At 45.1% G+C, this 72089-nt stretch overlaps 1 protein-coding gene across 1 annotated transcript; it reads right to left on the reverse strand.

Annotated features, from left to right (window-relative positions):
- Positions 1-21232: 21232 nt before the first annotated feature.
- LOC136571732 (CMP-N-acetylneuraminate-beta-galactosamide-alpha-2,3-sialyltransferase 4-like) lies at positions 21233-48850 on the reverse strand. The gene is made up of 10 exons (XM_066572366.1): positions 48751-48850; positions 43252-43327; positions 42000-42074; positions 41365-41462; positions 39502-39565; positions 38219-38314; positions 26265-26454; positions 22894-23031; positions 22676-22819; positions 21233-21319 (listed from the first exon to the last, which is right to left on the reverse strand). The coding sequence occupies exons 1-10, from the start codon at positions 48848-48850 to the stop codon at positions 21233-21235; spliced, it is 1068 nt and encodes a 355-aa protein (XP_066428463.1).
- Positions 48851-72089: the final 23239 nt, after the last annotated feature.

The following is a 72089-nucleotide window of genomic DNA, read 5'->3' on the forward strand; positions in this document are numbered from 1 at the left end:
TAACATGGCGAAATAAAATGGCTTGATAACTCTCGAATATCATAATGTGTCATAGGGAGGAGTAATCAAGCTGAACTTCTAAGTTATGCCAATTTTGAGGTGGGCTGGTTGGGCGCAGAATAATCTGCTAGGCTAATGTGGGCGTGGAACCTGGTCCCGGACCGGGATGGCAATCAAGCAATAAAAAGGGCAGGGCACCTGTCATTTTGCAGGAAGTGGGCGGTTGATGAGATATGTAGATGCATCACTACTTGGTGATAATTGTCCCGATGTACCTGAAGGGTCAGTGGCATGACTCGGGTATAATGGATTCATCCTGCTGTAGCCTATAACACCTTCCTCCCCTCGGCAACATTAACCACACAAAACTTGTAGCTTTGGATAAATTGGCAACAGCAGCCATTTTACTAAAATTAACATTCTATAAAAAACTAAACATTAATTTAAAAAATCCCCTGAAAGGGGGTGGTCCATGGAGCCCCAAGCAATTCTGTTGCCTCACCAACTAGGGAAATCTTTTGCAATGCCTCCCGCGGCACACCACCGACTCGGGAGCCTCGATTTCCCAACCAACACCTACTGCCGCAAGCCCCCTGACTCAGGAAAAACTCGCCCACTTGCCTCCTGATTAAAGAGACCCACTAGCCATTCCAAGGCTAGCCACTCCCAACAACTCTGAGGGGAGATTTTTGCTGATTCCAAGGACCCCTTCCTTAACCGCTGCCATAACAAATCACGATCACAGCACCCCATGGACCCAATTTTAGCCATACGTTCCATAAGGGCGAGTGGGTGGGACTTCCACACTGTCCCCACTGTCCATCCTGCTTCTTCTTCCTTCTCTGAAGTGGCTCCCCTTTCTTCTTCCTGCACTTTCTCTGCCCCTTTCCTTACAACCCCTCCTACTTGTTAACTTCTTCCCTCCCCGTTAAGCCTGTCATGTGCTGCCTTCACCTACAGCCTTGCAGGCTTCTGTTCCGGTGCATCAGGAAGGAATGTGCAGAGTGTGTGGGTCATAGACCTGTCAGACAACGACATAGAGATGGACAGGTCTGCGGATATTGTACATAATAATGTGCATGATTTCCAACCTTTACCTACACAAGGTGGGACGGATCCCCCTTCAGACACTCACCTTGTAAGTCAGGACAGTGAGACCTGCTGGGATCCTCCCAGAAACACCTGGAGCCGCAATGTGCCATCTTTCACCTCTGGCACTAACTATTCAGGCCAGCTATTTAAGAGGAGAAATGTGGTGAGGTTCAAGTACAGAGGCGCCAAAGACGACCTTCCATAGAGGAGGTTTGTAATCTGTGGACTCCTGTGCCACCAGATGGGGTTTGGGCCAACAGACATCTTGGTAGTAATTAATTTATCAGACCGGCAGAACTATGATATCAGCTTTAGGCCGGTTTCGCAAGGACCAAAAATTGGGCAATTTTCTCGTGATGTATATGAAGCTCATGCTTTCCAATGGGTTCCTTCACATTAGCAATGTTTTGTAGGCTGCTACATTAAGACAAAATGTGAGTCGATGTTCAGCTGCAATTCAATGGCGGAGCGCTGCCTGTGATTGGCTGATGACGGAAGACGACTGCTGGGGCCAGAAAGAAGAGGCAGGCGGCTCTTATGGGTGAGTAAAAAAAAATGTTCAACTTTTTTTTCAGCTAGGAATGATTTTCAGGGAAGGGCTTATATTTCAAGCCCTTCCCCGAAAATCATCGCTGCAGGGGTTGCCTGCAACCCACTGCTTTCAATAGGGCCGCAGCAGTGCCGGCCTCATTAAAAGCAATCAGATAGCATCAACAACTTCTGCCACAGCTGTGACAGCTATGGCAGAGGATTCCTTTAACAGTGCGAGAATGAAGGAATCCCCTGCCAGAGCTGTCACAGCTGTGTCAGAAGTCTGCAATGTATTCTCTATGTTTTCAATGGGGCTGACACTGCTGCTGCCGGCCCCATTGAAAACAATGAGCGATATCGCAGAGCTTTCTTAGCACTGCAAGGCTTTTTTCCTCACTCTCACATCATAAGAAAAAGCGTAGGCGCCCTGAGCCTACGTCTTGCAAGAGAGTGAGCCTGCTTCTGGAGCTTCTTCGTTGGAGTCTGCAGAAGCGAGAGACTTTTAGTGAGTAGAAGAAACTGGGCCTTGTCCTACGAGGATTCCCCAGGATGAAAGAGGCTGAGTGATAGCCTGATGTGTGCCCTGGGCCCCATTCACCCAGGCTTCCATGCTATTAATATGGAGGACTAAGAGAGCGAGAGGAACCGCCATGCAGTGCTGGGTGCTACTGCTGAGTGTGAGTGTTGACCAGTAGAGAGCTGGATAGAGAAAGTGTGTCTGGGAACAGAACCCCACAGATAATTGGGACTGTAGACTCGTCTGTCATCCTGTGAATCTTTCCTGTTATACCACTATTGTGTTTGCACTGGTACCCTGCTGGCATACGTAAAGTTTTGGACTGTAATTGTTTCCTACAAGTAAACGAGCACTACCGACCATTCCCGGTTGTGCTCATAACAATAAATAGTCCACACACAGGAATAACGTCAACTACTGGGATTCACCTCAGAGGACGGAACGGTGACATCGCAAGTGACAAAGTACTTGTGGTAAACCGCATACTGGGTTACCCTGTGAAACTCCCCCAGCAGTAACTTGGTCAGGTCACGGTTCTCTACCATCTCCTCCCCTAGGGGTAGCACGGGACAAGGCCTTATGTACCCCGCTATCTCCTCAGCTGTGGGCCCACTCCTCAGACGCTGCCCTGGCACAACAGGAGCTTTCTGATGAGGAGCTTGTGGCAGGACAGATGAAGAGGAAACTTTAATGTCAGAGACAATACTGACAAGACAAGAGGTCCAGCAGGAATCGGGTAATGCAGCGCCGAACCCTCAGCCTTCAGAGAGTGCACAGGGGGGACATGGAGGTTGTCCCGCAGGTCCAGCAGCAGCCAGAGGTGACTTCCTCTATATCACCATCTGTATCTAAGGGAAAGTCAATATAAGCAGAGAAAGAGGAGGAAAAAAGACAAGTCCTACTGTAAGCCTGAGGGACAGTATAACAGCGACCACTAAGCCAAGAAAAAGTCAGTAATGACACAGGAGTTACAGTGTAACGTAATAGATATGATGTTCTGGATGCAGATGTCATCATTTTACAGAAGACACGCCTGAAGACATTAAGACTTATACGTGGGGCTGAGAGAAAGTGGTGGTCTGGCCCTTCTTTCTAGTCACTGGCTATGAAGTCTTATGCTGGAGTTGCCATACTGTTCAACACCAATAATGTGATGGTACATAGATTAACGAAGGTAACTATGGAAAGATGCTTGGTTCTCAAAGTCACTATTCATGGTAGAAGGCTGCAGTTCATTAACATCTATGGTCCACAGACAGTGACTGATAGGATCTAACTGTTTGAGGAGGTGAAACAATATCTCTTTACCTGTGTAACTGTGGTGATGGCTGGGGATGTTGCCAGGACATCCGGTAACAGATCCTCAGGCTAAACAGTGACCAGAGACTCCAAGGTCATAAACACAAGGTGGTCGGAGGCCATAGATCACATATTCCTGTGCTGACAGAAACAGTAGGATAGATTTTACTTCTGTGGATCCTACTGAAACAGTTAGCGGAATGGTTGAGAAAATTGTCCCTTACCCGGATCACAAGGCCTTATGTTTCTACTTAAGAGCCACTGAGCGTCCTGATGTTGGTCGGGAGTTATGGAAAGTAATTTCAGGCTCTTGGAGGATGTTCATGTTCAGGGAGCTGTTCAATCTCTTATTTAGAGTCCACAGAGTAGACTTTTATAAAAACATGACTGGTGGGAGGACACCAAGAAGGAGATCAGATCCCTCTTACAGAAATTGTCATTAAAAAGAAAAAAGTATAGCCAGTATCTCAGGCTGCATAAATATTTAGAATCATTCTATTTAACAGGTGGGGATGACCAACAAAGGTGCGACCGATTGAAATCAGAGATAAAGCAATATTGGTACAACCAGTATACATCCCTGGTTCTTGAACATGATTATGGGTCCATAGGGGCACATGATCCCTTTGAGAACTGCCAGGAGCGAGTGGCAAACAAGTTGGTTTCAGGTTTTATGGACTCCCAGGGCATTTTGCAGAAATCTCTGGAGGATATGCTGAGTGTGGTGATATCTTACTTCAGAAGAAAACTTTGGATAAAGAAAAGATGACTAATACTTAGACTTTTATCCTTTGACAGCAAAATTAACAGTGGAGGAAGTTAAGGAGCCTATTGATAAGTTACATCTGAAGAAGGCACCAGGTCCTGAGGGCATAACTGTAGAATTTTATCCTTGTGGAAGTATACAAAACTTGTCTAGAAAATCACCTGATGCCTCCATCCACGAGAGTGTCCTAGTTGATTCTGCTACCTAAATGTAAGGAGCCTAGAACTGGAGGCTCATTGCACTCTTTGATGTTGATAGGAAGATTCTGGCAAAGATTCTGTTTTGTAGGTTAGTCTGTTTGTTCTCGGCTTTGTTGGCAGGCCGCCAGTTCAGGACAGTAAAGTGGTGAAACCTCTCTGGAGCAGTTATCTCCAATAGGGAAGTGTTTGAGAGATGTAAAGCTCTTGGGTGTGGGAAATATACTGTGAATCTCAAGCATCATCATTGTGAATTTTGACATCATGAGTATCTATGGGCCACTTTGTCAAAGTACGATATTCTGGGACAATTTGTTGATTGGGTGAAAACTTTACACTGTGAGGCACAGAGCTTTTCTCTGATCAACTGTTGGTGACACTTTTAGAGTTGAGGCAGGGTTGCTCCTTGAGTCCAATGCTGTATGTTTTTGCCATCTACCCGATACGGAGGTTACTACATAAGTGTGATTTTTAGGGGGTACAGGTCCCCCACTGTCTTTCTCTGAGAGTTGTTGCCTATGCAGATGATGCGACAGTGGTGATATCCAGCCTCAAGAGGTGAAGATATTGTCAACAGCCATCAAAAGTTACTCAGGGGTCTCAGGTTAACTTTGAAAAGAGTCAAGCGCTCTGGATATTAAATACTTGTGCAGACTTTGATCTGCCAGAATTTGCGAAAGCCTCGTTCTACATTAAAATCCTGGGGGTTAAATTTGGGAGGGAAGATAACACCAAACTACAAGATTGTCCATCCATAAAAAGCAATAAAATCATATGTCAACAGTGAAACTCAAAACGAAGATGAATTAAATTAGAAGTAAGAAAAAATGCAAAAAAAAGTGAGGTTATGGAGAAATATACATATAGGTTAATGCATGATATATTGTGTTGTGTTTGAAAATGACTTTTTTTTTCTCCCAATCACCAACAGCAATGGACAATGGATTAAGGTCCAGCATACACAAGCGTGCCGGTACACTGTATTCTGCAGCAGCGTCTTGCGCACGTAATACGCCGGACCAATCTGCTATAGGCGGCCATGTTGCCACTCACACGACTTGCATGAAATACATTCGCAAGAATGTCCTATCTTGGCACGTATTACGTGAGCATACACCTCTATTCCCTCCAAGAATATAACTGTAATACTGCTCCCTACGTACAAGAATATAACAACTATAATACTGCCCCCTTACGTACAACAATATAACTACAATAATACTTCCTCCTACGTACAAGAATATACCTACTATAATACTGCCCCTATGTACGAGAATATACCTACTATAATACTGCCCCCTCTATGTACGAGAATATAAATACTATAATACAGCTCCTATGTACAATAATATAACTACAATACTGCCTCCTATGTACGAGAATATACCTACTATAATACTGCCCCCTCTATGTTCGAGAATATAACTACTATAATACTGCCTCCTATGTACAAGAATATACCTACTATAATACTGCCTCCCATGTACAAGAATATACCTACTATAATACTGCCTCCTATGTACAAGAATATACCTACTATAAAAACTGCCTCCTATGTACAAGAATATAACTACTATAATACTGCCTCCTATGTACAAGAATATAACTACTATAATACTGCCTCCTATGTACAAGAATATAACTACTATAATACTGCTCCTATGTACAAGAATATACCTACTATAATACTGCTCCTATGTACAAGAATATACCTACTATAATACTGCCTCCCATGTACAAGAATATACCTACTATAATACTGCCTCCTATGTACAAGAATATACCTACTATAAAAACTGCCTCCTATGTACAAGAATATAACTACTATAATACTGCCTCCTATGTACAAGAATATAACTACTATAATACTGCTCCTATGTACAAGAATATACCTACTATAATACTGCTCCTATGTACAAGAATATACCTACTATAATACTGCCCTCTATGTACAAGAATATAACTACTATAATACTGCCCTCTATGTACAAGAATATACCTACTATAATACTGCCCCCCATGTACAAGAATATACCTACTATAATACTGCCCCCCATGTACAAGAATATACCTACTATAATACTGCCCCCCATGTACAAGAATATACCTACTATAATACTGCCTCCCATGTACAAGAATATACCTACTATAATACTGCCCCCCCATGTACAAGAATATAACTACTATAATACTGCCTCCTATGTACAAGAATATAACTACTATAATACTGCCTCCTATGTACAAGAATAGAACTACTATAATACTGCCTCCTATGTACAAGAATAGAACTACTATAATACTGCCTCCTATGTACAAGAATATAACTACTATAATACTGCCCCTATGTACAAGAATATACCTACTATAATACTGCCCCCCATGTACAAGAATATACCTACTATAATACTGCCTCCCATGTACAAGAATATACCTACTATAATACTGCCCCCCCATGTACAAGAATATAACTACTATAATACTGCCTCCTATGTACAAGAATAGAACTACTATAATACTGCCTCCTATGTACAAGAATATAACTACTATAATACTGCCTCCTATGTACAAGAATATACCTACTATAATACTGCCTCCCATGTACAAGAATATACCTACTATAATACTGCCCCCCCATGTACAAGAATATAACTACTATAATACTGCCTCCTATGTACAAGAATAGAACTACTATAATACTGCCTCCTATGTACAAGAATAGAACTACTATAATACTGCCTCCTATGTACAAGAATAGAACTACTATAATACTGCCTCCTATGTACAAGAATATAACTACTATAATACTGCCCCTATGTACAAGAATATACCTACTATAATACTGCCCTTATGTACAAGAATATACCTACTATAATACTGCTCCTATGTACAAGAATATACCTACTATAATACTGCCTCCTATGTACAAGAATATACCTACTATAATACTGCCTCCTATGTACAAGAATATAACTACTATAATACTGCCTCCTATGTACAAGAATATAACTACTATAATACTGCCCCTATGTACAAGAATATACCTACTATAATACTGCTCCTATGTACAAGAATATAAGTAGTAGTGTGCACACTGTAGAAACAAGACCCCTCCACCCCCTTTGAAAAAAGGCAGAATTTTGTTTTTTTTTCCATTCCACTCCAGTTAGAATTTTTTAAATGTTTTTCAGTACATTATAAAGTACTTTAAAAATAGTAGTACCATTGAAAAATATTACACAAAAAACAAGCTCTCAAACAGCTACCTTGATGGATAAATAAGGAGTTATGACTTTTTTGTAAAAGTGGGGGGTGGGGGAAACGAAAAGGAAAAAAGGGTTGCGTCCTTGAGGGGTTAAAGCGCAACTGTCATTTCATTTTTTTAGGTTCAGAACAGGTGCTAAGCATTTTACAATATATTATCAGCCTATTTGGTACACTTTTTAGAGAACCTCTATACAGCTATGAGAAGCTACTGCTAGGGAAATCCATTTTCACCTACTGCACAGCTAAATACAGAGATCCCTTCTGCACTGTGCCTGCACCGTCAGGTCTGGAGCAGGCACAGTTGTTCCTAGATAAAAGTTCATTAATTGCAGATTTTACTTATATCAGTTTTTATACGCTTTCCCAGCAGAGTATAAGGTTCACTCTTCAGCTTCGGACCTTCCATCCTTCTACGAATGTATTGGTATTTCCACTCCTTAAATGTCATTGGATTTTTAATCCACACATCTCAGGAATAATGGCAGAAGTAGGTGAGTGTAAAAAAAAAAAAAAAAAAAAAAAAGAAGTGTCCATGGATAATTAGAGGGCGCTGTTCTTTACTGAGCAACATTTAGATAAAAGGGTCACCCACAGCACAGATCATTGTGGAAGCTTCACTTGCATTTTGTCCTAAGTGGCAGAGGCTCATTTGATGGATTTCCAGTGTCACATGACCTCATTATTTTACCCCAGAGACGGTGCAATCTATTCCAGGAAATATATAAAGGTCTAAAAATATATATATATGTCTAGAAATCTCTGAAGAAAGCAGCGGGTTACAGCGTATGATAATCACCATGAAACTTGCCGGGGTAGAATCATACTTTTCTTTGTCTTTGATCATAATGCCGTCCAGAGTCGGGAGTTGCATTGTTTTGGGAAATACAACAAAAGAAGATAAGCTTTAAATGGTAAAGGACATCTGATGTTCTGATCTGGAGCCTTTGCTTTATGCATGTTCTTGTATACGTGCGGTAAATGAACAATACAGCCAAATCAGATATATATGTTTATAGATCTGTTTGTCAGCAGCTAATGGCCGCCGTGAATTTTAACACGCTGTCAATCATTGAAATATGTGTTTAATAATAGAGCCGTGACATGAACGCTACGGGAAAGAACGCTCACATTGGGCTATTAAATGGCTTCAACATATTCCACAACTAACAAACTACCATAAGTCAAAGTCTTGCGCTCCTCAGCTGTGACAAACGTGATTAAATACACCAAGCGCTCGGCAACTGAAATCACCCAATTAAAACCTCAAATAAAACAGCCGTAATTAGACTGCACGGTCCTGGCTCAGCTATAATCCATCATCGGAGGATATTTCCAGATGTACAATCAATACATTGTATCCGGACTGATAGACTGAATCAGATTTAGACAACAGAGAGGCAAATACATGACCGCACTGGTTGGTGGCCTTTAGAGACAGTTGGTGCTGATAGTATTGTACAGGGCATGTTAGGGGATATCAATTTTTTTTTTCTGGCGGTTTCAATCTTTTTTTATAGCATTACAGAACAAAGGAAAGTTATCAACCTTCTGTGAGATATTGGAGTCTAAAGCTAGGGTTCAGTTGAGAATGGAAGAGCGGTAGGGTAAGGCCGCCTGCAGACGGCCGGGTCGGATCCGGCTGCGAGAATTCTTGCAGCGGGACCCGACCCGAGCATCTGCAGAGAGCAGCGTGTCACTCACCTGCTCCCGCGGCCCCGGCTCCTTCACAGAGCGGGGCCGGGGAGTGACGTGTCAGTGCAGAAATAGAGCATGCCGCGATTTGTTTGACACGCGGCTAAATCGCGGCCGTCTGCCTACGATTGCGTTTGTTAACGCAATCCTATGGCAGCTTCCAGGGGCGGAAATTCCACAGGAAATCCCGCCACGAAATTTCCGCCTGTCTGCAGGCGGCTTAAAGATAAAAACAAAACCAAAAAAAAAAAAAAACTTTCTTTGGGTAGGCAAATGATAGCTGCTCTTTCTCTTCCAGGAACCACATCAACAATCTCATGATAGATGCTCCTTAATCTTACGTAGAAGGTTAGTTTCTCTTTGGGATAGGGATTGACAATATACAGCTCCAAACAAAAGTATTCAACCCGCATTGCAAATTAGGTGTTTTTGCCCAGTTCACAAACTTTTAGCTGTTTGCCAAAAATCAATCAAACAAAAACAATTTCAATGGCTCAACACAACTAATATAGCAAGTGGTTCCTCTAAATTCAACACAAAATGCCACTTTCAAGGTCTACTGCGTTTCAATTAACCCTTTGCAATCCAATTTTGGATTCAGGGTTTCCTAGGGGGCTTTCTCTTTCTGCCATTATACAATGGCGCCATCTGCTGGCTAGAGCCAGTACTGCTGTATGGGGCATGCTGGAAAGCCCCCCGACAACAGAGCGGCCAGTAATATACAGTAAGAATACCCTGCCGGACATCTTCCGACATCAGAGCTGTACAGGCTTCAATCAGAATGTCTTCAGATGTCAGACAGTGGATTGGAAAGGGTTAATCCCTTTGGCCGTCTGTCCACGGCTGGGATGGAATCTCGCTAGCGATATTCCGCCGCGGGGGAGCACAGGAAGGTCTCCGCGATGAGCCTATCTAATAGGTAGGCTCACTGCAAAGAAATTGCAACAAATCGCAGCACGCCACGATTTTAAATACGTGAAAGAAGAATCGCTATGATTCTCTGCTTGCGGTCATCGGGCTGCGCTTTCCATAGTTCTCCTATGGAAAGCGTGTCATGTGAGCTCCGTGTGCGATTTATTGCCGCCGATCTCACAATGACAACTTGGCTGTGGACAATCAGCCTAAATGACAAGCATCCTTAGTACTTACCATAGCAGAGCACCTTTTACTAGTATGACCTTTCAACATCTAACATCATTCCTGAGGAATCGTAGCCCATTTTTTTGTAGGCAATGGCTAATATTTTTGGGTTTGCATGCCACAACCACCTTCTTCATAACCCACCAAACATTTTTTATGGGTTCAAATCAGGTGTGGCAGCCACCCTAGACCGTTCCATGACTTCTTCTGAAGCCAAGCCTTAGTGGACTTTGAGGTACACTTGGGATCATTGTCCTGTTGGAAGGTCCAATGACTGCCAAGCTTCAGCTTCCTCACAGGAGGCATGACATTTTCTCCTAGAATTTCTTGATACTTAATTGAATTCATCTTACTCTCCACAGACTCCCAGTACAAGTTGCTTGCTGGCCAGTCTCCCTAGTCGAACTTCTAGCTATTGAAGTGATACACTGCATTCATTGTCTGTGTGCTGAGTTGAATAAAAGAGTTTGAAGAATGAACATGTGGTCTGTGTACTCATATGCTTCCTCATCACCTAGGGCTGGGAGCTAGGACTTGGTCAAGTCCCAGTCCAACCCTGAGGCCCTTTTGCCAGGAGAAGCAAAGAAGCCACAGAACATCACTGAGTCACCGCCATGCTTCACTGTGGGCAGAGTGTTCTTTACAGCCTATGCTTCATTCTTCCTCCTCCAGACACTACTGATCTGCAGGAATGAAATTTTTTTTTTTTTTCACACAGCAGCGATAGCAGTTGAGTGATTAGAGGTGGAGCATGCTAGAGATCTTTTATGGATGCCTTCCTCCATTCACAGTAAACAGACAGTCATTCAGAGATGAATGACTACCTGGTTACACTGAGCGAGAAGTCATCCATTAGTTGCTTCGTTTTAGTGAGCTTTAGTGAAGCGACTAGTGACTAATGAGCAATTTCTCACTCAGTAAACTGTTGGGTCCAGCTCTTACATGGGATGACTATTGGTCAAAATTGCTCGTTTGAACAATTTGTCAGCCAGTAGTAAGCCCATGTAGATGTATCGTTTCAGCCCTCTGTAATAGTAGCTTTCTCTGCTCTGCTGTCGGTCTCCTACTGATCTCCTCTACTATCCCTCAGCATGGTGATAAGGGTTCATTTAATTTAATTTTGTTTCTGAAGTAACATAACATAAGGAGCGGAACTTAGAAGTTCCTTATTTCAGTCAGGGCCTTGCACCAGATAACGAACTAAGTAGTAATAAGTTTCCTTTCTGACACTTTGTGGCGGGCCTACTGACCGTTTGTGGCGGGCTTACTAACAGTTTGTGGTCGGATGCACCCGAACCACAGCAGATGTGTTTCCTTTCTAAGATACCTTGGTTTCCCAAGAATGAAATGTGTTAATATTCTGTTTCAGTCACCTGATTAAGTAATTCTTCAAAGTTGCACCCTGCACGGGCAACGGCCTATATAAGCTGTGTGTTTCTCCAAATAAACCAGAACTCATTCTGATTCACATGCTGTGTGTATCGTGGATTCTTATGGTTCTCCTCGAGTACTCGTTATAAACTTTCCTTTGAATTTGGACTCAGGCAACATCCGCACTGGTCTCCGTTGAGACCCCCCACAGTTTACTTGGCTGCCCAATGTGGGGCAGAAGGTAACTCCTCACCTGCAGCCAATACCTGATGACCCTACCTGCCGACCAACCGGACCAGAGGCCACGGGACCCCAGATCTACAAAACACCAGTGTAAGGTAAGCCCTTGACTTGCCACTCCAGCTCTGGGCTCCCCTGACTTCATTCAGTCCCGTGTTGACAGGAGGTGAGTCGCTGCATGTTATATAGGACGCTTCTGCCTGTAATTTTACGGTGTTCTTAGTAACCGTGCTAGACAAAAGAACTCACTACTGGGATATTTTCATGCCATGTTGCCTGTAGTAATTGTTGAAATCTGTACGTTGATAGTCTGTGTCATTTTAGCCATAATTTGCTTTTACTGAATCTGTTATAATATTACCAGAAGTTCCCTTAGACGAGAGGTCTGGTCTCCCCTGAATCCCTAAGTAGTCTAAGTGATTGCTGTAGTAGTTCCGTAAAACTATTCCAGGACCAGGGACTAAGTGTCCTTAGTGTAACTGTGTGAAATAAGGTCCTGTATACTTAGTGATGAATAGTGGGAAATAAATTACCTTCGTGGTTGAGAAATATATAAAAAAAATAATAATAAAAATAAGGTCTATGGGACAAATCAAAATGGGGTCTGAACAGTCTAAAGCTTATCTGACCCCTATAGAGATAATCAAAGAGAGGGAAGGGGGAGACGATTGCAGACAAGTGTATAAAATATATAGACAGATAGGACTTAAAAAGGGACGGGAAAAACACATGAAAGATATCAGAGAAAGGGAATCCTTTTATAGTTTGTGTTCCTCTGTGACATAAAGCAAGTTCATGCAGAATCTGTGGACAATTATGTGACAAATAACCAATATTGTTTGTCTTGTATGTCTGATATGTAATCTAATCTTTGTTGTACGTCTTAGTCTTCTACAACAAAGTGTAAGAAAGTTATACCCCACTCACATCTATGGGGGCCTTTTAAGAATACAAGGGTTAAAAATGCGGAAAATGTTGCGCTGTTAGAAGCGCTTAGCAGGTTTTCTTTTCTATGTGTTTAACTATTCATATCCTCAGAGAAATATACCTCTTGTAATTACTAGTGATTAATGCTGTTTAAAGTCTGAATGTTCTGGCTGCTTTTTTAAAATATTTTAGCTATTGTTCAGTTTCATAGAGAGATAAAATTCAGGGTCATAGAAAGAAGGACAGACGCTGATGAAATAAGAAACTTGTAATGAATTACGTGAATTATACGGTCTTAAAAATGGAAAACATATAAGGATTTTAAGATATATATATATTTGCTTTCTGGGTAAATGTCAGTTCTGTGATTGGTTGGACGTCTGTATCACTGCTAAATGCTGCTAGTACTGTACTGTCTCTGAGAGAATGTTCTGTAGGAGAAACATGCAAACGACCAACATCGAAGGGGTGGAGCTAGATGATGTAAAAGTACGTAATGTTTCCTCCTTCTCTTCTCTGAAAGGGGGGGGTGAGAAGCTTGGGCAGTTAGGAAAAGTTTTTTTCTTTTCTCAAATTTGATGAGACATTGCAGGCAGGATCAGATTAATAATAAATTTGCTTAAAGAATATAATATTCCAATGTGGCTAGATGTTTGTGGATTATTCTGCCTTGTTGTAATTTATATAACTGTTATTTGTACTGATATCTTACAAGCCTTATCTGCATCCATCAAATTCTCACCAGATGGATCGGTACGGGTTGAGACCTCAGGTGACAGTTCAGAAGAGGTTTGTAAACTAACTGCTCTCTTGGTAGATCCGGCTCATGTATTTGTCTTGATAGCTACTGCAGAAACTCAGCTTTCCGCAGGTCCTGACAAATAGTAAGCCACTTCCAAGACAGACATAGGGAAATTGAATATACCCCCTATGATGGTAAATCTGAAGCCAGGATACGCACCCCTGGGTCAAACAGTATTCCTTTAGTTTCCTACAAGGAAAATGCTGATTGGGGAACAAGTGGGAGACTTGGTTCCAATGGGGGATTTGCGTGAGATACATTCTCCAGCAAACACGCCTTTCTTTTTCCAGTAAAGAAAAGACGCTAAAGGGTCGCGATGCTTCACGCGCTTCCTTGTGCTGGAAAGTCCTGAAAGCATATTGGGAACTGACATGATGGGACCCTTGGGATGTTATATCAAACTTCACCCGTCCGGTGAGGCTCGTATACACCCCGGGTCTGATAGTCACCCGACCTTCTGTCGGATGGCAGCAGAGAGACCTAATGACACCTCTCCCTGTCTTCACTCTTACGTACGCAGAGGAACAAGCTCTTAGTGTCGTTCCTTCGAGCCTTTGGGCTACTAGTCAGACGGACCCCGACAGACTGTCAGTATTTGTTTGCATTTACTTTCAGAGGAAAGCAGTACTGTTGGACAGTGCTGCCAAAAGGGGCTCAGAATAGCCCAAAACCAGTTCACCAGATGCATGAAGCTGGTATTAAACGCCTGGCCAATTCCCGAGGGCACCGCCCTCTTGTAATATATTGATGATTTACTTTTATGTACTCCTGACCCAAATAGTTACCTCAATGCATCACTAAGCCTTTGTGTTTCCTCCATCAGAGTAGAATGGCTGCAAAGCCAGTAAAGACAAACCTCAGTTCTGCAAATCTCACGTAGTGTTCCTGGGCCACTGCCTAGGTCCAGGTACTAAACACCTGACTTCGGAGCGCACGAAGATGGTAAGTGACATGCAACTTCCCACCTCCCATGCCCAGTTGCGTACCTTTTTGGGACTGGTTTCATACGGTCGGCCGTGGATACGCTCTGCCTCCACGACCATGCAGCCTCTGTACGACTGTTTGGGTTCACGGCCATTTTGCCCTGACCCCGCAGGCCGAGTCAGCCTTCCATCAGCTGAAAGTATAGATAACCAGTGTACCCGCACTGGGGCTGCCAGACTATGACAAACCTTCCCAAATGTACGTCACTGAGATGGCGGGACACGCCACCGCTGTACTGACACAAATGCATGGTGGCAAAAAGCGACCTGTAGCATACTACAGTGCCCATCTTGATGCGGTGGCTAGAGGGTCTCCATCATGCGTCCGAGTGGTACTAGCAGTTCAGGCGCTACTGGACAAAAGTTCTGACGTTGTCTTAGATCACACCATGATGATCTACACCCCACATGACATACATGGAATTCTGACACAGGTAAGCCGTAGACATCTGTCCCTTGCTAGGCAGACCAAAATGGAACTTGCAGTACACTCTTCATCCAATGTCTCATTTCAACGTTGCACCACTTTGAATCCGGCCACCTTATTTACCATTAGGTGACACTGATTCAAATGGGGGAGTAAGGTCAGGGGACCAGCTTTTTGCAAATTCCCTGACTGATGATGAGGAGGCCTTTGACGCAGAACACCAGCATGATTGTGCAGCGCTCATGGAGCAGGAGACAGCTGGGTTCGCACATGTCACTGACAAACCTCTCCTAAACCCCCACCTTGAAATGTTTGTGGATGGATCTAGATACCTGAATGACGAAGGAAGGTTTGTAACAGGTTTTGAAGTAGTCACACTGAATGAAATGCTTGTACAAAAACCACTGCCGCCATACATGTCAGCGCAGGAGGCTGAGCTCCGTGCTCTAACTGAGACCTGTACGAAGGTACCACTGCTAACATCTACACTGATTCTAGGTACGCCTTTGGTACTGCACACAATTATGGACCCATCTGGCGGTCCAGGAGCTTTCTCACGGCACAAGGCAAGCCCATTAAGAATGGTGTATCAGTAAGTAGATTAATGCAGGCCATCATGTTGCCAGAACAGGTGGCCATAATAAAGGTTAAAGCACACACGCAGGGACAGTCACCGGAGAGCAAGGGGAATGATAGAGTAAATAAGAAAAAGGTTCATACTGTGGTGGCCAAGGCGGGAGTTGATTGGGACCCTAATAAGTGTGAGTGTGAGATACACATAATTGTGACTGTGTGCTGGGACAAATTGTACTATGTACAAATTTATTTACATGAGTTGGACTAATAGAATATCTATTTGGGTTCTGTTTTGTGGAAAAATTATGTGAATGTATATTGCATGACAATCTTAATTACGGAAACGTGTTATTACAAATCTAGGAATTGGATGTGGTAAATACATAATTACTAATGAAGAGGATCATGACAAATCTAGGAATATTGTGTTATAAAATTTGCTTAACTTGGTTCGCAGTGTTTGATAACATGTGAAAAATAAGTAACTGTACTGATGATGATATTGATCAATCTAAGATTATTGTATTGTAAACTTGATTGATTTGCAATATTTGATGTTATATTGTTTGTTTACATAGTAAAATTCTTGAGTTTTATGTCTACTGGATGTAGAAGGTATTTGTGGTGAAATGTAGAAAGATTAGGAATATTAGAAATATTCATTTGCTACAACAGAAAATTACTCCGGTCCCTCTGGGCAGAGATTGTTTTATTGATGTTTGACCTACAGATTTTTGTGTCATCTATTTTTATGAAGGGATGAAGAAAAGCACACAAGACCCCGGATTGTGATTTTGTTTTGTTCGATTTGCCATAGACTTATTTATTCTGCATCAAGCTTATTTGGGACTGAGGAAATTTATGAACTGAGTCATTTCCACCAGGACATTTGGACTTTTGCAATTGTGGTTTGAAATTTCATCTTCTCTAAGTCCATGCTGCATCTGTCCATACACTGAGACTATCCAACTGAGCCTGAAGAACTGACAAGTGTGCTGACTGCTGCTACACTATCATCGGAGTGAACCTCAGATGTTCTGCAGAATGCTGACCGCCAGCTGATGACGTCAAAGGAGGGCTAAGCCTCACAGCTCCGCCCTGAAGACCTTGGGCAACAAAGTGGTGTAGAGAGGGCATCTGCAACATTGGAATAAAGGGGCTCTATAGTCAGATGCGGATACTTCTGGATATGGAGAATGGAGAAGATTGTTTGATACCAATTAAAGCAGGGACAGATTCCTACTTAGGGTCTGTTCTTTGGCTAACCAGGGAAAGCAGTGAGGGCACAATAATCCCTCTGCTTCCCTGCATCGGTGATCCTATAGGTTTAGGAACTAAAGAAGATCAAGAGAAGAAGAAACAATTTTACAGGAAGAGACATTTGTATTCAACATCTAACGGTTCTTTTGAATTTGTTTTTGTTTTTCAAGCCCAGATTTGACAAGGTTGGTTTTATGTTGATAGCAAATGAAAATATAGGGAACAGTGTAATAAATGTGACATTAGATTATCTGGTTGTATATGTAATATATTATGGAAATGAAAAATATGGAAAACATTCGGAAGTTGCTAATAGAACTTGGATATAGAATCATATGACAAAAGATATATTGAAAATAGTTGCCAGCATAAAACAAGATGAAAATCAGGGATGGTTTAGCTTTCTTAACCCTGCCAATTGGTTCTCGGGGTTAGGAGGTTGGTTCATGGGAATTCTACAAAGTATATTACAAGTGGTAATGATGGTCTTATGTATATATATTGCAATAAAGGTAATAATTTCATGCGTAGCTAAATGTACTGAAAGCCGATTTTCTGCACCCATTTAAATGTCTTGATACCCTAGATCAGACCTGGGCAAAGCACGGCCCGCGGGCCACATCCGGCCCGCTGAATAGCTCGGACCAGCCCGCAAATAGTGTCCTGGTGACTCACCAATGAGTCCGGTGCTCATGTCCACGGGGAAAATCGGGCCCGCTACGGATTCTACATGTAGAATCTGCAGCGGGTCCCTCCTGCCCCGCGGACATGAGCGCTGAAAATACAAATAAATGACAATAAACTCACCTCTCACTCGCTCCGTTTCTTCTCTTCGCGGCGGCGTCATCTTCTCTCGTCGCGGCCGGATCTTCATTCTTCGGCTCGGCGGATGTGCACGATGACGTCAGTGACGTGCCCCGCGCATGCGCCGGGCCGAAGCAAAATGATCCGGCCGCGGCTGAGAGAGGATGGCGCGGCGCCGGAGCGGGTAAGTAAAATGTGATTTTTGTGTCCCGCGGATCCGGACGGCTTCCATAGAAGCCCGCGGGAGCCGTCCCCGCGGGAGACCCGCATGAAAATGGAGCATGGTCCAGATTTTTTCATGCTCCATTTTTTTTTAAATCACTTTTATTGACGATCCGCGGGTATTTATCTACCCGCGGGTGGTCAATGCATCCCTATGGGGTGCGGATCCGCGCGCGGGAGAAGAGTTAAAATCCGCTGCGGATTTTAATTCTTCTTTTCCCCGTGGACATGAGCCCTAAGTGATGCCACTGTAACTTCTGAGTGGAGATGGGAGTGCTCCTTACCGCTCCCCTCTCCATTGGCAGACACGGGGGCCGCGCCGTAAAACGGGGTGAAACACCGGGTGTTCACCGCGCCGTATTACAGCGCCATTCATTTTCAATGGCGGCCGTATTCTGGCCGCAAATCGGGCGGCTGGAATACGGCCCCATTAAGGCAATGTGCATGGAGCCTTCGTATGTTGGTCTGGCCCTCTAAAACCATTCCAATTTCTCATGTGGCCCCATGGGAAAATTAATTGCCCACCCCTGCCCTAGATGGACATAGAGTGCACCATTCCTACCTGGGGACCCGGCTGGAGCCATCACCAATGGGTGACAGAACCAGGAGATAATGGTGGCTCTGATGTCCAAATGGGGGATTGATAAGGGTTAATTTAATTTAATTTTGTTTCTGAAGTAACATAACATGAGGAGCGGAACTTAGAAGTTCCTTATTTCAGTCAGGGCCTTGCACCAGATAACGAACTAAGTAGTAATAAGTTTCCTTTCTGACACTTTGTGGCGGGCCTACTGACCGTTTGTGGCGGGCTTACTAACAGTTTGTGGTCGGATGCACCCGAACCACAGCAGATGTGTTTCCTTTCTAAGATACCTTGGTTTCCCAAGAATGAAATGTGTTAATATTCTGTTTCAGTCACCTGATTAAGTAATTCTTCAAAGTTGCACCCTGCGCGGGCAACGGCCTATATAAGCTGTGTGTTTCTCCAAATAAACCAGAACTCATTCTGATTTACATGCTGTGTGTATCGTGGATTCTTATGGTTCTCCTCGAGTACTCGTTATAAACTTTCCTTTGAATTTGGACTCAGGCAACATCCGCACTGGTCTCCGTTGAGACCCCCCACAATGGTCATAAAGCCCTCTGTAAAAGCAGAAAGGCAGTGAATGCAGTTTCACAACAGGGAAGCAGGCTAGCAGAGTAGCTGAAGAGCAACCCATCAGTTTACTCTGGCTGAATTTGCTAAGACTTCAGTTCCTCCTCCCCCCCCCCCCCCCCCCCACTCTGCAGCTCCATGGAAAACAATATAAGTATAGAAATCAAATTTTTAATGAAAACAAATTACAAAAACTCTTCATTTGCAAAAACACATTGAGTAAAAGAAAAGTGCAAAGGTGTATATAGCCTTTAAACCCAGTCCAACTGACTCTGTTGCTGGCAACAGATGAAATAAGCAAACCTACAATTCAGTCTTTAATTCCAACAGTTATATCCCTGAGGATCCTCAAAGTACTTTAGATGAGTCAATATATAGCAAGGCTTTATGCCATTAATCGAGATGCAGCCAGTTGCCTGTTCCTGTGACCGCTACAACAAACTCAATGGCGACTGCTATGATGTAACAACTGGAGTTCTGTGAAATAGGCCTCGTGATGTATCTGCAACAGCTCCATTTTTTGTATGCACGCACTTACTTAACCAGAGACCAGCCTTTAATTCCTGATAGGGGATACTAGTATAATCCGCAAATGATATCTTTGCCCAATGTAGTAATTTTCACACTGAAGCTTTTAGGAGGGTTACAGAGTATTTTCCTCTTTCTCTCTCTGATGTCTCTTCTTTCCCAACTAATTCAGTCAGCAACAACCTGACACATGGAGGATCTTTCTCTTCTCTGAGTGCAAAACCCTCCTCAGACCCGTGCATGAAGCTCCGCCAATTCCATAGAATTAACACGGTCCATTAGAAGTAAGAAGAGCCAGCTCTGTTGTGAACTTTTGCTTCCAACTTGTGAAGAGAGTTTGTATTGCAGTCCCATAAACAATATTAAAGGCTGGAGCCAGCTGGCTACACGGTAAATAACAATTTTATATAACAACAACAACATAGCTTTGAATCCACGCACCAGGAATCTTCATCAAGAAGAATTAATAAATATTCTTTATAGTCTGTGCTGCAAACAGAGTAAAAATAGAAATAATGTATAAAAATTAATAAAAAAATAAACAGAAAGGAAGAAGACCCAAGGGCTCACAATCGAATGGGCACTGAATACATATATTCAAGTAATCAGGTGAATACGGAGGGTGAGGTAACGGTATCAAGTTGTTTTTTTGTCAAAAATTGCTTAACATTCAGCACCAGTGGGCAAACAAGTGACTGGTTCTTCCATCATTACAAAACAGCTGCCCACACAGTGCTGAGTGTTATGCCATTTTTTGTCAAAAATTGCTCGACACCCTTGCCGCCTCACCCTCCGTATTTACCCAATCTCGCTCTGTGCACTTTTTTTCTTTTCTTCTCAGAAGTGCTTTGAACAGTGGAAAAGAAAACAAAATTTCATAACTGCACACAGTTCGTATGAATCAACCAACCATTACAAAATAGGCAAAAAAAACAACAAAAACTGAGCAACTTGTTAATAAGCAAAAAAAAAAAAACAAACAAAAAAAAATAAACACTTGTGCCAACCGCAACCGTCCAGCATAGTCAGCCGGCATACCACCTCACAAGGGTTCCGCAGAGATTTGCGTAGCCTGTACTAGTAATGCCCGGCCCACTAGAAGATGATCCCGATTTCTTTTGGGGACCCCCTCATATATGTATGATGTCCACGAACTGCCCTCTTCTGTCGAGCTCCTAAAAATTCCCCTTGGAGGACATCTGAGCTTGAGATAGCAGGGCGACTGTCAATATGGTAGGTTTTAATATGTAGAAGCAGCTCATTTCCCAGTCTTCTGAATGGACAATCCACAAAACATTAAAAGGGAAAGGTTCACATGTACAGATGCACCGGAGGATAAAATATCCATCAGTCAGCTGCCTGAAATCATCACTGATATTTTCTGGAGTTAAGTTGTGAAGCTTCTTGTAATGCTGAATGATTTCCTGTATCAATGACCTCAAAAATAAGTTAGATTGTGAATGACGTTGTGTTGGATAAGGTTTTTGATTGCAATGGCTTCAAGGGGAATCTTATGTCCTGATGTCTGGTAAAATATATAAAAGGACAAATTACATGACAGCACATTCACCATTCAATAACCTCTAAAATACTGCCCCGTTATATACACAAGAATATAACTACTATAATACTGCCTCATATGTACAAGAATATAACTACTATAATACTGCCACGTTATATACAAGAATATATCTACTATAATACTGCCCCTATGTACAAGAATATAACTACTATAATACTGCCCCTATGTACAAGAATATAACTACTATAATACTGCCCCCTATGTACAAGAATATAACTACTATAATACTGCTCCCTATGTACAAGAATATAACTACTGTAATACTGCCCCGTTATATACAAGAATATAACTACTATAATACTGCCCCCTATGTACAAGAGTATAACTTCTATAATACTGCCCCTGATGTACAAGAATATAACTACTATAATACTGTCCTCCTATGTACAAGAATATAATTACTATAATACTGCTCCCTATGTACAAGAATATAACTACTATAATACTGCTCCCTATGTACAAGAATATAACTACTATAATACTGCTCCCTATGTACAAGAATATAACTACTATAATACTGCTCCCTATGTACAAGAATATAACTACTGTAATACTGCCCCGATGTATAGGAATATAACTACTATAATGCTGCTCCTATGTACAAGAATATAACTACTATAATACTGCCTCCTATGTACAAGAATATACCTACTATAGTACTGCCCCCTGTGTACAAGAATATACCTACTATAGTACTGCCCCCTGTGTACAAGAATATAACTACTATAGTACTGCCCCCTGTGTACAAGAATATAACTACTATAATACTACCTCCCATGTACAAGAATATAACTACTATAATACTGTCCCCTATGTACAAGAATATAACTACTATAATACTGTCCCCCTATGTACAAGTATATAACTACTATAATACTGCTCCTATATACAAGAATATAACTACTATAATACTACGTCCCATGTACAAGAATATAACTACTATAATACTGCCTCCTATGTACAAGAATATAGCTACTATAATAGTGCCCTCTATGTACAAGAATATAACTACTATAATACTGTCTCTTATGTACAAGAATATAACTACTATAATACTGCCTCCTATGTACAAGAATATAACTACTATAATACTGTCCCCTATGTACAAGAATATAACTACTATAATACAGCTCCTATGGAGAATACTACAGAGTATAATGGATTGGAGAACTATATTTCACACTGTTTGATGTGCTGTAGAGGGATATGATGGGGGATCTTCATTGTTACCTGAAAGGATGCTCTTATTGAGTTATCTGTGAGATTAGTATTCATAATAAAATGGTATTGCACACTCACTTCCATAAACTTTAAGGTCCCTTTGTCATAGTAGTGGATTGGCTGTCTTTTTTTGCTTGGTGATGGATATCCAAATCCTGCTATGTGTACCTGGTCACAAAAGTGAATGGCAAAGGAGATGGCTATCATGCCAGTGGTGGGTTTCTGGAATCATAGAAGACTGGTGAGCACTCCTCACTGCAGGAAGCTTTCTATACATCCATCTGTCAGCCACTTACTGTCCATGTCTTCTTGGGTTTTCTGTAGTCTAGGAGTGCTGTGGCTGCAAACATCATGAAATATGGGTTCAAGATTCGGATGTTCTCATGCCTCACGTTCCAGATCAATGGTGGCTTTTTCCAAAAACCTTTTATAATCTGCAAGAACAAAAGATCTGAACCTGCAACACCAAAAGATCTGAACCTGCAACACATAGAAATATCAACAACTTCATAAAACACAGCATGGGAATACCACCCAGGGCCTCCAGCATTTCAATAACCCTTTCCCATACACCTACAACTTGCTCTAAACTTCCTCACTAGTGGGTTGTCCCCTTCATTGCATTAGCTGTGGTATTATTTGGGCACGGTGCAGCACAGCTAGCTGTATACTTGGACTATTATTATATAGTTGCAATGAAAAGCGTTCTGATGTGTTTCAAGCTGTCATGTTGCTCTCGTCTGAGATTTGTGCATTGCAAGATGCACAGAACTGGCACAAAAACAGAACGCATTATTTACAATGGGCCTATTTGCACAGGAAATTTTTCTCTTGCAGCTATGCAACAAGACAGAAAATCCACAGCATGTCCGATTTTCATGCGAGTCTCACACGAGAATAATAAATGCAAATGTGCAGTGTCCCACAGAATACGGACATGGTGTCTAAGTTTTGTGTGATGCAATTCTCACCTTAGAATCTTGGGTTTGATTCGCTATTGGCAGTGTTAATACAGCCTTCGGCCTTATTCACATGACCATATTTATGCAGGTATTTAGCTGCATGAGAAAAAAAATTGACCGAAAATCGCAACCATCGGAAGCTTTGGATTCCAATGTATTCATTCAGATAAACGCTTTTTACACCCTGGGAGAAAAAAAAACGAAAAAAAAAACAAAAACATACGCGGCCATTTTTGGACGCCGATTTTACACCCAAGTTAAAAGATAGGTCTTACCCTTTTCTTTTGCTCTTACCCTTTTCTTTTGCTAGGATACGCAGGAAGCTCCCATAGACTTCAATGGAAGCAGAAAAAAGGGAGAGAAGGGAGTCACCCGGCGTACAATGCTGGGAAAAGAACACAGCTGGCCCGATATAAGCATTATTGCTAATTCCGAACATTTTACAGCGATCGATGGCACTTCTACGTATATTTTTACGTATATTTTTGCCAATACGCAGCAGCGGCCCGTGTGAATGGCTGAAAATATGTAGCAAAAGTTCAGGACTCGATCGCAGCAAATTATTCATTCATGCGATAGTACCGTGCATAGGGAAGAATGTAAAAACGCATACGGTCATGTGAGGCAGGCTGTAGCCATAGCAAACAGTACTCACACACTCAGTTTAAATTACCCACGTGACCAATTAAAAGGCTCAGAAAGACTTGTGACTAAGCAAAATGGTTGCCAAAAACAATAATAAATAAAAATCACATTAATAATCCAAGATCAGGTCAGACGACCTACTTAAAACAGAAATCCAAAAGCTCTCTATTGAGTATTTTACAGTGATCATCACCTCCCCTTACAGGACCCCGGCCGATCTACTATTGATGACCTATCCTGATGATAGGTCATAAAGGTGTTTTCCAGGAAAAACTATTGTAGTATTATACATACTTAGTGTTGCAGTTGATATGATGTTATAACAGTTGCCAGTAACACAAGTGGGAAATTTATTGCAAACTGTTACATGCAACATATACACCTTGAATGGCTGCACTGATGAAAACCAAAGCAGGAAAAGCAGGTGGTAAAAGTGTGGGGACAACATCTGTCCAAGGGTGGGAGCATCTGTGCTTATTTTTATGGTTTTGAGTATATTGGAGCCAACTCTTCTTGTGATGTCACTCACTGAGTGGCTGTGATTGGCTCATCGAGCGCCGGCTGTGATTGGCTGCTGGCGCTCGAATAAAGCCAATCACAGCGCTCACTTTGCTGAAGGCGGGGTATTCAAAGCCCCTTCAACAGCAGAAGCTGAGATGGCAGACGGGGAGGACTCTGCAGTTTGCTGCAGCGCCGCCAAAAAACCATCAGGATGCCGCAGACCAGCTGAGAACTAATTGGGGGGGGAGGGGCTTGTTAGCTAGGTCTTATTTTAGGAGGAGGACTTATATTTCAAGCCTCCCCCTAAAACCTGGTAGGTCTTACTATCTGGGTAGGACCTACTTTCAGGGAAACACGGTAGCTAGTTGCCTATTGGCTGTATGTCACACCTCCACTGATTGGTGGGTGGGTCCAGAGTGGGAAACATTAGTATAGATCTCTATGTAGAGGGGGAGGAGAAAAGAAAAGTGTGGGAAGAGAGAGGAAGTGAAGGAGGAGGAGGTATGGAGTCGTGAGGAAAGACTGCAGCGAGTCGGAGGAGGTGTGTCAGAAGTGGAGCCGAGCATGAAGTGATTCAGCAAGCCTTCCTTGGGTAGTGAGGTGCTTTCTGCTCCCTTGTTCTGCCAGAAGTGAAGAGAAAAGAGTTGGAGGTCATCATTCCACTAAAACAGGGAATCAAACTACCCAGTGAATTCACAGCCAGGATTAGTTCAGAGACCATTACAACTCTCATCCATCACCTGCATCTTACACTTCTAGTAAGTCCATCAGATAGTTAAAGCTGTGGGGAATCATTACTGAGTAACCTCTAGAGAAATAGAGAGAGCATTGAAGAAAAGTGTTTAGTTGCAATTCTACTGTTTTCACCATGTTGATTAACAGCATCATTTTCGGCTCTGCTAAACCCTTGTAACGCTGCAAATCTAAGTGTATTACAACTGTTCATTTTAAAACTTAGTAAACTGGGAGCACACAGTTTTACTTAAGACAAGCTACTGGACTTGTGTCAAGCGATTTCACAATCGTTCAATTTAAGAGTTCAGATTGGAGTACTGGCATCACCGGTGACAAAATAGACTGTTCGGTTTAAACGTATTCTGATACGTTATTTGTGCCACTGTGCGACAACTGAGCAGAGCATCGTTTCCGTCATTGTCTGGAACGATTTCAGAACCACCCGTGACAACCATCTTGCAATCCCCATTGTCTCCCCCACTTTGGCACGCTCAGCTCAGCAGTTGCAAATGCAAGCATGAGGGTTGGGCAATAAGGTTGGTCTGCATGCACAATGTATCTGTGTAAATAAACTGCATACTTTAGTGCAACATTTCATGCTCCCTTCCTCTACAGCTTAGCCATAACAGGAGGTAGTCAATTCTCCTGATGTGCCCAATCAGAAGGTCAATAAAGATGGTGCCATGTATGAGTATATACTTTGGTGCTACTCCCTTAATTCATGTAGTATCCAGCCAGCACCCATATAGCAGGTCAGCAATAGGGCCTTATCTAGTCACAGTTGTGTAATAAACCTTACAGGGTTCTCTGATATGATAACGTACCCTCTTCTCATCCTTCAGGATGGTTATCAGCCATTTCAGGTCCAGACTCTTGAAGGGTACAAGCACCATTAGGGTCTCTGGATTATTATCCAAAATTAGGTTGAAGTGTGCAGATTCTGGGTAAAACAAGCGTAATGTGGTCTTACTGCCAACATCTTTCTCATATTTATGGACCGGAGCATTGTTCAACCTGTGGACAAATCATATAGTTCAGATGAGGAGGCAAAAAGAGATGATATACTCCTTGACAACAAAAAAAAACGCACTAAGAAGGAATTGCTGAAATCGGTTGAAACTTTATATGTGTAAATGTAAGGCTGCCTGCACACGGCCAGATCTGAATTGTGGAATCAGGAGCGGGCGTCCGCCTCCGGATTCCGCAGCAATACCTTCAATAGCATGCTATGGAAAAGCGTGTTTTTCCTGCCCACGAGTGGAAATCAATTGCTCTGTGTCTAGGCAGATTCCATGCGGACGGCTTTCATTACTGTATACTGTGGCTCATTTGCCTACAGATGTTGCAACTAGGCTTCTAGATCCTGCACACTTGTAGGCTGCCAAAGCTGGCATTCCAGCAGGTCTCATAAATGCCTGATCAGCGATAAATCTGCCAACCGGGCAGGCCAAGGAAGTGTGGCAACCTGGTTAAGGCATTCCTTAGACACCCTTCTGCTGTGCAGCCGAGCATTATTTTGCTGGAAAATGCCTGATGGAAGTCCTGCCATGGGAGGCAACACTTGTGGCTGCAGGCTTTCTGGCACATATTACTGAGCCGTTAGGGTCCCTCGTAGCACTACTAGGGGTTACTATCGTATGTGATGGCTCCCCAGGTCACCAGCAGTTGGGGCCATGTGTTGCTCCACAGCAAAGTTGGATTGACTAGATCTCCATGAGGCCTCTACTCGGACATGACAGTCATCAGCTCCCAAACAGAACCTGGATTTGTTGATAAAGAGAATACTGTTCCAATTTGTAGCAATCCAGCTTTCTCCTTCACGACATCACTGTAAACAAAGGCGACAGTGTTGCAGTGCTAATGGTAGGACATATAATGGAAGCGGGGACACCAAATTTCCTTCTGCTGAGCACCTGGAAATGATCCGGGCAGACAGAGAAAGGTATCACTGTTGGATCCGCTCAGCAGATAAAACAGTTCACTCTACTCGTGGTCTGTCTTGGCAGTCCGGAGTCTGTTTGTCAAGTGTGCATCCCTCACATAACCATTACTTCCAACAACTTATAACAGCTTTGGTCAGAGCCACCTATAGGGCAGGCAATTTGTCAAAATGACTATCCTGCTTCTTTTATTCCAATGATGGCTCTCAGAGTCTGCTAACTGAGCAAAATGCCTTCAAGTACATTGTAGAGGCATGTCTAGTAGACCGGGGTCTCCCAACAAGAACCACACTACTGAAAAGTAGGCTCAGAGCATTTTTATAGGGCTACATGGGAAGCACTTTTACTGCCTTTAGGGGCAAGACTAAGTCTAATCAGACCATATCACTTATATACAGATTCAACTAATTTTATTTTGATTGTGATATCACAGTGCAGAAAGTTTTTTATCTTAATCCATAAAGGAAAAAAAACTATTGGCCACTCACCTTCATTCACAGTAAACAGGCAGCTGTTCGTAGATGTACGACTGCCTGTTTACACAGGCCAATGCAGCAGATCAAGAATGGTTTTTAGGTCGGTTTTTTTAGGTCGTCATGAAAGATCCAATCAGTGATTTATGGCTGCTCATTCGATCATTGCATATGTTTACACACCTAAGGGCTCCTTAACAATTGCAATTGTGATATAGCTGTGTTTTTTTAACGCGAATGTCAATAGGACTTTCTAATGTTAAAAACGCATCACACAAAAAAAATTGCAAGCCTTTTAACGCATTGTTAAAAATGCAGCGATATCGCAATTGCAAGTGCGTAGGAGCCCTAAGAATTATCATGCAAACCACTCAAACTAATGAGCAGTTTGCAGGATAATTGTGCCACATAAATAAGGCAAGCTAAAGAGAAACCCTTCTGCATCTGCCTGAGAGATAACTGCATGCAGAGTTTTGCAAGAATTCAACATTTTTGTCAGCGAGTGTAATTAATATAAATGGGATGAGTCACATGATCTCCTTTTGACATAGAATGTAAGATAAAACAAAGGTTTGAATCCTCTTGGAAATTGTAAATTTTGAATTTGTAATTCTGCAGTGGCAAATAGAGATGAGCGAGCATACTCGGTAAGGCGGCGCGGGGCAGTGAGGGGGAGCGGGGAGGAGAGTAACTGAGATACCTCTCTCTCTCCCTCCCAATCCCCTCTACAACCCCCCGCTCAACCCCACGGCCCCCCTGAATCTTCAGGGATGAGCCAGCAGGTACTCGAAAAAGGCGATGCTCTCTCGAGTATATTGCCTTACCGAGTATGGTCGCTCATCTCTAGTGGCCAATCTTTCCATAGCCTTCAGTCGAACAGCAACACCATTATTTTTGAATTGTAACATTAGAATCAACTTTCTGAGGAGAGAGAGGGCTCATCATTGTACTCAGAAGCAATAGATCTACAACATAACATATACAGTGGGTATAAAAGGTCGACACATCTCTGTTAAAATGACAGGTTTTCGGCAGGTTAAAAAAAACTGAGCAAGATGAGTCATGTCAGATATATTTCCATCATTATGTGCCCAGATATCTGTACAATTCCATTGAAAAACAAACAAACTGAAATCTTGTCGGGTGGAAAATTTATAAAAGAAAACTAAAAATATTGTAGTTGCATAAATATCCACGTCCTAAAACTAATACTTTGTTGATGCACCCTTTGACTTTATTACGGCATTCAGTCTTTTTGGGTAGGTGTCGATCAGCATGGTACATCTTGACTGGGTAATCTTTGCCCACTCTTCCTTGCAGAAGCGCTCCAAATCTGTCAGATTGCGAGGGCATCTTGTGTGTAGCGCCCTCTTCAGGTCAACCCACAGATTTTCAATGGGATTCAGGTCTGGGCTCTGGCTGGGTCATTCCAAAACTGTGATCTTCTGGTTAGGTCATTCCGTGGTTGATTTGGAGGTATGCATTGGGTCATTGTCATGATGAAAGGTAAGATTCCTCTTCGTCTTCAGCTTTTTAGCAGAGGCCTTCAGGTTTTGTGCCAAAATGGACTAATATTTAGAACGGTTCATAATTCCCTCCACCTTTACTAAAGCTCCAGTTCCAGCGGCAGAACAGCCCCAAAGCATAATGCTGCCTCCACCATCTTTGCTGGGGGTATGGTGTTCTCTTGATGATGCGCAGTGTTGGCTTTGTGCCAAACATAACTTTTGGAATTATGGCCAAAAGGTTCAACCCTGGTCTCATCAGACCATAACATGTTCTCCACATACTTCTGGGAGACTTGATGTAGGTTTTGGCAAAACATATCTGGGCTTGGATGTTTGTCCTGTTAGAAAAAGGCTTCCATCTTACCCCCTACTCCACAGTCCGTATAATCAATTCTGACAGTAGCATTAAAATCTCCCGGTTCGAGGCTCCCGTAAGGCCCCCGCTACAGGAGCAATTAAAGCATCGCAAGTTGTTGTCCCTTCTGGAGACTGAAAAACAAGTCAACGTCAAAACAAAAAGTCTTACTAAATATGTAAAAAAAATGTAAAAATCAAAGTAACACATTATGTACCCAGCACTTTGAACATTGTCCGAAAAATTAAAAAATGAAGAACGCCAGAAATGCGCTTTTTTGTTCACCCTGTAAAAATGCAATAAAAAGCGAACAAAAAGTCATATGTATTCCAAAATGGTACCAATGCAAACTACAGGATGCCCTGCAAAAAATGAGCCCTCTTACAATTATGTTGACAGAAAAATAAAGTTATTGCACGCAGAAGCTGGCAGCAAAAAATAATTGTAAAACATGAAAGGTCTTTGAAAAAAAGAAAAAAAAAAAAACTATATAAGGGCGCCCACCCACTGGCGATTTTTTTTCCTTTGCGTTTTGCGTTTTTTCTCAAGAGCAATTAGTATTGAATGTGCTCCTGTCCACTGGCGTTTTTTTTTCCGGTCCGTTGCAATTTTTAACATAGGAACTGTCAGTTGCATATGTGTCCATATTTTTCTCTTAATGCACCCATGAATGTCAATGGAATTAACGGAAAAGCCGCGAAAATGCCGTGGAAAACGCTGCGTTTTTCACGCGCGAAAATCGCAAACGCCAGTGGGTGGGCGCCCTAAGTTTGGTATCATAGGAATTGTACTGACCCATAGAATAAAGTTATCATGTCATTTTTGTTGCAGTTTGTGGGCCGTAGAAACAAGATGCACCAAAACATGGTGGAAGGTGTTTTTTTTTTTTTTTTCATTTTACTCCACTTAGAATTTTTTTTAAAGTTTTTCAGTACATTCATTATGTGGTACATTAAATAGCACCATTGAAAAATACAACTCCTCCTGCAAAAAACAAGCCCTCATACAGCGACGTCGATTGATAAATAAAGGAGTTACGATTTCTGGTCTTTTCATTAATTTTTGAGGGACGTCAGTTCTTGGTAAGGTCACTGTTGTGCCAAATTTAATCCACTTCTTGATGCCGTCTTCACTGTGTTCCATGGGAATGTTTTTTTGTTTTGGCCCTCTTCTCCTGACTGATACCCTTCAGCATTCAGATCCCTTTGATGTGCTGTAAGCTCTTTACAGGCTAACTAAGAACATGTCAGGAAAATCCTCCTAGAAGAGCTGAACTTTATATGGGGGAGATCAGAATCCCTGTATATAATGGCAGCGGAGTGCTGACTACTAGTTATCATGAGTTTAAATGTGATTGGCCAATTCTGAACCAACCACACCCCCAAATATAAGAGGGTGCTAACAGTTATGCAGCTGCATTATTTCAGTTTTGTTATTTTTATATGTTTTTCCAACCTAGATGATTTCAGTTTGTTTTTAAAGGATTTGTACCGATAACGGGTCACATTGAAGGCGGAAAGAATTCTGAAATGATTCATCTTTTTAAACATGAAAAAAACCTGATGATATTTCAACAGGGGTGGGTAGACTTTTTATATCTACTGTAGATGAGCATCAGAGTGACATCCCTTGAATAATCATCACCCTCATACACAACAACATACTTCCGGAATCCTTGTAGTTTTGTTAGTCATCTCTACCTTAAATATATTTGACAACTTAATTACAGTTCCTGAGGAAGCTCTTGTCTAATGTTTGAGGTTACTTCATTCAGTGACAAGTTCTTTCACAGTCTTGGCAAATACCCCCAGCTATTGTCTCTCTAAACAGATTACATTAGGTGAAGTTTATGTAACAAAGGCTTTCAGAGTCAGTGATACTTTATATATCAAAAGCAGACTGTTATTTATTAACAGTCTAACATCCTGAAACCTGTCAGTAAACCTGATTAACGAAAATAGTAATTCGTTACTTCTAGATTAAAGAAGGGGGGGAAGGGGGGTTAGTGATGACTAGAGATGAGCGAGCACCAAAATGCTCGGGACGAAATTATCGCGATGCTCGAGGGTTCGTTTCGAGTAACGAACCCCATTGAAGTCAATGGGCGACCCAAGCATTTTTGTATATGACCTATGCTCCGCTAAGGATTTCATTTGTGAAAATCTGGGCAATTCAAGAAAGTGATAGGAACGACACAGCAACAGATAGGGCAGGCGAGGGGCTACATGTTGTGCTGCATCTCAAGTTCCCAGGTCCCACTATTAAGCCACAATAGCGGCAAGAGTGCCCCCCCCCCCCCAACAACTTTTACTTCTGAAAAGCCCTCATTAGCAATGCATACCTTAGCTAAGCACCACACTACCTCCAACAAAGCACAATCACTGCCTGCATGACACTCCGCTGCCACTTCTCCTGGGTTACATGCTGCCCACCCCCCCCCCCCCCACCCCCGCACGGCACAGTGTCCGCAGCACACACCAAAGTGTCCCTGCGCAGCCTTCAGCTGCACTCATGCCACACCACTCTCATGTCTATTTATAAGTGCGTCTGCCATGAGGAGGAACCGCAGGCACACACTGCAAAGGGTTGGCACGGTTAGGCAGCGACCCTCTTTAAAAGGGGCGGGGTGATAGCCCACAATGCTGTACAGAAGCAATGAGAAATATAATCCTGTGCCACCGCCATCAGGAGCTGCACACGTGGGCATAGCAATGGGGAACCTATGTGCCACACACTATTCATTCTGTCAAGGTGTCTGCATGCCCCAGTCAGACCGCGGTTTTTTATAAATAGTCACAGGCAGGTACAACTCCGCAATGGGAATTCCGTGTGCACCCACAGCATGGGTAGCTCCCTGGAACCCACCGGCTGTACATAAATGTATCCCATTGCAGTGCCCATCACAGCTGAGGTAACGTCCGATTAAATGCAGGTGGGCTTCGGCCCACACTGCATGTCCCAGTCAGACTGGGGTTCTTTAGAAGTGGACACATGCAGTTACAACTCCCTGTGGACCCACAGCATGGGTGGGTGCCAGGAAGCCACTGGCAGTAAATAAATATATCCCATTGCATTGCCCATCCCAGCTGAGGTAATGTCATGTTAAATGCAGGTGGGCTTCGGCCCACACTGCATGCCCCAGTCAGACTGGGGTTCTTTAGAAGTAGACACATGCAGTTACAACTCCCTGTGGACCGACAGCATGGGTGGCTCCCTGGAACCCACCGGCGGTACATAAATATATCCCATTGCAGTGCCCAGCACAGCTGATGTAACGTCAGCTTTAATGCAGGTGGGCAAAAAATTAATTGGATTACACTGTAGGCGAGGGCCCCAAAAAATTGGTGTACCAACAGTACTAATGTACGTCAGAAAAATTGCCCATGCCCAACCAAGAGGGCAGGTGAAACCCATTAATCGCTTTGGTTAATGTGGCTTAATTTGTAACTGCAGCCCAGTTAAAATAAAAATTGGTTCAGGTGAAAGTTTCAACGCTTTAATGAGCATTGAAACGTATAAAAATTGTTTACAAAAATTATATGACTGAGCCTTGTGGGCCTAAGAAAAATTGCCCGTTCGGCGTGATTATGTGAGGTTTCAGGAGGAGGAGCAGGAGGAGGATGAATATTATACACAGATTGATGAAGCTAAAAGGTCCACGTTTTTGATGGTGATAGAGAACAATGCTTCCATCCGCGGGTGCAGCCTACGTATTGTTTAGGTATCGCTGCTGTCCGCTGGTGGAGAAGAGAAGTCTGGTGAAATCCAGGCTTTGTTCATCTTGATGAGTGTAAGCCTGTCGGCACTGTCGGTTGACAGGCGGGTACGCTTATCTGTGATGATTCCCCCAGCCGCACTAAACACCCTCTCTGACAAGACGCTAGCCGCAGGACAAGCAAGCACCTCCAGGGCATACAGCGCGGGTTCAGGCCACGTGTCCAGCTTCGACACCCAGTAGTCGTAGGGGGCAGAGGCGTCAGGGAGGACGGTCGTGCGATCGGCTACGTACTCCCTCACCATCCTTTTACAGTGCTCCCGCCGACTCAGCCTTGACTGGGGAGCGGTGACACAGTCTTGCTGGGGAGCCAGAAAGCTGTCAAAGGCCTTAGAGAGTGTTCCCCTGCCTGTGCTGTACATGCTGCCTGATCTCTGCGCCTCCCCTGCTACCTGGCCCTCGGAACTGCGCCTTCGGCCACTAGCGCTGTCGGATGGGAATTTTACCATCAGTTTGTCCGCCAGGGTCCTGTGCTATAGCATCACTCTCGAACCCCTTTCCTCTTCGGGTATGAGAGTAGAAAGGTTCTCCTTATACCCACACTCCTCGTGGGTCAAGCATTGTGTACACCCAGTAATCCGTAGTGGCCAGAATGCGTGTAATGCGAGGGTCACGAGAAAGGCATCCTAACATGAAGTCCGCCATGTGTGCCAGGGTACCTGTACGCAACATATGGCTGTCCTCACTAGGAAGATCACTTTCAGGATCCTCCTCCTCCTCCTCAGGCCATACACGCTGAAAGGATGACAGGCAAGCAGCATGGGTACCCTCAGCAGTGGGCCAAGCTGTCTCTTCCCCCTCCTCCTCATCCTCCTCATGCTCCTCCTCAACGCGCTGAGATATAGACAGGAGGGTGCTCTGACTATCCAGCGACATACTGTCTTCCCCCGCCTCGGTTTCCGAGCCAAAGCGTCTGCCTTTATGCTTTGCAGGGAACTTCTCAAGAGGCATAGCAGAGGAATGGTGACGCTAATGATTGCAGCATCGCCGCTCACCATCTGGGTAGACTCCTCAAAGTTTCCAAGGACCATGCAGATGTCTGCCAACCAGGGCCACTCTTCTGTAAAGAATTGAGGAGGCTGACTTCCACTGCGCCGCCCATGTTGGAGTTGGTATTCCACTATAGCTCTACGCTGCTCATAGAGCCTGGCCAACATGTGGAGCGTAGAGTTCCACAGTGTGGGCACGTCGCACAGCAGTCGGTGCACTGGCAGATGAAACCGATGTTGCAGGGTGCGCAGGGTGGCAGCGTCCGTGTGGGACTTGCGGAAATGTGCGCAGAGCCGGCGCACCTTTCCGAGCAGGTCTGACAAGCGTGGGTAGCTTTTCAGAAAGCGCTGAACCACCAAATTAAAGACGTGGGCCAGGCATGGCACGTGCGTGAGGCTGCCGAGCTGCAGAGCCGCCACCAGGTTATGGCCGTTGTCACACACGACCATGCCCGGTTGGAGGCTCATTAGCGCAAGCCAGCGGTCGGTCTGCTCTGTCAGACCCTGCAGCAGTTCGTGGGCCGTGTGCCTCTTCTCTCCTAAGCTGAGTAGTTTCAGCATGGCCTGCTGACGCTTGCCCACCGCTGTGCTGCCACACCACACGACACCGACTGCTGGCGACGTGCTGCTGCTGACACATCTTGATTGCGAGACAGAGGTTGCGTAGGAGGAGGAGGAGGGTGGTTTAGTGGAGGAAGCATACACCGCCGCAGATACCAGCACCAAGCTGGGGCCCGCAATTCTGGGGGTGGGTAGGACGTGAGCGGTCCCAGGCTCTGACTCTGTCCCAGCCTCCACTAAATTCACCCAATGTGCCATCAGGGAGATATAGTGGCCCTGCCCGCCTGTGCTTGTCCACGTGTCCGTTGTTAAGTGGACCTTGGCAGTAACCGCGTTGGTGAGGGCACGTACAATGTTGCAGGAGACGTGGTCGTGCAGGGCTGGGACGGCACATCGGGAAAAGTAGTGGCGACTGGGAACTGAGTAGCGCGGGGCCGCCGCCGCCATCATACCTTTGAAAGCCTCCGTTTCCACAACCCCATACGGCAGCATCTCCAGGCTGATAAATTTGGCTATGTGCACGTTTAACGCTTGAGCATGCGGGTGCGTGGCGGCGTACTTGCGCTAGCGACGGCTGGACGGTGTGCTGAGAGACATTGGTGGATGGGGCCGAGGACAGCGGAGGTGAGGGTGTGGGTGCAGGCCAGGAGACGGTAGTGCCTGTGTCCTGAGAGGGGGGTTCGATCTCAGTGGCAGGTTGGGGCACAGGGGGAGAGGCAGCGGTGCAAACCGGAGGCGGCGAACGGCCTTCGTCCCACCTTGTGGGGTGCTTGGCCATCATATGTCTGCGCATGCTGGTGGTGGTGGCTCCCCGGCTGATCTTGGCGCGACAAAGGTTGCACACCACTGTTCGTCGGTAGTCTGCACTCTCAGTGAAAAACTGCCAGACCTTTGAGCACCTCGGCCTCTGCAGGGTGGCATGGCGCGAGGGGGCGCTTTGGGAAACAGTTGGTGGATTATTCGGTCTGGCCCTGCCTCTACCCCTGGCCACCGCACTGCCTCTTCCAACCTGCCCTGCTGCTGCACTTGCCTCCCCCTCTGAAGACCTGTCCTCAGTAGGCGTAGCAAACCAGGTGGGGTCAGTCACCTCATCGTCCTGCTGCTCTTCCTCCGAATCCTCTGTGCGCTCCTCCCTCGGACTTACTCCTCCTCACCCACTGAAAGCTCTTGAGACAGTTGCCGGAAGTCCCCAGCCTCATCCCCCGGACCCCGGGAACTTTCCAAAGGTTGGGCATCGGTCACGACAAACTCCTCCGGTGGGAGAGGAACCATTGCTGGCCATTCTGGGCAGGGGCCCGGGAACAGTTCCTGGGAGTCTGCCTGCTCCTCAGAATGTGTCATTGTAATGGAGTGAGGAGGCTGGGAGGAAGGAGGAGCAGCAGCCAGAGGATTCAGAGTTGCAGCAGTGGACGGCGCAGAACTGTGGGTGGACGATAGATTGCTGGATGCACTTTCTGCCATCCACGACAGGACCTGCTCACACTGCTCATTTTCTAATAAAGGTCTACCGCGTGGACCCATTAATTGTGAGATGAATATGGGGACGCCAGAAACGTGCCTCTCTCCTAATCCCGCAGCAGTCGGCTGCGATACACCTGGATCAGGAGCTCGGCCTGTGCCCACACCCTGACTTGGGCCTCCACGTCCTCGCCCGTGTCCACGTCCTCTAGGCCTACCCCTACCCCTCAGCATGCTGTATTACCAGTAGTGCAGAAACAGAACGCTGTAATTAAATGTGCCGCTTATTGGCCTGTGGTTGCAGGCTGACTTCCCTTACGGAACGCACAGCAGAGCCAGGAAACAATTTTGTGCACGCCTGTAGTGAGACGTAGGTGCGTATGACTGAGCTAGTGGAATTCACAGCGCAGAAGCAGTCAAGTGGCCAAAGGCCAGTAGTAGGCCTTAAGTATTTTGCTTCTATTTTTTTTAAATGCTGAGCTGATACAGCAGACAGATACTGTAGGCAGCGTATAATATTATGTATACTGTTTCCCTCTGGCGGGATGACGGCGATCATGTAACAGAGACAGCAGATCCAGGAAACAATTTTGCGCAAGCCTGCTCTAACGCTTAGCTGCGTATTAATTAGGACTACTACCCCCAGCAGATAAATACTGTAGGCAGCGTATAATATTATGTATACGGTTTCCCTCTGGCGGGATAACAGCGATCATGTAACAGAGACAGCAGATCCAGGAAACAATTTTGCGCAAGCCTGCTGTAACGCTTAGCTGCGTATTAATTAGGACTACAACCCCCAGCAGATAGATACTGTAGGCAGCGTATAATATTATGTATACGGTTTCCCTCTGGCGGGATAACAGCGATCATGTAACAGAGACAGCAGATCCAGGAAACAATTTTGCGCAAGTCTGCTGTAACGCTTAGCTGCGTATTAATTAGGACTACAACCCCCAGCAGATAGATACTGTAGGCAGCGTATAATATTAAGTATACTGTTTCCCTCTGGTGGGATGACGACGATCAATTTTTTGGAAAAAGCCCACTGCGTATATAGCCTGAATATCTCTTTCCCTGCCTCACCAGTACTGGCCCTATACTCTGTACAATGACTGCAGACTGAGGACGCAATGCTCTGCACGGCCGATATACAAAAAAAAAAAATTGTGCAACACTGCAAAAAGCAGCCTCCACACTACTGCACACGGTTGGGGTTCTTGAAGCCTAAAATCACTCCTAACACTCTCCCTATAGCAGCTCCAGCATCAGCAGCACTTTCCCTGAGCTATGTCAGAATGCATCTGTGGCGAGCCGCGGGAGGGGCCGATTTATATACTCGGGTGACACCTGATCTCGCCAGCCACTCACTGCAGGGGGGTGGTATAGGGCTTGAACGTCGCAGGGGGAAGTTGTAATGCCTTCCCTGTCTTTCTATTGGCCAGAAAAGCGCGCTAATGTCTCAGAGATGAAAGTGAAAGTAACTCGAACATCGCGTGGTACTCGTCTCTAGTAACGAGCATCTCGAACACACTAATACTCGAACGAGTATCAAGCTCGGACGAGTACGTTCGCTCATCTCTAGTGATGACCATACAGAACTAAAATTGAGCTTGAGCCCCCTCTCCCCATTACCAGACCCTAATTTCACTTCCTCCTTGGTTAATAATTGCATGAAAACAGCAAGTCAGAGGAGTCTTCATATAAGTATTAGCTCACCGCATGACCACGTCATATTTATCGATGATCTCACCCAAGGAACTATTTTTCATGCGGTATCCATTCCCGACTACCACACAGCGACGACACGGCAGTCTGAATACATACAGAAATGTAAGAGAAAATAGACATGAATGTGGATTATCACATCGAATTGGAATTGCCTACTATAAGTCTGGCATCAGTGTGTGCGCCCTCTGATGGCCACTGTAAGGCCGTGTTCACAGGGGGCGGATTTGCCATGGATTTTGTGTGTATTCTCTACCCAGAAAATCCACAGCATTTACATTAGCAGCAATGTGGATGGGATTTTCAAAATCTTGTCTGCACGCAATGGGAAAAAAATTATAATAAGTATATATTTGAACTAAATCAGAATGGAATGGGCCATCAGTGTGGAATTTAAATAGCATCTCAATTTTTGCAGCAGATTTGGTGCAGACAATGTTTGGATTTCTGCCATAGACTTCAATTGCAAGGCCAAAATCTGCAACAGTAGTTGCAGATTTGGAGAGCAGTTTTCAACAGCAGATTAAAAAGAATGCGCAGATAATCTGCGCAAAATCCACAGTAAATCCACATCAGTAGTTGTGGATTTTTTGAAGCAGATTTTAACCATGAAAACGCTGCAGGTTTTTCACAAGGAAAATCCGCTGAAAATTCTTGACTAGAGATGAGCGAACCTACTCGTCCATGCCCCTTTTCCTCCCTAACACCGCGATTTTCGAGTACTTCCGTACTCGGGCGAAAAGATTCGGCGGGCGCCGTGGGTGAGTGGGGGGTTGCGAGAGAGAGAGGGCTCCCCCCTGCTCCCCGCTGCTACCCCCCGCTCCGCCACACCTCCCCCCACCCCCCGAATCTTTTCACCCGAGTACGGAAGTACTCGAAAATCGCGGTGCTCGATCGAGTAATTACTCGAAACGAGTATATTCGCTCATCTCTATTCACGACAAATCTGCCCCATGTAGACATATTCTAAAGACCCTCTAGAGGCCGAATCAATGCATCTAAATATATTGTGACTATGTATACATAAATAGCACATTTCTGGGTTCTGCAGAATAACCGATAATAACCCGACTGTATTTCCTGTAAGCAGTTCAGAGTCAATTCTCAGAGTGATCAGTAGAGGGCAGACCAGACTAGACAATATGCAGCACCAGGCTGTACTGTAGTACAGTATGTTCACTCAATACAAGGTTTAACTGTAGATGCGCTTATTTCTTATTACTTGCGCCAATGTATTTTGCAGCACTGTATAGGGAGAAAGCATTGTTCTTTACCTGTCAATCTCCAGGGGCAGGTCATAATGATTAGTGAGCGCCAGTGCCTGCATGATCAGCTCCTCTGAATAAAGGAATAAGAAATTCAATATACCCAAATCGTTACCAGATCAGCTTAGTATTTAGTGATATAAAGACCTACAACCTTATATGGTTAGTGCTTTAGCAGTTTTTAGATTTTTTTTTTCCATCCTCGTCTTTCAAAAGCCATAACTTTAATCTTCCCATCAACATAGCCGTAGAAGGGTTTGTTTTTTTGCAGGATAGAATTTTATTTTTTAATGGTACTAATTAATGCACCACAGAATGTATTGGAAAACTTTTACAAATTCTGAAGTGGGGTGGAATGGGAAAAAAAATGCAATTATGCCTTTTTTTTGAGGGGAGGGGAGAGAAGCGGACAGTAAAAATGACATGTTAACTTGATTATGCTGATACTAGGTTTATAGATGTTTTAGTGCTTTACTACTTTCAAAAAATAAAAAACACATTGTTATATTCAGTGTACTTTATGTTTCCATCGGTGGGGCAGTGTGAAGGCTACCGTAGTTTTTTTGCAGGATGAGCTGTCAAACAGCTGTGATCATAAGGGGTTACAGAGGTTTTCCAAGTTAACTTTAGTTTTATCAGCAGACAATCCTGAAAAAAAAATAAAAGAACATGTAGTTTGCTCATTTAGGAGGGGAGCGCCCACCAACTTTTGCAAGGTGCTAGACCGGTGTGCTGTTGGACCTGATCAGAGGCTGGATAAATTGTAAAGAGGGGGCTTGTGGAGGAGGCTGCCAGCAAAGGGAGTGAGTAGGAAGGTAGATTACATGAGCAGTACCTGCAGATTTCAGCTGTATATTACAAAATAGTTGTTTTTCTTTTATCCACCTCTCAAAATGCAATAAAAAAGTCATCAAAAAGTTGAATTTACTCAAAATGGTATGAATGAAAACTGCTAGTTCTCAGACAGCTTCGTCAATAGAAAAATACAAATGTCATGGTCTTTGAAGTCTTTGAGTGCAGCACAGAAACTAATTGTTTTCTATGCAGAAATATATAAACGGACAAATGTAGAAAACCATGAACAATGCTGTAACCGTGACAGCCCGTAGAGTAAGCTTATCATGTCATTTTTAGCACACAATGATTGCTGTAAGAACAAAGACCAAAATACAATGCTAGGCTTGCCATCTACCCCCTCAAAGCAAAGTTAGAAACTAAATAATACACTACATTTACCCTATGTTGCCATTAAAAAATTACAACTTTTTCAGTTAAAAAAAAATAAAAAAACTAGACCTCAACTTATATAGTGATGGAAAAATGAAGAAGTCATGGCTCTCGAAATGCAGAGAAGAAAGATGAAAATCATCATTAATCATGGTGGTTAAGTAATAATCTAGGTCATGTCATTAACAGGGTTATGCACTTGAGAACTATTGATGGCCAATACTCAGGACAGGCATTCAATAGTAGATCGGCTGGGTCCGTCTACTGGACCCCGACTGATCGTTCATCAGATCAGTATGCTTGTACACCAAGTTGATTTCTGCTGGAAGCAGACAGCTCGCTTCCCACTGCAGTGGCCAGGCTTGGTACGGTACTAAAGGGCAAGTTCCCATTCATTTCAATGGGAACTAGGCCTGCAATACCAAGCCAGGCCACTGCAGTGAGAACGGAGCTGTCTACTTTCTACAGAAATCAGCTTAGTACACAAGCACAGTGGCAAAGGGAACAGCTAATCTGACAGACTCCCGCGAATCTACTATTGACGACCCATCCTGAGGATAGGCCATCAACAGTCTACAACTGAATAACCTCTTTAGGGTTAAAGAGATGTGATAGGAGAATTTATTTATAAACCCAGCAACTTACCATTTTTATTGGTACCAAACGGCAAACTATACAAGGAAAAATTCTGTGCCCAGAAATAATCGCTGAGCTGCAGGAAGATGCTGTGATTTCTGGAGTATCTGAAATCAACCAGAAGAATTCAGATTGGGAAGATTCTGGTAACATCAGTAGTCACCCCTGGGCAAAATAGGTGTAAGGCCCACCTACCTTATTACGGATAGCATACCCAAATAAGTCACATTATGTATCCTAATACATTATTATACAGAACCTAATACCATAGCTGGTGCCAAGAGTGAAGTTCACACCAACCAACAGCGAGGGCTGTGGAGTCATGAAGTCATAGCCAGTTTTGGGTGGAGTTGGAAATAATCAATTTATGAATACATGAATTTATGAAATAGTCAGAGTGTGGAAAAATAGAGAAGTTGAAAAATTTGCTCATCAACTTCACAGTCCTGCCACCAAGGAGGAAATTTAGAGTGGGTTCAAGAATGATGGAGGCCCCAAGATATTTGCCCCTGTAGCCCATGCTGTAACCCAGCTCAGCAGCCAACAATATATGGGCAAAGTATTTCTTGCCAAGACAGAAATGTCTTCCCATGGAAGACTGTAAAGCCAATGCTACGATGGATGTCGGTACTGTAACTACTCACTTGGGGATTATGGCGGACGCTTTGGCAGCAGCATCTCCTGGTGTGCACTCACCTCGGATGTGCTCATATGATGGGCTGCAGGGAGAGAAGACAATGGAAATCCAAAGAGTAAAGAAGACCTTTATGCAGCATTATTCTATTAGATCTGTATTTGTGTATTCTGCTTTAATTACTGTGAGAATGGGGTAAATTAAATAAAATAGAAAATACAGCAAAATTATTTTAGCCTGGTTACATAACTGCAAAATAATCTGCAATCTCACCACAACCCGTGAATATTGGATCACCAGGTAATTATATTACTTTTATATTTAATGATATCAGAAACAGGGGGCTGCAACATGCCATCACCATCATGATAAAGGGGCCGCTTGTCAATAGTAACAGATGGAATATCTGTGACTAGAGCATAAAGTCCCTTTTACACACAACGATTATCTTTTGAGCAATAATAGTTGTGTGTAAATGTGTGCCCATCTTGCACTTTTTGTGCATCGCTGACTTTAGGTAAGCATGAAATCCATCGTCCCTGATAAGAGGGACCACACACCGAATTCTCCACAAGCAATGCTGATAACATTCTTTAACAGCTGCTGTCCTGCTGGAGAACAATAGCGATGTATTTAGAGAACAGACCACCCGCTGTTCTCTAAATACAGGCTAATGAAGTAATAAAGGGCTGATTAGCCAATTTGTAGCTATGAAAAATGATCACTCAAAACTGTCAGTTTCTGACGAATTTTGAGTGATCATCTGTGTGTGTAAATGCAGCTTTAGGGTCCATTAAGATGAGCTGATTTATTTTTAATAGAGATGAGCGAGCCTATTTAGTAAGGCAGTTACTCAAGTGAGCATCGCTCTTCTCGAGTAACTGCTTAGTGATCCGAGCAGACTCAGGTGGGCTGCGGAGGGCGGGGGGAAGCAGAGCGGAACAGGAGGAAGAGTGAGAGAGATCTCTCCCTCTCTCTTCCCCCCACTCCGCTCCCCCTGCTCTTCTCGAGTAACTGCTTAGTGATTCGAGCAGGCTCGGGTGGGCTGCCGGGGGCAGGGGGAGCGGAGCGGAGAGGGAGGAAGAGTGAGAGAGATCTCTCTCTCTTCCCCCCGCTCACCCCCGCAGCCCACCCGAGCCTGCTCGGATCACTAAGCAGTTACTCGAGAAGAGCAATGCTTGCTCAAGTAACTGCCTTACCGAGTAGGCTCGCTCATCTCTAATATTTAATAATCAGGTTTGAAAGAAAAAAAAACACTTTACCTTAAGGTGTAATAATTTGTGGTTGCATATGATGCAATTAGGATAAATATGACCACAGCAGCAAAAAACTCCAAACCTGCAAAGAAAAGCACAGCATGTTAGTCACAGTGTAGTGGCCCAGAGTAATGGGTCACCTGATCATGCTTCTTATATGTGTCTGCAAGAGAGTCTTTTCAGGCATTTGGTCAGAGTGAGTCTGAGAGAGCAGTTGGAGAATGGAAGAGGCCAAGCGATGTCCTGGGAGTTTACCTGGGACTACTACCCCCAGCAGTCCTTCCCACTAAGCCAAGGAGAGGAGATCACCGAGCAGTGCTGAGCGGCGGCTGGAAAGAATGAGCGTTGCCAGGTTGAGAGTTGAGAGTGGAGAAGAGTTTGTTATTTCTCCAGGAGTGGAGCTGCACAGATAACTTGGACTGTGGGCCCAATAGTCATCCTAGGTTCTGCCTCCCTGTCTCACTACCCACTTTGCTTGCACCAGTGATGTTGTATGGCCTATTTATTGTTGGACTGTTTGAAGTTGACTTTTCCAAGTAAAGTAACATTGCCAACCATTCCTGGCTTTGTTTTCAACTATACTCTGTGTGTGTGGACTCTCATTTCATCATCCAGCTTCACCGCAGAGGAAGGAGCGGTGGCGTCATGTGAGATCAAACTAAGTTCTCCATCAACCCTTGATTTGTTCTACTCCTGACGTCTCCCCCTAGCGGTGGCCGGGACGGGATGGTAGAGCCACTGTGACGAGTGACATCTTTATCCCCGCCATCTCCTCGAGGAGTTGCCCGCTCCTCAGCCGCTGCAACTGCATGAAGATGTGTGGTTTACACACATAGTATCATACATAATATGCGATGCTGTCTGCTGAACTGCTGTATCAAACCTGACAGGCTTAGGGTGGTCTCACATCTACGCTGGGGATTCTGCCTTCCTGCTGTGTTTGGGAAGCAGGAAAGGTGAATCTCTGTAGCTGAATCGTTCAGTCTCTGCACAGACCCCCCTGATTATAACAGGGTCCGCCCGCATTCCGCTCAGCTGCTCAACCTTTGGATGGAAGAAAAAGTGCTGCATGCAGGGATTTTTCTTCTGGTATGTTCAGTCGGATCTGCGTCAGAACCTCTGGCCGAGGTTCCGATGGAGATGTGAAGCAACACTTACACACGGGAGCTCAGCAGACTGTACCACACTGGATAGAATTAGATACAGCAGCTCTATCTTCCTGGGTGAAGTGATTTTGAAAATGTGGAACATCACAGTATAGGGCAGTGATTCCCAACTGGGGTGCCGCGGCTCTCTGGCTGGAAATCACATCAGTATTATTGTATCTTGTCGCCACCAGGAAGTCCTAGTGGAGACAAGATTGACAGGAGGGTGACGCCACCTGATGCTGATTGGCCACAAGCTTTTTGCTCATCATCAGGCTCACAGGTCCTGGCAGTCAGTCAGAAACTTGTGTGCCTGGGTGTCGGGGAAAGCAGCGGCGGCGTTAAGAGAGGTGCAGCTGCTACAGGAGCCAGGTGAGCAGTACAACACACTGGCCTCGCTTCCAGCAACAGTCCTGTCCCACCTCCACTCCCCGCTGTCACACGGCATTTTACTGCGGCTACAGCCACTACCAGTCGTCTCCCAACTCCGCGTCCCCCTTTCACTCTCCCCTGTACTGGGGCCGCTGCCGCTGGCTGTCCTGTCCCACCTGCGGTCCCCACTGTAACTCAGGCCGTCTCCCCTGTACTGTCCCCGCTCCCGTCGGCTGTGTTCTTCCCTTTAGCAGCCCCACTGTCCGTGTCCACGTGTGCTGCCGCTGGGCCAGCTGTCACTGTCCCTGTGTCCTCTGCAGTGGGGCCGCAATAGGGTTCGCTATTACTACAGGGGCCGCAATAGGGTTCGCTATTACTACAGGGGTATCCTATTACTGCCGGGGCCGCGATAGGGGGTCACCTATTACTGCCGGGGCCGCGATAGGGGGTCACCTATTACTGCCGGGGCCGCGATAGGGGGTCACCTATTACTGCCGGGGCCGCGATAGGGGGTCACCTATTACTGCCGGGGCCGCAATAGGGGGTCACCTATTACTGCCGGGGCCGCAATAGGGGGTCACCTATTACTGCCGGGGCCGCAATAGGGGGTCACCTATTACTGCCGGGGCCGCAATAGGGGGTCACCTATTACTGCCGGGGCCGCAATAGGGGGTCACCTATTACTGCCGGGGCCGCAATAGGGGGTCACCTATTACTGCCGGGGCCGCAATAGGGGGTCACCTATTACTGCCGGGGCCGCAATAGGGGGTCACCTATTACTGCCGGGGCCGCAATAGGGGGTCACCTATTACTGCCGGGGCCGCAATAGGGGGTCACCTATTACTGCCGGGGCCGCAATAGGGGGTCACCTATTACTGCCGGGGCCGCAATAGGGGGTCACCTATTACTGCCGGGGCCGCAATAGGGGGTCACCTATTACTGCCGGGGCCGCAATAGGGGGTCACCTATTACTGCCGGGGCCGCAATAGGGGGTCACCTATTACTGCCGGGGCCGCAATAGTTATTACAGAGGCCACTGTGGGGGTCACCATTACTACCGGGGCCACCAATATAGAGGGTCGCCATTACTACCGGGGCCACCAATATAGAGGGTGGTGGTGCTTTTGCTAGTGGGGCCACCAATATGAGGGGTCACTATTACTACTGGGGCCACCAACATGTGGGGGGGGGGTGACACTATTGCTGCAAGGGGCGGATTAGTTGTGGAATCCATAGTAGCTGCAGCAGCAAAGTGGATGCAATTTTGAAAATCATCCACACAGTGAGGAAACAATCTGCACAAAACCCGTGTGGATATTGACATGTGCTGCAGGATATAATTCCCCAGCGTGTTAATTTTAAATATAATGTATATCAATGGCCCACCAGCGCTCATCCATTTGTGTTTTTTCCAACAGCCCTGTCCTTTTTTGAATGATGGAGGTAAAAAACATATATGTCGTAATAAGCAACACCCTAGCCATACCCCTGACCACACCCCTTTTGGTAGGGGTGCCGCGCCGTAAAAAAAAAAAAAAAATTCCCAGGGATGCCCCAAGGCTGAAAAGGTTGCGAAACACTGGTCTAAGAATATGGTGCTGTGCTGAAGAAGGAGGAAGGACAGAGAAGGGACTGCATTTCTGGGCATGGGGTTAACGAGAAAGTGCTCGTCCCTAAACAAACTTGAGTGTGTCACACTAGAGGCGTAACTAGGAGCCCTTGGACTCTAATGCAAAATCTGTAACAGGGCCCCCTATCTACCATGTGCATATAGCAGGGGGGCCTTTGGGCCCCCTAAGGTTCCTGGGCCCGGTAGCGATTGCTACCTCTACACCCCTATATTTACACCCCTGGGTCAGACCCCTCCCTGCATCCTCGGTCCAGCTCTGGAGCCGACACTTTACCCTGCGACCTCGGCTCAGTCCTAGAGCAAAGGTAATGCAGGAGGTGTTAGTAGTGATTGGAGACCATTGGAAGCACTTTGTTCTTGTTGAATGAAGGGAGACTTTAACGCCCGCTGCACACAACCAGGTCGGATTCCGGATGCAGGACCCACACCAGAATCCGACCCTGTGCCCAGCTGGTGACCCTGTGTACCTGTCATTTGTTTTCTCTTTCTGTGCTGTGTATGGTCCGGACAGCTCACTGTCAGACATGCCCAGTACAGATTTTCCTGTGCCATCACTAGGCAATGATGCGGAAACCGCGACCTGTCGGCAATGTTAATTGTAAACGGGCCGTGGGTCAGACTGCTTCCGTTGACTGCAAGGGAAGTCATCCGTGCGGACAACACACTAAAATAGAGGATGCTGTGATATTTCCTTGGCGAATGGTAAATTGAAATTGATTTCCGCTTGTTTGCGGAAAAAAGCGCTTTTCCATAGCATGCTATGGGCAGTATTTGCTGTGGAATCCTGAGGCGGATGCCCACTCCGGGTTCCGAAATGCAAATCCAGCCGCGTGCAGGAGGCCTTAGAAATAGAAATCATCAGAACACAATTCAGCTGTTGTGTGAAGCTACAACCTTTAGGTTTTATAGACTGTTACATTGCAAGAAAGGACAAAAAAAAAAAAAACGCAGGCTGCTAAACATTGCCGCGATTTGCTATGTTTTGTAGTACATGTTTTCCTATGGAGCCTTCCTTTCTGTTGCATCGCATGAAAACACGTTTTTCGTGTGGTGCAAGTTTTCTCTTAGTGCTTCTTCGTCAAGGGTTCAAACTCCCCCCCCTCCAGAGAGCCACGGCACTCGAGAACCAATCAGAGCCATTCAATGGCTTTTTTAATGTAATATAGCTAGGGCTTATTTTTGGGTAGGGTTTATATTTTAAACCCCCTCCTGAAAATCATTGTAGGGCTTATTGTCAGGATAGGTCTTATTTTTGGGGAACACTGTATATTGTTCTGTCACTGAGCCCACAACCCTGTGGCTAAGTGATATGATAAAAGTAGTGGCAGAGCAGTCAAGGAGACCCTCGGAGGCACCAGGACAATATAAAAAATGCTGGTGCAACCCTGCAGACAATGCTTAGGCAGGGCATGCTTGGTAAGAAGTATCTTACTTTAGACCCATAGTGGTACACAAGGTACAGGCAAGAGCTGTTAGCTACAATATCTTGGGCACAACCTGATGTCCTGGAAGATTTGTGCACAGTCCTGCAGGTTCCCAACAAGACACTGTACATAGACCTGCAACTGTTCAAGAGACTCTACCATGTGTGAGAGCAACCACTTAACATATTGTAGTGCTTTAAGTGACTGCAACTATAAGGGTGCCTTTACACGGGCAGTTTTTTTTTAAAAACAAATGTGTGTCTGCTTTGGAAAGTGCTTCGTCGTGCCTTTTTTCACCCAAATCGAACAAATGATGGCTTCATATGGAAGCATAGGGGCAAAGAAAGCCGAAAGATAGAGCATGCCGCAATTTTTTGCTATTGCAGCATCGCAACGGAGAACACATCGCAGATGTAAATGAAACCATTGAAGGACATTGGTTTAATAAAACTGCTTTTTTACTCGCTCTCGCATAAAGCAAAAAACGCAGCATTTTAGCGTCCGTGCGAAGGCACCCTAAGGCTGGGTTCACACTTGGTGTATTCCTGTCGGAAATCTCGCGGTTTGGCCGCAGCAAAAACCGCGAGAGTTCCGCCGGGAGAACCGTCGCGGTTTAAGCCGCGGCGGCTTTGAAGCGGCCCGGCCGCTTGCTTTTCCGTTGCTTTTTCGTGACATAAACAAACAAAAAAACAAAAGTAAATAGACATGCTGCTTCTTTTGAAACCACGGCTGCGGCGGCCGCAGCTTCGACCGGACTTACCGCAGCGGATTAGCCGTCCCGTGTGGCTGGCTAATCCCGAGATTAGCGGCCGCGGGCGAATCTGCTGCGGCAGAACCGTGGCAAATCCGCCCTGTGTGAACCTAGGCTTAGGCTGAATGCACAGGGGTGGAAATAGACTTTGTCGTCAGTATGATGTCTTCTCTTTAGACTCACCATAGTTTCCCATTAAGGATTTCATGGTGCCGGTCACCGGTTGAACTTTCTCATTGATGAAGAGATAACGTACAATCATCCGCAGACCTAGATGAGACATTTTATGGAAATCAAAACTTCAGCTGCTAACAGATCAGAATTAAATGGAAATACAGAAGAAAATCACAACACAATGGTCATGTTACTTACCAAAGTATAGATGGGGCGGCAATAACACCACCTCCCTCAAATGCAGAAATGCTAAATGTAGGCGCAGATCACAGGTGCAAAACACTGATCAGCAACCGCTAACATGATACCCCGTAATGAGGGAAGTGGCTACTCAGTACTACATAGATAAAGCAGAGAAATATTAACCAATACCTTGTGTTTATCAATATTTTTGTATCATGCAGTGTAGCTTTAAATGCTGCCAGAGCCCGGGGTATTGGCAGCCGCGTCCCCTTTTTGCAAGGTAGGTTTGTGAGTGGTTATTTATCAGTACTTGGCCCTTTGGCTGTCTGCATGTTCACATTTATCAGGCTCTTGTAGCTATGATTGATATTTGGCGGTATGGATCTGCACGGTGCACTACACGTGTCTCCTGGCACCCATTATATACTTTATGTGTAGTACTGAGCAGCTGCTCCCCTCATCATGGGGTATCAGGTGAGCGGGTGTTCATCAGGAGTTAGCACCTGTGATCACTCCTACATTTAGCATTTGGACTGCCTGCATGTGAGGGATGTGCTGTTATCACTACTTTGGTAAGGAACATGGCCATTTTTGACAGCGGTTTTGCTAAATCTTCCCTTTTTTCTGTGACTTTTTAAATACAGAAGAAACATATAGAAAATGTATTGTAATCAGCCTTCAATATGAGGCCGCCTTCACACGAGCTGTATCTGCAGCAGATATGCAGGAAATCCGCACCTAAAGGGTTAACCTAAGGGCGGCATCACACAAGCGTATGCGCAAAAACGCTTGCCTCAGCATAATGTATTAGCAGTGAATGAGGTAGATTTGTGAGCGCGTCGGCACGTACTACTGTCCTTTTGTGCACACAGGGCCAGTTCACACACGTGTGCGATACACCCTTTCCAGGGTTTAAGAGGCTATTTTGCCTAATAAGGTCCAAGTGTGTCTTTTTTTTTTTTTGTGGAATTGTGCATTTGTATATCTCTCAAACTTGTAATGAGAATGAACCCATTGCAATCAATAGGTTCTATTCTCTGCATATCGTGCATGCACACTTTGCACACACAGATACGTCCGTGTGAACGGGCCCTGAAGAGTTGAATTCTGCAACATAAATAGACATGCTGCAGACTTGGAATCTGCAGCTTCTTTCCACACCATTGGAAGGTGAGCTCTGACATCCCCTCCACGTGGCTCGTACTGTTTCCACAACGCAATCTGTAGCATTTACAGGCTGTGTGAAGGCGGCCTTAGGACCTGTTCACACTGCCACTTTTTTACGAGACACGTACTTGTAAAAACACATGCATTTGAGGGCGCATTCAGACGACCATATATCGGCTGGGTATTCACGCCGGCCGATATATGGCGTCTCTCTCTGCAAGGGGAGGAGGCTGGAAGAGCCGGGAGGAGTGCTCTGAGCTCCCGCCCCCTCTCTGCCTCCTCTCCAACCCCTCTCCACCCCTCTGCACTATTTGCAATGAAAAGAGGTGGGACAGGGTGGGGCTAAGATTCAAGAATTAGCTCCGCCCCATCCTGTCTCTCCTTATTGAAAATAGGGGTGGAGAGGGGGCAGAGAGGGGGCGGGAGCTCAGAGCACTGCTCCCGACTCTTCCAGCCTTCTCCCCCTGCAGAGAGGGACACCATATATCGCCCCCCCCCCGCTGCAGATGAGGATGACGTATATCGGCTCGGCGTGAAAACCGAGCCAATATACGTTCAGGTGAATCCAGCCTAAATGTAGTCAAACATGCATAGATTGACTACACCTAACCTGTTATAGCCTATGGATTCACAGAATGCTACATTTTCATTATATATATATATTTTCTTTTTTAACACACAAGTGTGAATTTCACAAATAAACACATTCCCAGTGTGAGCTGGCCCTCAGAGCTATTAAAAGGATCATCCATCCAGTCTGACTTAAATAATGTTCAATCACACTACTTTTGAGGCCTCCTTCACACAGGCAACACTGCATCGCCACAAGAAAATCGCAGCGATATTGCATCGCTGGTCCATGCAATATTGCTGCATCTTCTCATGGCAATACCAAAATTTTGTAGCCCCAGATATGAGGATTTTTGAGGCAGGGGGGTGGGGCTTGAAATATAAGCCGTACCATGAAAACAAGCCCTAACTGCAGAAATAAAATGTTAAAAAAAAGTCTACTTCACCTAGAAGCGCTGTCCGAAGCGCCGCACCAGCTTCTTCTTGGGCCCCGGTATTGGTCTTCTTCATCTCTTCTTGAAAAATCCCTACCTCTTGAAAGCGCTGGCTGTGATTGGCTGATGCATAGCCAATCAGAGCCAGCGCTCCATGAATGGCTGTGAATAGCTAATCAAGCGCTGGCTGTGATTGGCTAAGCATCAGCCAATCAGAGACAGCGCTTCCAGGAGGCAGGATTTTTCAATTCCTGGCCAGAAGAGATGAAAAAGAATAGTGCCAGGGACTCGGGGAGAAGATGCGGCCGGGCTGACAGCACTTCTAGGTGATGTATACTGGGTTTTTTTTGTTTTGTTTTTTTTTCTACAGGTAGGGCTTAGATTAGGGCTTTGATAGTAGGATTTCCTACTGTCAAAGTTGCACCGCACAAAAAACGCGTTTTCGTTCGATGCAACAGAGAGGGAGGTTTCATTGGGAAACACGGGCTGCAAAACCTCACAAGTCGCGTGCATATCGTGTGACCCGCAAGGTTTTTGTGTCGGGATGTGGCAGGCTACAAAACATCACATGTGTGAATTAACCCATAGGAAAGGAAGCCTAAGGAACCTTTCACACAGGACGGAATTTGGATTTGCGGACATTTTTATGTCACAATGTTATCCCTATGGGATTTGAATTCCACAACTATTAAAAATTGCGCGTCTTTACTTCAAAACTGCAAGATTAAATTCCGCAGCGGAATTAAGGATGTCTTGCACGATTATTGTTCCAATTGACGTCTACATTAAAAAAATGCAAGAAATTTTTATAAGCTGTTCCGCAGAACACATTCCGCAGTTAAAAGCGCAACAAAATCTGCATCAGCATTGTGACACAAAAATGTCCGCATTTCCTAATTCCGCCCTTGTGAAAGGTCCCTGAGATCGTGCAGATTTTTGTGTGGCAATCGGGGAATATTCCGTCCCGCATGAAAGGCCCCATAACTAGCAAATACAATCTGCAGCCAAAATAACCTCCACACCCAACACCAGGGTTACACGCTTCCCCACCCCGATATGATCAGCAGATGTACAGTTTTATAATCTTATGTCTCATCTAACGTGAACATATTGAATGGTTTGGCTGGACGCCACTCACTAATTTCCCCTTTGTCTATGTTCATCCTGCCAGATAATATGTACAAGGAAACGTAGAATTTATGGGAAAAACACTCATTCAAAACACTGCTAAGTCTGATTTGGCACCTCGACAATATGTCTATCACAGTAATACGGAGGTTACACATCCGGTTGTATGAGGTGCTGCGCAGAACCTTTTTTTGGCTCTTTCCATATAACGTACTGTTGTACAGGGTACAAATAACTATACTACTCAGTGCTGACTAGAGATGAGCGTGCACCAAAATGCTCCGTTGCTCGAGTCGAACTTTTCGCAATGCTCGAGAGCTCGTTTCGAGTAACGAACCCCATTGAAGTCAATGGGGGACTCAAGCATTTTTGTATGGGACCGATGCTCCGCATAGGTAATGACTTGTGACACACCTCAAAACATCAGAAAGTCATGGAAACACCACAGAAACAGATAGGGAAGGGGAGGGGCAGCATGCATGGCTGCATCTGAGGCTCCCAGGTCCCACTATTAAGCCAAAAAGGGGGCAAGAGTCTGGCATCACCCCCCTAACAATTTACTTGGGGCAGACCCTCATTAGCACGGTACACCTTAGCTAAGCATCACACTAGCTGTAATCAAGGACAATCACTGCCTGCAGGTGACACCGCTGCCTCTTCTCCTGGGTTACATGCTGCCCAACCCCCCCGCACGACCCTGCGTCCACAGCACACACAAAAGTGTCCCTGCACAGCGTTCAGCTAGCCTCATGCCACATGCTTGCTTCATAGCCACACTACCCCCATGTCGATTTCTAAGTGTGTACTGGATGAGGAGGAACCGGAGGCACACACTGCAGAGGGTTGGCAGGGCCAGGCAGCGACCCTCTTTGAAAGTGTGGGCGATAGCCCACAATGCTGTTGAGAATTGATGATAAATTGATGTACGATCATCATTCCAATCCCGTGCCACCTCTGTCACAAAATTATCAGGAGCCGCAAACGTGAGCATAAAGGGGACTCAGGTGCCAGCACTTCTACACTCTCCACAATGCAGCAATACTCTGTGTGGGAAGCACGTGAGTGGGCCCAGGGTCAGCCTCGGTCCAAGCCTCCACCTTGTGTGACCCAAGGTGCCGTGAGTTACATAGTAATGGGAAATCCATGTGTCTCCACACAATTCATTCTGTGTATGTGTCAGATAGCTCAACACTGCAATGGGAAGTCTTTGAGTTCCTTGGGCTCGCCTATGCTGTCGGTGCACAAAGATGGTATTACACAGGAAGAAATCAGAGTGCCCAAACATGGCAGAGTTTCACCCCGCCAAGGACCTCAGGTAAAACACCAGGTAAGACAGGTAAAACACCGCAATAGGAAGTCTTTGTGCATCCACAGCATAAGCGAGCCCAGGGAAACTAAAAAGATGGCATTACACATGAGAGTAACAGAGTGCCCAAACATGGCAGAGTTTCATCCAGCCAAGGGCCTTGGCCTTGGCCCACATTTCTGTCCTAGTCAGTCAGTGTATTTGTGCCAGACAGGTAAAACACCACGATGGGAAGTCTTTGTGCACCCACAGCATAGGCGGACTCCAGTAACATTTCTGTAGCAAGAGTATAGGCAAACCCCTGCAACATTTCTGTAGCAAGAGTGTAGGCGAACCCTGTAACATTTCTGTAGCAAGAGCATAGGCGAAAACCTGAAAAAATGTGGTTACCAAGAGTGTAGGCGAAGGCCGGAAAAATAAGTTAGATAACTGTATAGGCAAGTGCCAGAAAAATTAGTGTACTAAGAGTACAAGTGTACCCCTGAAAAATTGCTCAACCTCAAGGGCAGGTGACACCCATAAACATTTTTTAAAGATACAGCTCGCTGTCGCTTAATTTGTAACAGAACCTGAAGGCAGCCCTCCGAAAAAAATTGGTTTCAGTTAAAGTATAAAAACTTTTGAAACTTTTAAAAATTGTAAAAAAGTTGTAAACAGAGGCTTTTGGGCCGCAGACAAATTGGCAGTTCAGCGTGATGATATGCTGTTTTAAGAGGAGGAGTAGGTGGAGTAATAATATCCGAGAGTGATTGACGAAGCTAATTACCCCTTTTTTGTGGTGATAGAGGATGCATTTTTCTCCTGTTGCAGCAAAAAGAATCATTAGGTTCTGCTGCTTTCTGCCGGTGGAGAAGAGAAGTCTGGGGAAATCCAGCCTTTGTTCATCTTTGAGTGTAAGTATGTTGGCACTGGCAGTTGACAGGCGGGTACGCATATCCGTGATGATTCCCCCAGCTGCACTAAACACCCTCTCTGACAAGACGCTAGCGGCAGGGCAGGCCAGCACCTCCAGGGCGTACAGCGCAAGTTCGTGCCACGTGTGCAGCTTTGACACCCAATAGTTGTATGGAGCAGAGGCATTACGGAGGACGATGGTGCGATCGGCTACGTACTCCCTCACCATCTTTTTACAGTTCTCCCTCCATCTCAACCTTGACTGGGGAGTAGTGACACAGTCTTGCTGGGGAGCCATAAAACTGGCAAAGGCCTTGAAGAGTGTTCCCCTGCCTGCGCTGGACATTCTGCCTGATCCCCGCGCCTCGCCTGCTACTTGGCCCTCGGAACTGCATCTTCTGCCACTAGCGCTGTCAGATGGGGACTTTAGCATCACTTTTTCCACCAGGGCCCTGTGGTATTGCATCACTCTCGTACCCCTTTCCTCTTTGGGAATGAGAGTGGAAAGGTTCTCCTTATACCGTGGGTCTAGTAGGGTGTACACCCAGTAATCCGTGTTGGCCAGAATGCGTCTAACACGAGGGTCACGGGAAAGGCAGCCTAACATGAAGTCCGCCATGTGTGCCAGGGTCCCAGTACGCAACACATTGCTGTCCTCACTAGGAGGATGACTTTCAGGATCCTCCTCCTCTTCAGCCCATAAATGCTGAACAGATGAGGTAAGCAGCCTCTCCCTCCTCCTCATCCTTCTCCAAATTGCGCTGAGATACAGACATGAGGGTGGTCTGGCTATCAAGCACATACTGTCATCCCCCGTCTCCTGTTCCAATTGCAAAGTGTCGGCTTTTATGCTTAGCAGCGAACTTCTCAGCAGGCAAAGCAGTGGGATGGTAACGCTAATGATGGCCGCATCACCGCTCACCATTTGGGTAGACTCTTCAAAGTTTCCGAGGACCTGGCAGATGTCTGCGATCCATGCCCACTCCTCAGTAAAGAATTGCGGAAGCTGACTACCACTCCGCCGCCGATGTTGCAGCTGGTATTCCACTATTGCTCTATGCTGCTCGTACAGCCTGGCCAACATGTGCAGCGTAGAATTCCAGCGTGTGAGCACGTCGCACAGCAGTCGGTGCTCTGGCAGCTGAAACCGACGTTGCAGGGTCCTCAGGGTGGCAGCTTCTGTGGTGGGCTTGCAGAAATGTGCGCAGATGCGGCGCACCTTGCCGAGCAGGTCAGACAAGTGGGGATAGTTTTTCAGAAACCGCTGAACCACCAGATTGAAGACGTGGGCCAGGCATGGCACGTGTGTGAGGCTGCAGAGCCACCACCAGGTTACGGCCATTGTCACACACGACCATGCCCGGTTGGAGGCTCAGCGGCGAAAGCCAGAGGTCGGTCAGCTCTGTCAGACCCTGCAACAGCTTGGGGGCCGTGTGCCTCTTGTCAACTAGGCTGATTAGTTTCAGCTGAGGCTTGCCCACCGATGTGCTGCCACGCCGCGCGCTACCGACTGCTGGCGACGTGCCCACACTTCCTAATTGAGAGGTAGAGGTGGCAGAGGAGGAGAAGGGGGAGGGTTTGAAGGAGGTGGCATAAAACGCCGCCGATACAAGCACAGAGGTAGGACCTGCTATTCTGGGAGTGGGTAGGACGTGAGCGGTCCCAGGCTCTGACTCGGTCCCACCCTCCATCAAGTTCACCCAATGTGCGTCAGGGAGATATAATGGCCCTGTCCGCCAGTACTTGTCCACGTGTCTGTGGTTAAGTAGACCTTCCCAGTAACCGCGTTAGTGAGGGCACAATTTATGTTGCGGGAGACGTGCTGGTGTAGGGCAGGGACAGCACACCAGGAAAAATAGTGGCGACTGGGGACCGAGTAGCATGGGACCGCCGCCGCCGTCATGTTTTTGAAAGCCTCCGTTTCCACAAGCCTGTACGGCAGTATCTCACGGCTTTTAAATTTGGCAATGTGCACGTTTAAAGCTTGAGCGTGTGGGTGGGTGCTGAAAGCTGCGCTGATGGACATTGCTGGACGGAGTGGAGGACCGTGGAGGTGAGGGTGTGGGTGCAGGCAGGAGGGCGCGTGTGCCTGCGTCCTGGGAGAGAGATTGGATCTCTGTGGCAGGTTGTGGCACAGGGGAAGAGGGAGTGGTGTGACCCGGAGGCGGTGAATGGCCTTTGCCCCACCTTGTGGGGTGCTTGGCCATCATATGCCTGTGCATGCTGGTGGTGAGGCTGGTATTAGTTGCACACCACAGTTCGTCGGTCGTCCGCGCTCTCACTAAAAAAACATCCACACCTTTGAACACCTAGCCCTCTGCACGGAGGCTTGCCGCAAGGGGGTGCTTTGGGAGACAGTTGGAGGATTCTTCGCTCTGGCCCTGCCTCTACCCCTGGCCACTCCACTGCCTCTTCCAACCTGTCCTGCTGCTGCACTTGCCTCCCCCTCTGAAACCCTGTCCTCAGTAGGCTTAGCAAACCAGGTGGGGTCAGTCAGCTTATCGTCCAGCAGCTCTTCCTCCGAATCCTCTGTGCGCTCCTCCCTCGGATTTACTGCCCTTACTACTACCTCACTGACAGACTACTGTGTATCATCATCCTCACCCACAAAAAGCTTTTGAGACAGTTGCCGGAAGTCCCCAGCCTCATCACCCGGACTCCGGGAAATTTCTATAGGTTGGGCATTGGTCACGACAAACTCGTCAGGTGAGAGAGGAACCATTTTTTCCCACTCTGGGCAGGGGCCTTAGAACAGTTCCTGGGAGTCTGCCTGCTCAGAATCTGTCCTTTTCCTGGAGTGACAAGGCTGGGAGGAAGGAGGAGCAGCCAGAGGATTCAGAGGTGCAGTCCCTAGGCCAGGAGTAGTGGACTGCGTAGAAGACTGGGGGTTTGATACATTGCTGGATGCATTATCTGCCATCCACGACCGGACCTCCTTGCACTGCTCTTCTTGTAATAAAGGTCTACCACGTGGACCCGCAAATTGTGATAGGAAGCTGGCGAGCGTAGGGACTTGGCGCTCTCATAATCCCTCAGCAGCCGGCTGTGATGCATCCCCGCCCAGGACCTCGGCCTGCGCCCACACCCTCACTTGGACTCCAGCGTCCTCGACCCTTACACCTACTCCTCATCATATCGGATTAAGGATAGAGTAGGGCCAAAATAAATTACCCCACCGTATAGCACTGAGAACTGTGGCTAATTTACCGCACACAGAGACGTGTAGATAGCAGAGGCTCTATGCTGTGACCGGAAAAAATTAAACCGCTGTCTTGCACTGATATGGAGGGGTCATTTACCACTCGCAGAGACTTACTTGTATATAATAGAGAGGCTGTATGGAGTGGGAGAAAAATAGAAGGCCAGTGGATAGTGGTGGTAACTGCGGCAGCTTCACCACACCCAAGGAAAGGGTATTGTGCGACGCTCTGCCCAGGGGCAGAAAGCTATACAGGCAGTGAACAGTGCTAATAACTGGGGCAACTTCACTGCACCCAGGGAAAGGATAATGTGCAACGCTTTGCCCAGGGGCAGAAAGCTATATAGCCAGTGGATAGCGCTGATAACAGGGGCAACTTTACCGCACCCAAGGAAAGGGTATTGTGCGACGCTCTGCCCAGGGGCAGAAAGCTATACAGCCAGTAAACAGTGCTAATAACTGCGGCAACTTCCCCGCACCAAAGGAAAGGCTATTGTGCGACGATCTGCACATGGGCAGAAAGCTATACAGCCAGTGGTTGTGCTGATTACTGCGGCAACTTCACCCAACACAGAGAATGGTATCTGTGAAATGCTGTTCTGCAGTGGGCCAGGAAATATTTGCGTACTATTTAGCGATGAGAGTGAGCTGCGATAGCTGTAATGCTCTGCAGAGGGATAGATGTTTAAAAACAAAAAACTGGTGCATTGCGGCTCCCAGCCAGCCGCAATGGTAATGCACACGATGAGGAGTAGCCCTAAGAAGGACCGTTGGGATTCTTGAAGACAGGAACCTACTCTAAAACTTTCCCTATATAAGCAGCTCTTTCCCTAATCTCTGCGTTATACACTGCACACACAGAACAGTATAGGTGAAATGGCCTGCACAGCCCGAGATGCTTAAAACAAAAAAAATTGATGCACTACTGCTCCCAGCCAGCCACAACAGTAATGCACACGGTCAGATGTAGCCCTAAGAAGGACCGTTGGGGTTCTTGAAGACAGCATCCTACATCCTACACTAACACTATCCCTGTATAAGCATCAGCAGTTTCCCTAGCCACTGCCAGCATGCGTCTGAGGCGAGGAGCGGGCGGGACCACTTTAAGTACTCGGCGGTCACCTGATCTCGCCAGCCACTCACTACTGTGGGGGGGAGGGCTGGCACGTCACAGCAGGAAGTGGTAATGCCTTCCCCGCATGTTTATTGGCTAGAAAATGGCGCTAAAGATGCGGGGAAGGGAAATGCAATTGACTTGAGTACCGCGTGGTGTTCAATTCGAGTAACAAGCATCTCGAGTACCCTAATGCTCGAACGAGTATCAAGCTCAGACGAGTGTGCTCGCTCATCTCTAGTGCTGACCATACAGGATAGTGCCGTATTTAAACCATATGCTATTCAGTGCCTAAGTAGTATTGTCACACAGTGCCTGAATATCTCCATACAGTGCTTAAATAATACCACCGTACATTGCCCAAATAATACCACTATACAGAACTCAAATAATGCTACTATCTACTACTTGCATACAATGACCAAATTCCACCATACTGTCTCCAAATAATGCCACCCTACAGAGCTGAAATAATACTTCCATACAATACCCAAACACTACCTCTCTACAGTGCTCAAATACCACCATAGAATCCTTAAATAACACCATCATACAGTGCGAAAATGCTACATCCATAAAGTAATCTAATAGCAGTGCTATACGTGTTTAGATTATACAATTAACATTTGTGATGTTTCCAAGCCGTTGGTGCCAGGTTATTTGCTGGATGGCCGATGTGCCCTTTGTCAACACACAGGTCACATACATTGAAGAAGAACTCACACAGTCACACCCAGAGCTGTACTGTAAACTCCTGCCATGCTTTGCACTCTTGTAACATGATATCAGCAGAACTGAGAATAGCGCTCTGAATTTGACTGGCATACAAAACATAATGTAGGTCATGACCACAACCAGATAAGTAAAGCACTTACATTGTGATTTCTGATAAGATACATATGTAGTTCACACAAGGAGCAGCAATCACAGGGATTCTCAGTAATAACATAGTTATATAGTTGTCGAGGTTAAAAAAAGACACAGATCCATCAAATCCAAATTATAATCCTACGGTCCATAATCTCAAAGGATTCCAGCACTTCTGAAACAAATAAGGTAAAATAAAAAAAAGTATCAGTTTTTTTTCAAAAATTGTATCTTTTGATTTATTTTCAGCACGTAAAGAAACATTTTACAAGTACGTACCAAAAAGCAGGTAGGTCGAGAGGGGTGTCGTCTCTCCTTAAGGAGAGCACCCAAAAAGTGTTTGGCGATACCTAGGGCTGAGTGGATCAGGGGGATGGCATTGTCTCTTCCCAAGGAGAACACCCAGAAGGGGTGTGAGAGGACACCTGAGAGGTGAGTAAGGAGACTTATGCTGCCATGCTAGCTCCTCTGGGTAATTTATGCAAATAAGAAAGATGGAACAGTATCTCTGCAGTGCCACCTATTTGTACATTGATTTGAAGGAATGTTGCCATCCAATAGGTGGTGATGCAAAGGTATTGTTCCATCTTCCTTATTTATACCCAGAGGCGCATGTGTGGCCATATAAGTCTCCTCACTCACCTCTCAGGTGTCTCCTCACACCCCTTCTGGGTGCTCTCTTTGGGGAGAGACAATGCCATCCCCCAGGTGTCTCCACACACATTACAGGGCTCTCACTAACCAAGCCAGACACCTGCTGCACACTAATGAGGGGCAAACACCCCCCGAAACAGCTGTCTGTGTATGGTTTTCTGGATTGGATTCCTATTCCCAATCGCTGTTTTACAGACTTGTTAAAAAGGCCTTGATTTGAAGGAATGCCGCCATCCAACAGGTGGTACCATAGAGGTATTGTTCCATCTTTCTTATTTGCATACAAGGCAGGTATACGCATTTGTAGGAACAGTAAAATCCTCTGCCGTCCAGTACTGTCTCCACAAAAGCTAGTATCAACACTCTTCTGCATTTTGAACTTTACAATCCTTGATCACAATACAAATGTCTGTCATTGCAGCACACTTTTCATTGAAAAAAAGTGGACCAATGAGACTTAAAACTTGTCTTAAACACACCCAACCCATATAGCCAATTTATTTTATAGAGAACTCAGAACCTACATATGCATGGCACAGATTTACTATTGAAAATGGGCCAGTTTTCTTGTGGAAATTGCACCACAAAATTGATATGTTTGGGATCTTTTCACACGTTTCTCCAATTCCAAAAAAAGGGAGTGGCTTCATGGGAAGGGGTGTGGCCTAATGTGACCTTGTGAGCTAAAAATGCATCAAAATTGTCATAAAACTATATAATCTAAAGATGTGCCAAATGTATCATCCAGCATGAGTCACGGTTATAAACGGACACATTTTAAGACTGCCTAGTCCAAGTTTATAATTTTGTTAGTATAAATAAGTCTGCCCCAATGTGTCTACAATACAGAAGAGGAGAGGAAAGCAGAAGCAATAAATAAATATCCGTTAGCTTTCCTTTTCCTTCCTGCCATACATATTAATAAACCTATAAATCACTCATATAATTCATACTCTCTGATCTGGTACCAAGACATACAATCCAAACAGCTCCTTGCTTCACACTCATTGGAGCTTACTTATTATTTCATTTCCACAAGAATTAGGGCAGTGAATAGTTGCATTTTGGCACAAATACTGAAATTGCCGCTTTTCTGTCGTATGCCGTGCCCCTCCACCTTTTTTTGTCAACAAATATTTTATTGAATTTTTTTTTAACATAAAATAAGAAAACATATAAATTACATATTGCAACATTTACCCAGGGCATAGGGTGTACAATACACAATTTATAGCCTTTAGTATAGACAATCAAGTAAGTCAACATGTGGTTCACATTCCAATATATAATGGGATCTGTGTCTGATGTTGACTGGCTAACTTGTCTAAATTCGAACCTGCACATGTCCAAGTGGGTGGGAGAGTATACCTTTGCTCGGTATGTGTATATTGGGTTGTGTTGGACCCATCAATTATTTTTGTGCACATCGAGGGCTAGCATGGGCAAAGCTTAATGGGATAATACTATTGACGAGACCTTTTCAAAAGTTTTTCTTTGAATCCGCTCTCGTTCTTCCCTAGTGTTAGTTATCCCTCCTAGCTTTGTGTCATTGGCAAACTTAATCAGTTTCCCATCAATTCCTTTCTCCAGATCATTTATAAAAATGTTGAACAACAATGGGCACAGGACAGAGCTTTCCACTTTGTTGTGTAGCCATTTGCAACGTGCAAATTTCTGTTGGTGAAAAGAATCTTAACAGTCTTCCTCAGCACTTTCTGATGGGCTCGGAAAGTGGGGGATACTTGACTCTAAAGAGCTTCCAGCATATCTCCAAAGCAATTTCTGAGCACATTCATCCCCAGTATCATGGATGGGCCATCATCAATCACCAGTACACCCTGCTGTACTAACTTGGTCTGTCCAGCGAGAATAGTGAGTTACCAGTACCCTAGTACTGGTACGGGGTTGCCATTAGTAACGATGATATCCAAGAAGTGTCCTGGGAGTTGTTGCTCAAAGAATGCCTTTCATATCGTATTCACTTGAGAACCAGTGTCTAATGGCCCATTTAGACACAACGATTATTGCTCAAAATTCACTCGAGCCATCTTTTGAGCGATAATCGTTATGTCTAAATATGCCCATCTTTCACTGTTAGGCCAAACGACTGTTTTCAGTTCTGCTTGAAGACCATTGTTTAGCATTACAGCTGATAAACAGGACCACATGCTGTGTTCTGCCCACAGAAAGCGGATTACAACTGATAATATTGTTATAGCTGTTCTCAGTTCTCAACTCTGCCAGCAGAACAGCTGGTAAGCTGGACCACACACTGTGTCAGCTGTCCATGGTGCTGAATTCTCCAGGGGGAGCACATGGCTGAACAATGGAGCTAATTACAGAGCTCAGAACTCCTGCTGAGGTCTGTCTCAGAAACTCATTTGCATGCAAATGAAGCTAATAAAATACTAATAGCAATTAGTTCCTATTAGTACTTTATGCAAAATGATCGCTGATCCTTCAATCTTTTGAAAAATATCTGTGTGTGAGAATGGGCCTTAAGAGTGCATAAATGGGTGCGTCTTTTATTGTTATCAGGATTTCAGGGCAGTGACCAATGTATTTGGACATCTACTGTTGGTTATGTTGAGCAGGACCTACTTTCTTTCCTCCCGGCCGATGGTCCATGGACCCGGGGAATAGACTTTTAAACTTGGGCATTCCATGGAGGCGTGTCCTTGACAACTGCAATGCGCACTGATACGATCCGGTTTTCTCCAGAGGGAGTTAGTCCTACCTCTTCGGAATGTTTCAGCAGGAGGCTGAGATGGACCGCGGGAATATGGACAAGAGGCTTCTGAGTGATCCCGGGTGACGGAATCGGAAATGTGCATTTCCAATTCCCCCATCCATTCATACAGTCGCCACGCCCTGCGCTATTTCTGCCAGTTTTTTGGGGTTTTTTTGCATTGTTCTCAGTTGCTGGCTCTGGGGAGCTTCCTCCTTCTCAGATTAAATTGCTTGGGTGGTCTGGAACAAAATCTGAGGTTTTGGCGTGTCTTAGGGTCTAAGTAAATCTTCAGAGGTGTCAAGAATTTCTATCTCTGTAATTGCAGGTTCTGTACACATCTCCTAAATAGCTAATTCTTTGAAATCTAGGAAACCGAGATCTGGGCCTTGAACTGCTAACATTCTCAATTGCTCCTGTAATGTGTTGTCAACAGTATCAGCTTCTTGCAGATGAGTATGAATTATGGCTTTCATCCCTTCCTATAGTCCCAAAGGTATTCACCTATCCGCTGCTTCATAATAAAAAAAATCTTTTACTTCTGAAGCAGTACAGGTCTCAAAAATATTTTAAGGACTCTTAAATATCTGTTCTATGGTTCTTTTCTGAAACCTAGGCCACGTCTTAACTTCTCGTGCAGCTGCTCCTTCTAACTATACTATTCGTACATCTACTCTCTGTTCTACTGCAAGGCGAAACAGTTTGAACATCGTGACCATCGTCCTGCAGAACTCTCTCAGGCTGTGTAATGTGGTAACCAAGGGGCATCCGGATAATGGGGTAGAGTTAGAGGCATTGTAGCGGAAGTAACAGAATAGCAGTTGCGGATCTTGGACCACTGGGGATTGTTTGTTTCTTCTGAATCTGGCATTTTCAAGGTACTAGAGGGCTTTTCTAGGGTAAAGGGGATTACATTTTTTGTCCCACTTAAGCGATTTTTGAAAATAGCGATGCTAGCCCTTTAAATTTTCTAAATTGCACAAAAAAGTCACAGAAGCATTCATCCTGTTTTGTGACTCCAAAACCCTGCAACGTATGACAAGCAGGAAGAGGCTAGCACTCTCTGAGCGGTTTCTAAGAGGTGGCTAAGGAGCCATGTCACGGTGGCAATGAGTGTAGCGCTCTCTATATAATCTTCCATACAGACGAAGATCGACAACAGGATATGTTTGAATAATGGAATTAACTAAACATCACACCAGTGCCTGACTTAAAAGGTCTTGGTAGAGCAATAAGAATAACACACATATTTGAGTAAACTGCAGGCACACCATTTATTATTGACCGTGGGAGTCTGCAAACATTTTGGACCGTAGAACTTGCATAAACACAATTTAAACCTTGATACACTGTTAGAAAAGCCCTGGCGAGGCAGCACCTGAGATATGGGGAAGCTATAGAGAGACTGACTGACAAGGACTTAAAAACTCCTATCATCTAACAGTACTCAATCCATGTGTCTGGAAGATCTCTGATCTCTGAAGCTGGCAATGCTGTGGCCGCATTGGCTTTTTGTTAAGAGCTGGAAGGCACAGCAGCACGGCTTAAATTGAAGTCATGTTTTGAAGACACATGTAGGCTTCTCTCAGCATTGTGGGTGTTTGATTAGCTGCAGACAGGGTTCCGTGAAGTTGCAATTAACCCCTTAACGACCAGCCCATAGTGTTTTTACGGATCCATCAGGGCAGCTGAAAATACTCACCCGGCTTCCCCGATGTCTGCCGCAGGTAAAAGGGTCCTCCGGGACCCGGCACGGCTTTTCTGCGCATGCGCGCCAGACGAATGATGTCACGCGCATGCGCAGAAGAATGGGAACCCCGGGGAGTTTAAAATCTCCTGGTTCCCGGCTCCTGAAGGCAGCCGGGAACCAGGAGATATCCCCGGGGACCGCGGCGAGCACCGCTATCCAGAAAAAGTTTTTAAAAAAGTAAAAATAAAGTTAATTTCACCTCCCGTCATGGATCGGATCCATGAGGGAAGGTGAAAATTCTCACCCCCGGTCCTCAGCGGTATCCCGGTCTTTCGGGACCAGAGTCCCCTTCTGCGCATGCGCGCCCGATGATTGACATTGGGCGCGTGCACAGAGGGGCTCAGGACCCGGGAAATTTAAAATCCCTCTGCTCCAGGCTGCCATGTGTAGCCAGGAGCAGAGGGATGTCACTGCAGAGATGATCACTGTTATCCAATGGATAGCAGTGATCATTTAAAGTAAAAAAAAAGTGTAAAAAAGTAATTTTAAAAAAGTAAAAATAAAAAGTTTAAAAAGTAAAAAAAAAGTTTAAAATGCTTACATTTCATCTCCCTTCACGGATCATATCCGTGAGGGAGGATGAAATTACGTACCTAAGGCCCGCGGATTTATCCGCGGACCTTACCACAGCTTCTGCGCACGCGGCCATCGCCAAAGCGGCATACGTATGTGCAAAAGCTGTGGATTGCCAGGATAACTTAAAATCTCCTACAAAACTTAGCCAAGAGCCTGGAAATTTCACGGGGGGCCGCGGTGAGCGGTTCCTGGTCACGTGTTCGCCGTCATCCAATGGATAATGGCGATCATGTAAAAGTTTTTTTAAAAAGTTAGTTTCATCTCCCCTCACTGATGCGATCGGTGAGAGGAGATGAAATTATTTACCGGAGGCCGCCGTATTTGCACCCCGATGCGATCCTGATCCGTGAACTTACCCGGATTCTGCACATGCGACTGCCGGCAAAACATCGGACACATGCGCAGGAGTCGGGGAGCCCAGGAAACTTAAAATCTCCTTGCTCCCAGCGATCAATGGTCGCCCAGAGCCTGGAGCAGTGACGGGTGGCCTCGTTGAGCGGTCCCCGGTCACGTGATAAAAAGGTAGCGATCTACCTTAGGTCGGTCTCACATGACCGGATAGGAATTACGGATTCCGCGTGCGTCTGATCCGCGCTAATATGCAGATCAATCGCATTAGATTGCACAATTCCGCTCACATTAGTGGGTCGGAATTGCGTAATCCACTCGCAGAAAAGAGAACGCAGCAGGTTCTATTTTACCGCGGCTATCCGCAGCATAGAGCCTATTGTGCTCCATGGTCGCGGATATACCCGCAGCCCATACGCAACTACATTGTATACTGACTGCGGGTACCCGTGTCATCGCTAAGCAACGGTGCGGGAAATACAAACAAAAAAAGGTGTACTGCGAATGACCGCCTGTGTGAGTAGGCAGTTATGCGCAGTACATTACGCGGCCATACGCAGGGTCACGGCCAGCTCACAGCTGGGATCCGCTGCGGGCCTCCGCAAGCAGATTCCGCCTACGGCTGCGTGAGCCCGGCGCTATTCAGACCGCTACCAATAATACGTATTTTACAAGAAGCCTCGGGAACGCTTGCCTTCCTGCAGTTCCAGGAGCAACTTGTTGAGCGTCTTCTGTGTGAGACCGCCGCACCTCCGCACGCTTACGGAGACTCACGGAGCGCCACTTTTTACACCCCATACCTGCTACTGAGGTCACAAAATACCCCCAAAAAGCATGAGAGGAGGGGGGATACCCGGTTTTATTGCCCCATGGGCCCATTCCAACCAGCCTCCGTAATTACCCCTGTCTTCGGAAATACCACACAGTTCACACTATTACTTTTATCTAAGATTTGCGAACGCCGAAAAGGGCGCGGAGTGTGTGGGGGGCGGGGGGGGGGGGAATTTTTAGGGAGTCAATTTTTATTCCATACAAATAGGCAATGGGGCCTGGGATTTATTCAGTTGTGCCCTGAAATCCAACGGGTTTTCCCTCCTTTATAGGCCTTGCCATGGGTCCTGTAAGTAAATTAGGGCCACAATGGGTATGTTTCTGAACACAAGACAAACAGGGGTATCCATTTGGGGGTGAATGTCTTCATTCCTATGTTCAGATAGTCCCCGACTTGCGAACATTCGACTTACGAATTTCGCAAGATACGAACTATCTGTCCTGCACAGTATGATGTAATGCTATGGCATTACATCATGCTGTGCAGGGACCGGGCAGGCTTCTATCAAGCCTGATAGAAGCCTGTCCGGTCACATCGCGGTTGCTGGGCAGCCGGGGGCCTTCTGAAAGGCCCTAGGGCTGTCTATGCAGAGCGCCTATCAAGCCGTGCGCTTGATGGGCACTCTGCATAGACAGCCCTGGGGCCTTTCAGGAGGTCCCCGGCTGCCTAGCAACCGCACAGCGTCCCGCGATCTCATCGTGGGACGCTGTACGGGCCCCCTGAACGTCAGGTGCCGGCTGTTTCTTACAGCGGGCACCCGGCGGCAGCAGTTCCGACGAGCCGCGCCGCTCGTCAGAACTGTTAACACTTTAAATATCGCTGTCAGAGCGGTATTTAAAGTGTTAACAGTTCCGACAAGCGCCACGGCTCGTCGGAACTGCTGCCGCCGGGTGCCCGCTGTAAGAACAGCCGGCACCGACGTTGTATGGAGTGGGATCCACCCGCGATCCCCTCCATATAACCATTTGTTCGACTTGCGAACAAAACGGACTTGCAAACGGGCTCCCGGAACGGAACCTGTTCGCAAGTCGGGGACTAACTGTACCCTGTACAAAAAAACTGTTTTTAAATTTAAAAAATTGCCAAAAAAATTGAAAAGCGTAACTTTTTCCTTCTGCTTTGCTTAGATTCATTCAAATACTGTGGGGTCAAAATATGCAGTACACCCCTAGATGAATTTGTTAAGGGGTCTAGTGCTCAAAATGGGGTCATTTGAGGGGGTTCTTTATAGTTTTGGCCGCTCAATGGCTCTATAAGTGGGCAATGGGGCCTGGAATTTATTCCGTTGTACCCTGAAATCAAACGGGTATTCCTTTCATTGTAGCCCTAGCCATGTGTCCTGTAAGTCTATTAGGGCGACAATGTATATGTTTCTGAACACGGGACAAACAGGGGTATTCATTTTGGGGTGAAAGTCTTCATTTATACATGTGCTGTACAAAAAAAACAGTTTTTAAATTGACGCAATAGCCCAAAAAATGAAAATCGTAATTTTTTCTTACTGCTTTGTTTAGATCTATTTAAAAATTGTAGGGTTAAAATACACAGTACACCCCTAGATAAATTCGTTAAGGGGTCTAGTTTTCAAAATGGGGTCATTTGTGGGGGTTCTCTATGGTTTTGGCCGCTCAGGAACTCTACAAGTGGGCAATGGGGCCTAAAAGGACTTCAAGCAAAATCTATGTTCTGAAGGCCACCGATTACTCCTTTCATTTTGGGCCCCGTTGTGCATGCGGACATAATATTAGGGCCACAATGGGTATGTTTCTGAAAACAGTACAAACAGGGGTATCCATTTTGGGGTGCAAGTCTTCCTTCATATGTGTGCTGTACAAAAAAAGCTGTTTTTAAAATGACAGAATTGCCAAAAAAATGAAAATCCCAATTTTTTCCTTTTGCTTTGCTTGAATTTATTCAAAAACTATGGGGTCAAAATACACAGTACAACCCTTGATAAATTCGTTAAGGAGTCTAGTTTTTAAAATGGGGTCATTTGTGGGGGTTCTATATGGTTTTGAGCGCTCAGGAAATCTACAAGTGGGCAATGGGGCCTAAAAGGACTTCAAGCAAAATCTATGTTCTGAAAGCCAATGACTACTCCTTTCATTTTGGGCCCCGTTGTGCATCCAGACATAAGATTAGGGCCACAATGGGTATGTCTCTGAACACGGGACAAACAGGGGTATCCATTTTGGGGTGCAAGTCTTCATTCATATGTGTGCTGTACAGAAAAAGCTGTTTTTAATATGACAGAATTGCCAAAAAAACGAAAATCACAATTTTTTTCCTTTTGCTTGGCTTGAATTCATTCAAAAACTGTGGGGTCAAAATACGCAGTACACCCCTAGATAAATTTCTTAAGGGGTCTAGTTTTCAAAATGGGGTCATTTGTGGGGGGGTTTCTATGGTTTTGGACACTCAAGAACTCTACATGTGTGCTATGGAGCCTAAAAGGACTTCAAGCAAAATTTCTGTTTTGAAAGACACTGACTACTCCTTTCATTTTGGGCCCCAATGTGGACTCAGATATAACATTAGGGCCACAATGGGTATATTTCTGAACACGGGAGAAACAGGGGTATTCATTTTGGGGTGTAAATCCTCATTTTCATGTAAACTATAGGAAAAAAATATGTCTTTAAAATGACAGATTTGCAAAAATATGAAATTTTACTTTTTCTCCTCTAAATTGAATTCATTGCTGAAAAAAAACTGTGGGGTCAAAATACTCATGACACCCCTCAGTGAATACACTAAGGGGTGTAGTTTTTAAAATGGGGTCATTTGTGGTGGTATCTATTATTCTGACACTCATGAGCCTTTCCAATCTTGGCTTGGTGTAGGAAAACAAAGTGTTCCTCAAAATGCTAAAAAGTAATGTTAAATTTGTACGTCTCCTAAATGGTTAAAAAAAAAATAAAGTTTCTCCAATGTGCGTCCAAAATAAAGTAAATGGGTGGAAATATAAATCTTAGCAAAAATTTCTATATTATGTTTGCACATATTTAAGATATTGCAGTTGGAAATGTGAAAAAATGACGATTGTTTTCAAAATTTTCCCAATTTTGGCGCTTTTAATAAATAAACACAAATTCTATCGGTCTATTTTTTTCCCCCTAAATGAAGTACAACATGTGGCGAAAAAACAGCGTCAGAATCGCTTGGATATGCAAAACCTTTCTGGTGTTTTTTCATGTTAAAGTGACACATGTCAGATTTGCAAAATTTGGCCTGGTCATTAAGGCGCAAACAGGCTTGGTCACTAAGGGGTTAAGCTTCTATAGTTATAGGAGGGGGGGATGCCAGTAGGAATTATAGCTTTACCTGGCTGCAGACCTCTTTCTCCCCCTCCTCCTCCAGCCTCTCTGTCTGCTCTCTAACCACACTCCTGCACTCCACTGACTGCCTCTCTCCCCCTCTCAACTCTTTTTTTATATTTTTCCACTGCAATTCAGATCAGGACCACCGGAAACTTACCAGCCCCCTCCACTCAGGTAACTTGCATTAGCTCAGTCCCCTCCTCTCAGGGAACTTGTTTTTAGCTAGGCTGTGGTTAGCTCCACCCCTTGACCAATTAGGGAACTTTTTCCTCCTTTTGGGTCAGATGATCTCATGTGTCATTGAAGGTCTTCTCAGGACCTACCACGATTGTATTACAATGAAATGACTAAGTTACGTTAACTATTTAGTTCTCTATCTTGACTCTATCTTCTTATTAAACGAAATCCAGCATAACTACCCTTTGCTAAATGAGCTGGAATTAGGAAGTTGCTCTTGACTTGCAGTTAAGTACTTTTATAATGTAGTGTGACACTTCAGATCACTACACATTTATGTGTACAAGGAGGAAAGAGAGGAGTGGAGCAAAACCCGTACGGTCCTGTTTGTTGTGAACAATGAAACTGCATATGTGATGAGGAGAGTGGAGTGGTAACTTCAATGGTGGAGGTGCTGCCTGACCAGATGACGCACCACCTGGGTGGGCGTGATAGAGCAAGAGAATAGGACTAAAACCTGGAAGTGGAGAAGGCGCAACACTCCAGGTTAAAGCAAGTAGGAAGTGACCAGAGGTGTGGAAAACTTCTCCTATTATTTAATAAAGTACGTAATCAGCTTACGAAAACGCATTTCGGGAATAACCCCATTCATCAGTTCAGCTGGTATTTAAAATATACAAGCAATTGGTGGGTCCCAAACGGGTTAATTATGAAATCCTATTTGCCTGTGTAGAGAGGGTCAGCCAGGGCAGGAGCAGAACTTCTGCAGCTTTGGTCACTTCCTACATGCTTTAAGCTGGAGTGTTGCGCCTTCTCTACTGCCAGTCCTTTTCTCTTACTACACATTTATCACCACACTTTGAGTACGATCACTCAGCCAGTTGTGAATCCACCTAACAGCTGCCTTGTCTATCCCTTATCTGGTCATTTTTTTCAATAAGCATAGTATGAGATACTTTGTAAAATGCTTTACTAAAGTCAAGATATACTATACTACACTTCCCTAATCAACCCAGTAGGTGATTCTGTCATAGAAGGAAATTAGGTTAGTCTGGTATGACTACTTTGTTATAAACCCTGCTGGCTCTAGTTAATTAATTGATCCTCTTCCAAGTACTTGCATACATGCTGTTTAATAATTTGAAAGTGGCATAGATTATACTAAAAAACTACTTGGCTCCTAGTTGGAGTAGGCTTTCATCTGCTGCACAGAGGTGCCACCAGATACATTTGTTGCTGGTAGATAGGCAGAGGCTTTGCATATACCCAATTTACACTGACAGATGATCGCTCAAGAGTCGCTCAAACGACAGTTTGAGTAACCGTTTTGAGCGATCATCTTTGCATACTTTATAGTTGCTAATTAGCTACAGCTATGCAGACGTAGCGGGACAACGCCGCTATCTCTCGCCAAACACTACAGCTGTTCTGCATTCAATCCACCCCATTTCTTTCTTGCCATCCCTTCAACTGTTGCAATTGAGACTCCAGAAAATATATCTAGACATTTGGAGGGTCTCCAGTTTAATTCTAGCAGCGGTTGTGAGGATGTCAAAAATCTAATGACACCCCAAAAGGTCAGGCAAAGGGTTCAAAGTGTGGTGCAAGACAAAGTCTGTATGCTTTTTTATATTAGATTTCCGCCTGATCAATGGGGGAATATAAATATGCTTGCTCTGCATCTAAAGCTCATCACTGAAGGACCCTAATGACATCCTGAGATTTAGACTTATGTAGGCTAATCTTCTGTATATAACGACCACTTATAAATGCCTTCTTATTATCCCACACTATGGACACCGAGAGCCAATCCTAATCTGAAAAATTCCAATACAGCCTCTTCAGTTCTAACATTACCATCAATCAGGTTCAACCAAAAGGGGTTTAACCTCCAAACTCAATACAAATCAAATCCCCCATCACTAATACCTAATCAATGACAAACAGAGTGGAGAGTGATCAGACACAGTTTGTGGTAGATACTCCACTCTACAAACATAAGGAAGGATAGATGGAGAAGCTATCAGATGTATTCTAGAAAGTGTATTATGTGAACCGGAATAAAGAGGATTGATGAACTTCTAGATTGATCAACCTCCAC

The sequence above is a fragment of the Eleutherodactylus coqui genome, chromosome 6, assembly GCF_035609145.1.
Source record: "Eleutherodactylus coqui strain aEleCoq1 chromosome 6, aEleCoq1.hap1, whole genome shotgun sequence".
NCBI lineage: Eukaryota > Metazoa > Chordata > Amphibia > Anura > Eleutherodactylidae > Eleutherodactylus > Eleutherodactylus coqui.

Coding starts and splice junctions, on each gene's coding strand:
- LOC136571732 (XM_066572366.1), bottom strand. CDS start 48,850: ATGTCTCATCTAGGTCTGCGGATGATTGTACGTTATCTCTTCATCAAT. Junction 43,328..48,750: donor ATCCTTAATGGGAAACTATG/GTGAGTCTAAAG, acceptor TTTTCTTTGCAG/GTTTGGAGTTTTTTGCTGCT. Junction 26,455..38,218: donor AAATATGACGTGGTCATGCG/GTGAGCTAATAC, acceptor ATTTGTCCACAG/GTTGAACAATGCTCCGGTCC.